This window comes from Zootoca vivipara, chromosome 15 (assembly GCF_965207765.1).
Source record: "Zootoca vivipara chromosome 15, rZooViv2.hap1.1, whole genome shotgun sequence".
NCBI lineage: Eukaryota > Metazoa > Chordata > Lepidosauria > Squamata > Lacertidae > Zootoca > Zootoca vivipara.
In genome coordinates, this window is record NC_142598.1 from 16,556,114 (window position 1) to 16,606,748 (window position 50,635).

Here is a 50,635-nt window from a genome sequence, read left to right on the forward strand (position 1 = left end):
TCTGGGGGTTCCCCCAATGCTCTGGAGAAGATTTGGGGATGGCACAGGAATCGTGCAGAGGGTCAAGAGGGTTGAAGGCTGCTGAGAGATCAAGCAACAGCAACAGGGTTGCATTTCCCATGACACTCTCCTGAAGAAGACCATCCATTCAGGGCAACAAATGCCAATTCTGTCCCAAAATCAGACTAAAATGGGCCAGCTTGGTCAGTTTCATCCAAGAGCATCTGCAGCTAGACTCTCTAGCCCCTGAAACAGGTGTTGTGAATCCATCTGCCTCCATTTCCATTTTTTTAATGTCCATCTGCTTTCATGAAAGTGTTAGCACAGTGAGACCCTCCGAGTGTCCCTCTTTTTCAGGGATAGTCCCAGATTTACAGAAGCCATCCTAGCTTCTTATTTGATCTCAGAATGTCCCACTTTTCCTTAAGATATGCCTATTTTCATCAGAGAAATGTTGGAGGGTATGATAGGACACCTCTATTTTCATCAGAGGGTATGGCGTTATGTGACCCCCAAGCCAAGGAGATAAGTAACTATACAACCTTTAGAAGACATCTGAAGAGACAGGGAAGTTTTTAAATATTTGATTATTTATTTTGTTTGTTATATGTATTGGAACCCGGATGGGGCAACCCAGTCAGATGGGTGGAGTATAAATATATTATTATGATTATTATTTATTAGCTAAAGGTAAAGGTAAAGGTCCAGTCGTGACCGACTCTGGGGTTGCGGCGCTCATCTCGCTCTATAGGCCAAGGGAGCCGGCATACAGCTTCCAGGTCATGTGGCCAGCATGACAAAGCCGCTTCTGGCGAACCAGAGCAGCGCACGGAAACGCCGTTTACCTTCCCGCTTGGAGCGGTACCTATTTATTTACTTGCACTTTGACGTGCTTTCAAACTGCTAGGTTGGCAGGAGCTGGGACCGAGCAATGGGAGCTCACCCCGTCGCGGGGATTCAAACCGCCGACCTTCTGATCGGCAAGCCCTAGGCTCAGTGGTTTAACCCACAGCGCCATGTTGGAGGGTATAACAATGTAGTTTAGCTTTGACTGGATTGTGCTGAGTGTGTGTTGGTGTGTGTTTTCATACCTAAAATGTAATCCCAGGAGTACCAAATTTATTATTATCATTATCCTGTGATCACCACACTCCAAGAATGTAATTGAGCCACAAACAGATTTTGCTGGGTATCCAAGTGCCACAGAAACGGTTGTAGAGCATCACCTGCTGGGTATAAGGGAGAAGGCATTCATTCCTGCTAAACCATCATCCTTCCTTTGCCTGTTGAGGGTGCTTTTTAAAACATCGTGTTCATAGGTACAAGAGTCTCCCTTCTGTTCTGCTCACATTAACCGCCTCTAATCAGTGACATTCAAAGAATAGCAAGACCTCCTGCGTCATGAGATGAAAGAGGGAATCTGTTGTGGTCAGTTTACTAACACAGGGAAGCCAATATAGAAAAGCAAATTACATCTTGAATGAATGCTTTGTGCAGCAGGTGGAGAACAGCTTTCAGCAAGGGGTCCTATGGGAAGTGCAAATTCTTGGTATGAAAACTGAGAGTATACAACAACGTCCCTGTTTTCATCTATGAAATGTTGGAACGTACGGAGCTTACTCTGGCGATATTATTATTTCCCCCCCAGCATGAATGTCTAGACCTCAGTAAAAGCAGTATTTTTTATTTTTTTAAGGAACACGAGGCAAGCATTCCAACCAAGACCCTGGCAACGTGTTCTTTTCAACTCTTTTTTTTTTTAATTTTAAAAATTTATCTTCATTGTTCCCTTTAAAAAGAATACAAACAACAACAACAACAAAAAAGGGGAATACAAAAATGATAACATAAATAACATAAATTCAAATTTAAGCCACCCAACGTTAAATAATACATAAATTAAATCTATTCCTCTCAAATCCATTGGGCAAATTAAACAAATTAAGCTATACACATAACAATAAATCAAAACAAATCCCCAAACCGATATGTAAAATATAAACATAACAATATGCTCACCGTGTCTTAAAATCAGCTTCCAGTCGGTCGTATATCGTTTCCCTTGCTATATTCTTTTCAACTCTTATCAACATAAGCACATCCACTGTGAGATTAAATATTACCTAACAACCAGAAAAATGCTTGCTGGTGGCACATTTGCAACCAGAGAGCCAGTGTGGCGTAATGGTTAAGGTGTGGGACTAGGACCTGGGAGACCAGAGTTCAAATCCCCTCTCAGCCATTAAGCTCACTTGCTGACCTTGGGCTAGTTGCAATCTCTTAGCCTGACCTATCTTTCACTCTATTCAGCTCATTGAAATACACATACACACAATGCCTGTGGCAGCAACTGCCTTCTGAAGGGTCCTTGGGCTGAAGGTTTGGCAGCCTTGGTGAAACCAACCACCCCCTGCTGGCAAACAGTGTCTCCTTCTCCCCTCAACAGTTCTTCCTCTGGAAACAGCTCCCTTCTGAAGGCTGCTAGGGCTGGAGGATGGGACAAGGCAGGTGGGAAAAGCCATTACCCATCTGCTGTGGCGCTGTGGGTTAAACCACAGAGCCTAGGGCTTGCCGATCAGAAGGTCGGCGGTTCGAATCCCCGCGACGGGGTGAGCTCACGTTGCTCGGTCCCTGCTCCTGCCAACCTAGCAGTTCGGAAGCACGTCAAAGTGCAAATAGATAAATAGGCACCACTCCGGTGGGAAGGTAAACAGTGTTTCCGTGCGCTGCTCTGGTTCTCCAGAAGCAGCTTAGTCATGCTGGCCACATGACCCGGAAGCTGTACGCCAGCTCCCTCGGCCAATAAAGCGAGATGAGCACCGCAACCCCAGAGTTGTCCGCGACTGGACCTAACGGTCAGGGGTACATTTACCTTTACCTTTACCTGCTGACCAACACTGACTCTCTTGCCTCACAGTTCTTCCTCTGGAAACAGCTCAGAACGTCACTGTTTTACCAAGGATTTCACATGCACAGTGCAAACACACACACACACACATGCCCAGAACACGCATTACGGATTAAATGCTAAGCTCAAATCTTTTTGAATTTTGCATATTAGAGCTTTATAGGGATGGGGAATAACGCCATAGCCATGAATCATGAAAGATAAGAATTTGGTTGCTCCCGTTATCTCTCTGCCTCCATTTTATGTCTAGCTGATCCTTTGTCTCAGACATTATCCTGAGCATTTGATGATAGCTCCTTGTACTGAATCCGAACCAAAGGCTGATCGGGCCCAGAATGCTCTGTTCTCAAAGTTGGCAGCTCTTTTAAGTTCTCAGCCAGAAATCCCTGCAAGCCTGTGGCAATGGCATCCTGAATCATTCTAGAAAAGATTTAAGTTATGTTTTGCTTGTCTTGGCCCAGCTCTGTCCGCACCGCCTGCTACTTAGAAAAAGAATGGGGTGATGACACATTCTTCTGCTGCCTATTCCTTTCACAAAGAACCCGGTTTGAGAGGTGGAGGAGGCTGCCTCACATTGCCCCGGCAACCCTACAAAGCTGAGTGGAGGGTCTGATTGTTCTGCCTGAGCAGAGTTGTGTTGGTATTTCAAAATCTCCCTCTCGCCCCAAGTGCAGCTGCCAACACACACACCACCCAGCAAAACACACATCTACCTTCTGTTGCCCTCATTTCCATCTCAATAGCTTCTCCTCCTCTGCCCCAGTCTCTATTCACCCTCTTCATGCTTTTTATTCCCCCACCAACCCACCCACCCACCCTGTCCCTAAAGGAGCAGCTGGCCGGCCTGAAATGAAATCCCCTTTTAAAATTCCCTCCCGGCTCTCTTCTGGACAGTTCACTGGAGTGCAGGACAGCCTCCTGGAGACCATAGCACTCCTCCCCTCTCAGAAAGACAAATAGGATTCTGTAGCTGTTCATTGGCTGCCTCTGTTGAGGGCGAGTAAATAGGATTTGCGGACAATGTGACAGCTGTGCTGGGGATGTCCTATAAATTAAAGGGAGGGCAGAAGGAGGGAAATTTGAAAATATTCTCGGAGAGACAAGATGAGCCTGGAGACGACAGATAGCAAAGCTTCATGGATGACGACAGGGGCAGCCAGGGGGTGCAGATGGAAGAAACCACATCTGGAACAGCCAAAGCGTCTGGTCTACAAAAAGGTACGTGCAAAAGAAAAGAGAGCGAGAGAGAAGCTGTATTGGCAAAGGTCTGGAGGTGGGTTAAGTATGGGCTGACTGTAAGGAAGGCAGAGACGGAGGGAGACAGAACTGACCGACAGGTGCAGTTCTGCAGGATATTCACTGCAATCCCCATTGAAATGAACAGTTGAGGAAGAGTGAGGCTGTGATCTTGTGCATCTCCCATTCACTTCATTGGGGATTACTTGGGGAAACTTCCCGCCAAACTGCGTACCCATGTTAATTAGTGAGAGGGGATATCATTTGGATTTTCTGATTCAGGCACTTCAGTGTTTTGGGCCAGCTTTGATCAACTGCTCCCCCTGTTCCCCAGTTCTCCTCCTCTGCCTTTTGTCCTTGCTCAGCATGACAAACAGCTTCCTAGTCAATTCCTCTAGTGATGCAGAAATTCCTCATCTTCAGATCATCAAACCGCTAATGGAGAAGAAGCGAAGGAATCGAATTGCCCAGTCTCTCAACCAACTGAAGGCTCTCTTACTAGATGGCACCAGCCCAGGTAACAAGGTAAGGAGCCACATTTGGTGTTTCCCCATAACAATAACAACACATTCCACTGGGGATGAGAGGGCATCCACCATCAAGCTTCTGTATGTATCTAACGCGATAAGCTTCAACTTTTTATTTTATTACTATTTATTAAATTTGTATACCACTCTATACCCGCATATCTCAGGGTGATTACAACATAAAATCAGAATATAAAAGCACAAAATTAATAATAAAACAAAACAACCCAATAACCCCCCTCCCCAACACATTTTAAAAGGGCATCAGATGTCAATCAGCCAAAGGTCTGGCTAAGGAGAAACATTTTTGCCTGGAGCCTAAAGGTGTATAATGAAGGTGCCTGGCAAACCTCCCTGGGGAGAGCATTTCGCAAACAGGGAGCCACTGCAGAAAAGGCCCCGTTCATGTGTTGCCACCCACAGGACCTCTCATGGAGGAGGCACACGTAGAAGGGCCTCAGAAGGTGATCTCAGGGTCTGAGTAGGTTCATATGGGGAAAGGCGGTCCTGAGCTGTTTAAGGCTTTATAGGTCAAAACCAGTACTGTACAGTGATAACTTGGTTCTCAAACTTAATCTGTTCCGGAAGTCTGTTCCAAAACCAAAGCGTTCCAAAACCAAGGTGTGCTTCCCCATAGAAAGTAATGCAAAACTGATTAATCCATTCTAGACTTTTAAAAACAACCCCTAAAGTAGCAATTTAACATTAATTTTACTAACAAGGCCATTGATCCATAAAAAGAAAGCAATAATCAATGTATTGTACTATAAAATGGGACAGTATTGTAGATGGTAAAAAATTAAATTAATTGTTTTTCTTACCTGTACTGATGATAGTCATTGTCTGGATGGGGGGCTTTTATCCATTTCTGCAGTCACACAATCAATCAATCAGCAGCTGAACTGGGTTCCACACAGTCACAAAAACAAATTAACAGAAAAAGCCTCAAAAAACAAAAACGCAAAATAAATAGCAAAAACAAAAGTGCCAAACTTAAATCCGTTCCGGAATTCCGTTTGACTACCACAGGGGTGGCCAACTCCCAAGAGACTGCGATCTACTCACAGAGTTAAAAACTGGCAGTGATCTACCCCCTTTTTTTGGGTTCCAGTCAAAATTGTTGAGCTTTTTTGGGTGGGGGGTCAGGTCAAAGTTGTTGAGTTTTTAGGGAGGAGGTAAAATGCTGAGCTTTTTTTAGGGGAGCCACAGTTGTTCAGCTTCTGTGGGGGGAGCCAATACTCTACCAGGGATCTACTGCATATGTCCAGTGATCTACCAGTAGATCACGATCTACCTGTTGGACATGCCTGGACTACCGGAATGTTTGAAAACCAAGGCGCAGCTGATAATTGGTGCAGGCGCCCCAGAAACAATACCCGACAGCCGCATCGAATGTTCAGCTTCTGAAAAACGTTTGGAAACTGGAACACTCACTTCCGGGTTTTCAGTGTTTGGGAACCAAGGCGTTTGAGAACCAAGGAACCACTGTACTTTGAATTGGCCCCAGAAACTAATTGGTAGCCAGTGCAGTCGGACCAGGACCAGTGTAATATGCTCAGACCGTCCTGCCGGTCCGGTGAGCAACCTGGCCGCTGAATTCTGCACTAGCTGAAGTTTCCAAACTGTCTTCAGTGGCAGAATAAACTTGTTTATTCATATTCTCTCCCTCTTTCTCTCAGGATCCCTGAGAAGTATAGTTGTGTGAGCTGAGCTTAAGGATGTAAGGGAGAATTCTTAGCACTCTCGTCAAACTGCAAAATACCGTATTCTTCTAGGGAAGCCAGGGGAGTTAAATTGGTATGGCACTGAAAGAGGTTTGTAGTGCAGAGATATAGGTTCCTCCTATTCCTTCCTGCCAGGCAGCACCTACACAAAAGGATCTTAAATCTTTTGTATTCTGAAGACAACCAATCCCACTGGGTAACATGCTGGATATCAGTGCAGCAAAATGCAAAACCCAAAGGCTCACAATTTGAAGCCCGGACTGTAAGACACTCTCTCCCAGCGTTCAAATGACAGTTTGGGAGAAAGTTTCCAGTAAAAGAAAATGCAATATGAGTTGCAGGAAGATAGTCTAGTTTCATTCACTTTTGAGACACCACATTAGAAAACTTACCAGTACATTGAACTATCTTCAAAAAGACTTTCAGAACTGTAGGTTCATGGGGTGTGCTGATAATATTTTGAATCAGATATCCCTGCCTTCTTATTAGGAACCATCATTCCCATGGTGATTCTGTAGGGGCCTGTGAAATTTAAAGTGATTTCAATCTGTGACGCAGATGTCCCCCCAGTTCACTGAATAATAGTTTCTTGGAAGTACCAACTCTCTTTGTTCAATTGAGAGTGGTTCCTGTCCATGCCAAATCCTCTTCTTTCTCCTCTTGCCATGCCCACTTCTGCCCAGTTCCAAACCAGTCTCCAGTTATCCTCTTTTTTCCCTCCCAAAAGCCTCTTCCTAATTCTCGCATGGACAAGGCAGCTCTTCTAGAAATGACTGTGCAGCGGATTCAAACATTGCAGCTAGCAGGTGAGTTGTAGGTGGGAATGGCTTATTGCAATGTACCATAGTGAAGATGGATAACATGGAGCAAGTTTGGTGTGATGGTTAGGGTGGAGATCAGGGGTGGATCTACACACAGGGGAAAAACACTATAAATACGTCAGAAATTAAATCGTTATAACAAAAGGGAAAAAGGTGAAAAATTGCTCCCCAGTGCCATCTGATGTTGCATGTTTGTAACACATTCAAAACACTTTTTTTGACTAATGTAGCTGAGTCCCAGTGTTCAAATCCCCACTCAGCTCTGCAGCTCACTGGGTGACCTTGGGCCAGGCACCATCTCTCAGCCTAACCTACCTCATAGGATTACTGTGAGGATAAAATGGAGAGAGGGAAAGCCATGAATACCACTTTGAGTTCCTTGGAAGAAAGGTGGAATAGAAATGCCATAATTATAACAATAATAACAAATGAAGTGCCTCAGGGAGGAGTCGCTTAAGCCACCTGCACAGAATAGATTGAGTTCACTAGGCACATATTACAAAATTTTATCTGGATTGCAGGTGGGCCTGCCAGGAAGTAAATGGAGCAGGATTCAGCTCCTAGATCATTACAGCCTATAATCACAATTGTGTGAATTTCACATAATAATAATAATAATAATAATAATAATAATAATAATAATAATTTTATTTATACCCCGCCCTCGCCAGTCAAACCCAGGCTCAGGGCGGCTAACACCAATAAAATTACAATAAGACATAAAAGAAAAGAAAACAATTAAAATACAGCTTAAAATGCAATATTAAAATTTAAAATTTAAAATGCAGCCTCATTTCAAGTAGTCCATAAATCCAAACCATGAGGGAGGAAAACACAGGGGTCAGACTGAATCCAACCCAAAGGCCAGGCGGAACAGCTCTGTCTTGCAGGGCCCTGGTCTCCTGTGAAAGAGCGTTCCACCACGTTGGGGCCAATACTGAAAAGGCCCTGGCCCTAGTTGAGGCCAATCTAGCCACCTTATGGCTCGGGATCTCCAGAATATTGTTGTTTGTGGACCTTAAGGTCCTCCACGGGGCATACCAGGAGAGGCGGTCCTGGTAAAGAATTAAAAGTCTGCAGCTAAGCAAGCTGAATTCTGCAGCCAGTATAAATGATGGGAATGGGCAAATCTGCATAATTTCTCTCATTCAGCTCTGTTAAGCTATGCAAGACCAATTGAAATCTTCAGTCATCCCCTCTGGCTTCTGATACTTCCACTGGCATTGCCCACATACTTTCATTCATACTTTCATTCATAATAGTTAAGGTCAAGAAGTTGCTGCAAACCAAGACCCAAGGGAATGTACCCAAAGGCAAGATCAGAAGGTGTCAGGGACTTGACAAAGCAGGAGTGGTGGAGACTGCCTCCCCAGCCTGAACCTTTCAGAGAAGAGGAAGACAGTATAGATTTACAACAGTGGTTTGTGGGAGGTCATGGCTCAGAGGCAGAAGAGGGGGAGAAGCTGGGAAATAATGGGAGAAGAGGAGGAGAAGGCAGAGCCAAAGCAGCTGGCTGACATGTTATCACTAGAAAGCATTCCACCCACCCCTTCTCCCAGAACCCAGTGAGCATTGAAAGTAGGAGAGCAAAGGGCTCAGAGGCAAATGACTCTAAGTGGCCACCATAAGGTGGGTGGTGCTGTTGACAATTGAGGAGAAAAGGGGTGCGGGTGGAGACAGAGTAATGCCATTACTCTAAGAGGCTGCAAATAAGTGAATAAGAACTCTTCTTGTCTGTCTATTCCTGGCAGCCTACTGTGGGGGGGATCAGATTCCCTGATGCCTGACAGAAGGGCTTTTTCTCCTGCACTTTTACACTGTGAATCACTGACATACTCACCTCCCAACTGATTGCTGATTTAATTATTGGTTTTGCTGTTTTCATTGTTTAAGGTGTCACTTGTATCCATTTAAAATTGAATTGGGGGTTAGGCAAAAACATGGAGGATAAGGCTATCAATGACTAGTCGCGATGGCTCTGTATGCACTACCTCCTGAACCAGAGGCACCTGCCTCTGAATACCAGCTGCTGGGAGTCATGAGCAGGAGAGTGTGAAAACAGACCAGTGGTGTAGCGTGGGTTGCCAGCACCTGGGGCCGTGCGGAGTAAGGTGGGTGGAAGGCAGGGAAACAGATGGAGTACGCATGCACATCCAACTGCCTAATGCTATCCGCGTCACCCAGGAGGTCGCAGCCGCAGAGATAAGAAAAGACGAGTTGTTCCATTGTCTGGAGAGGTCACTTCCTGGTTCACATGGAGGATACGTTTTTAATGGAGCCTAGCAACAGAAGTGTGCAGCTGCGTTGAAGCAGCACTAGGTGTTGAAATTTTGTGCGCCCTAACAATTTTGCACCTAGGGCAATCGCCCTTGAGCCCCCCCCCCCGAACAGGACGAGAAGGGCTTGGGGTCTGATCCAACAAGGCTCTTTTATGTTAGAAGAAACCACACAGCTTATATCCCAGGTCCCTTTCTTCTCATGATATGCAGATGCATACATTTGGTGGGTGCTTGACTTGCATCTCTCCTTTCATCTCTCCTTTGTATGTTCTTTTTCTCTCCACAGTGGCAGAGGACAAGGGCTTTCATACAGGATACTCCTACTGTGCCTCTCTTGTCCAAGCCTTCCTCATTTCAGAGACACAGCAGTATCTGAATGCGGCCAGTCAGTCAAGCTCTTCATCTAGACGCCCCTCTGGGGCTTCACTGGCAATCTCTCCACCAGCATCTAAGCTGGGAAAGGACTCCAGCTGGAGTGAAAAGTGCCTGGCTCCCCCTGGCTTTAGTTGTTTTGAAAGGGCTGTCCCTTCTGGGATCCTGAACAGAACAGGGTCCCAGGTATTCTGGAGACCCTGGTCTACTTGAACCTCTTTTAACCTACCATATATATAAGGAAATGGGGGCAGGAAGAATCCTGTGAGTACTGGATCCTCTAATTTATTTGGCTTTGGGGAAATGTTTTCATGAATGTTTGTGTGCCTTTGAAGCTCAATAGAGGAAAGTATTTGTGCCCTTCTTGTTCTGTCCATCTTGTCTTATGATCCATTTCCTGCTGTGTACATAAGTAAGTTTTTCCTGTGCTGCTTTTTCTGGTTCTACATCACAGTGTGCTTGGTGTTGTTTATGTGTATAAAATATAAAAGCTTGAAGAAACAGGAAATTATTTGTAAATAAATGCTTCAAAAATACAGAATGATGTAAGAATTTTCATTAACTATATTGTTTGGCCTTCTCCTAAGTGGGTCAAATGTGCCCAAAATAACTGAAAGTGCAAGAATGTAATATATTTTTTTGGAGGAGCTTTGTGGTGTGGCATTGATATGGAGAGCTCCAGTACCTTCCCAATCGTCTGCACTTCATTTGCTACTGGAATATAGTGTTTGCTTTCCACTATCAAGCCCAGAAAACGTGCAAGTTCCCACACAGAGGGATACAAAAGTTTGGACAAGCCAGTGATTGCAGAGGGCAGAATGCAGATATGAATGAAGCACTTGTGCTTCCTGTTTTGTCTGAATCCATGTTACATCTAGAGCTGTATTTTTAAGGCAGCATCTACCCCCATTAGCTGCCATTCCTTCTCCTGCTAGGAAATTGGTTTTGAGAAGAATTATCAGCCCGCCCCCCAAAAAACCACACACACACTACGATTCCCAGGATTCTCCGGGGGGGGAACCACAGCCTGTTAAACTGGTATAAAACTCGCATAAACTTCTTGTTACAGTTGGAAATTGTCATAAAGTAACACTGAGGGGAAGGAGACATTGGTGGTCTTGATCTATTAAAAACACAATAGCTGCCTCCCAATCGCGTTCCCTTTGCAGCGGGAGACTAAGGGGAGGCGAGGTGGGAAGCGAACGGAAGCGACCCGGCCTAGAGGGGGCGGAAGTGCCTCTGCCGAAAACAGGAAGCTGCTCCTGTTAAGGGCGGAAGCGAAGCCAAGGTGGGCGGAGCCGGCGAGAGGGGAAAGAGCCCGTGCGCTTGGCTGGAACCCAAGATGGCGGCGGGGATGTACCTAGAGCACTACCTAGACAGTAAGAGCGGGCGCGGGGTTCGGGCGGGACGCGGCTCGAGGCAGGCGGCGCAGGCGGCTCCCAGGAGGCAGCAGAGGCCCCGAAAGCCCGCAGTCGGGGGAGGGGGACGGCGAGTGAGGTCAAGGGACCTCATATTCCTACGTGTGGGTCAGTTCACACGTTACGACAGCAGCCAACTCGGGTTCGCCCCGGTTCCTTTTTAACAGGGCGCTGCGCTGCAGCTTAATCCTTCAGTGTGCTCAGTGGTTCCAGTTCCTTCCCTTCGGGTGCGTTGTCTGTTTTGAGTTTGCCCACATTCTATTTTTCATCCCCCCCACCCCACCCCCAGAAGGAAGGGTGGAAAAAAGGAACTGTTTGATGTTGGCATTGGAGAAATTTAAATGTAGTAATGTTTGCAAATTCCACAGCCCCTCCCTCTTCTTCCCACATCCACAATTTGGCTCTGCCCTGGTTAAAATATGGCAGTGCACTCAGATACTGCTGGACACAAACCCCTGCTTTACAAAAAACACAACACAACAACCACTGTATGGTGCATTGTTGGTTAGTGTGTGTGTGTGTGTGTGTGTGTGCGCGCGCGCGCACAAGTGCAAGCATGGGGGAAAGCGTATGCAAAGCTGGCACCTCTTACATGGCTCAGGACCTCAATACCTTAAGGACCGCCTCTCTCCATACAAACTGACCCAGACCCTGAGCTTGTTATTTGACACCCTTCTCTATGCCCCATGTCCCTGAGAGGTTTGGAGGATGGCAACAAGAACAGGCCTTTTCTGTGGTGACTCCCCATCTGTGGAATGCTCTCCCCAGAGAGGCTTGCCTGGTACCATCATTACATGTCTTTAGGGGCCAGGCCAAAACCTTACTAGTTACCCATGCTTAAATCTACAGTATGGCCTGTTAAAGCTGGAGACACTGTTGTTATGATTATTTTATTACACTGTCTATTATGTTTTCCGCTCCGTAAAATGTGTTTTTAATGTTGTATACCGCCCTGGGATCTTTTGATAAAGGGTGATATATGAATCAAATTATTATTATATGACAGCCTATCCAGACATGTGGAATATTAACATGTGTTTTTAATCTGTTTTTTAGCTCATCATTTATTTTAAGCGTTTTTGAATGTTGTTATTTACTTATAATGTTATTGTTCTGTTATTTTTTAAAATGCTTTGAGGTTTTATTGCAGTCAAGCCTTGCGAAGTAAATAAACAAAATGTGTTTTATGGTGTGCACCTAAAAATGTAAAATATGATTGAGGTAAACGTGGGTATCGTATGAGTATGCTAGTTGAAGAGCCAAAACTGGCTGCAGCTTCTTTTCAAGTATTGTATATGTTTGGTTAGGAAACCTGAGTTTGTTAACACATGAAGTGGCCCTTTCTTTCCCTTGTAATGCCTCTACTTGGCTTTAAATGGTGTAAAATTCACCCTGTAGCTATTTAGTCAGCATGGAGTTATTGTTGAGCGTACAGTAAAAGAAAGCATAAATGAAGGTGTAGGAAAGAAGTAACACAGGCAGGTCGCCACCAAGCTGATCTTCTTCTCACACTTTCCCTCTTTCTCTAGGCATTGAGAATTTGCCCTTTGAGCTGCAGAGAAACTTCCAGCTCATGAGAGACCTAGATCAACGAACAGAAGGTAAGTCTGCAAAGCCCCTGCTGATTCAGATTGACCTTGTAAGTCTTCTTTGTCACACATTGAAGAACAAATAAACCTGGTGTTCGTATCCCTTTCTCTTTGGTGTCATGCCAGAGTGGTCTGTTATAATGCTGCACCCTACTTTTGGTTTCAGATCTCAAATCAGAGATTGATAAACTGGCCACAGAATATATCAGTAATGCACGGACCTTGTCTTCAGAGGAGAAACTGGGGCTCCTCAAGCAGATCCAAGAGGCCTATGGGAAGTGCAAGGAGTTCGGCGACGACAAAGTGCAGCTCGCAATGCAGACATATGAGATGGTACGAGGGGGCCTGATTTTGGGGGGGGGGGACAGTCCACCTTTTTGGACAGTCTTTGTGAAGAGCTTTCATCCAAGTGGAATTTTATCTCTTTGGGCAGCTACTTTCTGCTGCCATTCTCTTTGCCTTTGTATAAGTCTTTGCTCTCTTGATGGTTGGGACATAGTACCTCAAAAATAATGCTCTCCCCCTCTTATTGCAGGTAGATAAGCACATCCGACGACTGGACACAGATCTCGCCCGGTTTGAAGCTGACTTGAAAGAGAAGCAGATAGAGTCAAGTGACTATGACAGCTCATCTAGTAAAGGCAAAAAGAGTGAGTTCTGGTTTATGTAGAAGTGGCTGACATGGGGGGGGGGGGCAAATGAAAGATGTCCAGAAACGGTGGTAGTGGAATTTCAGTCTTCATTCTGAAAGAAAGACCCCTGCATCCCCCTAAATCTGTTTTGAATTTATAACAAATCTAGAGAGGTACGGAAGAGGAAAAATTACTGAGTATTTCCTTATGTTCTGCTGACTGATTCCATCAGCAGATGAAACACATTGGGTACCATCCCCACAGTTGCTGCCCGACTCCACCCAAACTCATAGTGGGGGGAAATGCTAATAGGTAGACAAGGGGGAAAATATTCCATAATGAGTGACTTGAAGTACGCTTGCATTGGCAGGGTAAATGTACATCTAGGCTGCAGCAAAGAGACATTTTAATACTGTAGCCTTATTAGCTGATAAGGGTCCTTAAGTTGCGCCCAGGCAAGGACAGAGACATCAACAAGACTCCAAGGGTTGAATTCAGAGAAAGAATTTAATTTCTTATTAATAAGAGACTCCTGGTGGTCAGCTCCACGACAAGAGTAAAGAAACACAAATTGCAAAGCTTCTTATACACTTCTTGGGCTCCTTTCCCCCTCCTCTGTAAATGTGCGCACGCAAGGGGGTCACAAGTACATATAAGGATCTTCCTGTGTCCGGTCCTGTGCATAAACACATGCTGACTCATGCTACCCTGGTAGCATCTTCCAGCAGCCTTGAGTGCCTGTTCTGTGCGTCAGACTAATAGCGTCAGACAAGACAGTCATCCGGCCTTGATAGCTTAGCAGGGTATTCTGTCTGGCTTACATTCCCCTTTGGCACACAGAGAGAAGCAAAGAAAAAAAGCAAGACATCCCAGGGATAGGGGGGGGGGGGCAAGCCATACGCTCACAATTATACAATGCAGGCAATGCAAACTATAGGATCAGATCTAACTCAATAACAAATTGGCAAATCTCTCCCTTCAATACAGTAAGTGACTGTGCCTTAGAACAGTGAAGTCAATGAGCCAACCAGGAGGGAAGCCTACCTGGTGCTATCAAATTGAACATATTTGTAAGTGAAAAGTTGTGTCGACGTAGAATTTGATGTTAAAAGAAGACACTTCTAAAAAAAGAAGACGAAGAACAGGGGATTGGTTAAAAATAAGTTAAGGAAGAGATGTCGACACCAATTTATTATTTATATGCTGATCATCTGGGTGGTTCCAGCCACTCTGGGCGGCTGCCAACAAATTAAAGCATCAGGCACAGTAAAACATCGAACATTAAAAACTTCCCTAAACAGGGCTGCCTTCAGATGTCTTTTAAAAGTCAGATAGTTGTTTATTTCCTGGACATTTTATGGGAGGGCGTTCCTTAGGGCAGGAGTGACTACCGAGAAGGCCCTCTGCCTGCTTCCCTTTAACCCCACTTCTCACAATGAGAGAACCGCTAGAAGGCCCTCGGAGCTGGACCTCAGTGTCCGGGCTGGACATGGGGGTGGAGACACTCCTTCAGGTATACTGGGCCTGTATAGATCTTGCTCCCACTTTGACATGCTCTATCCCCATCATAGGAAGTAGCAAGTACTGCCAGAAGGTTATTTAAAAAGCATTGTAATAGAAACTCCAATTAAATGTATCCCACAGATTACGAAAAAAATGCACAAATGAACCTGAGAGAATGTAATTGTGATTTACTCAAGTCAAGGAAGCTATAACAGGCAGGAAGGCTTCCTTTTAAAAAACACATGCATATATGTTTTTTGGTTATGTAAGTAGCAGGCGAAATTCTGAATATTAAGTGGCATATAAATAAAGTAGATTCTGCCACAAACAGATTGGCAAAAAAAGCTTTAGGAAAACAAGAGATGCTGAGGGAAAATCCATATAGCTTCTGCAAACAGAAGTCCTGCCATAGCAACCTTTTAGAATTATCCCCTCATGGAACAGTGTCTGGGTACAGGACATAAAAGGGAGTAGATGTAAAATGAGAGTTTTCAGAATAGAAGGGAAGCAGTGAGGTATTCTACGGGTCTGTGTTGAGACTTGCACTGTTTGACTTGTTCATAAATTATCTGAAATCCTCTGTGAACATGAGGGCGAAGCTTACAGATGACACCAAATGATGGATTCTAAAGAACTTAAAAACCAAAAGGATCTCTACAGATTGGGCAACAATGAATGCCATTTGAGATTCATTGCAAGTTGGCGCAAAATAATAATAATAATAATTTATTATTTATACCTTGCCCATCTGGCTGGGTTTCCCCAGCCACTCTGGGCGGTTTCCAACAAAGGATTAAAAATACATTAAAACATCAGTCATTAAAAACTTCCCTAAACAGGGCTGCCTTCAGATGTCTTCTAAACATCAGGTAGTTGTTTATTTCTTTGACATCTGATGGGAGGGCGTTCCACAGGGTGGGCGCCACTACCAAGAGGGCCCTCTGCCTGGTTCCCTTTATCTTCATTTCTCGCAGCGAGTGAACCGCCAGAAGGCCCTCAGGGCTGGACCTCAGTGTCCGGGTAGGACGATGGGGGTGGAGATGTTCCTTCAGATATACTGAACCAAGGCCATTTAGGGCTTTAAACGTCAGCAGCAACACTTTCAATTGTGCTCGGAAACGTACTGGGAGCCAATGTAGGTCTTTCAAGACCGGTGCTATGCGGTTTTGGCGGCCGCTCCCAGTCACCAGTCTAGCTGCCGCATTCTGGATTAGTTGTAGTTTCCGGGTCACCTTCAAAGGTAGCCCCACGTAGAGCGCATTGCAGTAGTCCAAGCAAGAGATAACTAGAGCATGCACCACTCTGGCGAGACAGTCTGCAGGCAGGTAGGGTCTCAGCCTGCGTACCAGATGGAGCTGATAGACAGCTGCCCTGGACACAGAATTAACCTGCGCCTCCATGGACAGCTGTGAGTCCAAAATGACTTCCAGGCTGCGTACCTGGTCCTTCAATGATGGCCATCAGAGCAGAAAATCTGGACAGCTACCGTGAGAAGCAGGATGCTGGGCTAGGTGGCTCTGTAAGCTGATCCAGCAGGCTTTTTTGTGTGCAGTCAGATTCACATTGGGCTTAATTTATTCAGATTGCTAATGCTGTTTCCAACGTGTTCGATAGGGGGTGGGGAGGGGGAGAGATTTCTAGAGCGCCAAATAGTTTTTTTCTACAGAGGTTTGAAAGTATGCTAGTAGGCCAAATGAGCTCTGTTGCTCCCAAAGAGAGGTACTTGATTTGCCCCCCTTTGTCCGTGTTGTGCACACAGAAGGTCGGGTCCAGAAAGAGAAGAAAGCAGCCCGTGCTCGCTCCAAGGGCAAGAATTCTGACGAGGAGGCGCCAAAGACAGCCCAAAAGAAGCTGAAACTAGTCCGCACGTGAGTAGGACGAGGGGACAGGCAGAAGGCAGTGATCTGTGTTAGTAGATGTTACCAGTCTCACCCAATGACAGGTCTACTCCATTCTAGTACCATCCATGGTCATTGTTGTGCCCAGAAACTCTGGCAGACTTGGAGGTCAGGTTTCCTACTGGTGAGGATTGTGAGGAGTGCCAAGCTGGCAAGTTCTTTATTTCTTAAGGGAGACCAAGGTAGTTGGTTCCAAGGGATGCAGGTGGCACTGTGGTCTAAACCACTGAGCCTCTTGGGCTTGCCAATCAGAAGGTCGGTGGTTCGAATCCCTGCGACGGGGTGAGCTCCCTTTGCTCTGCCTGCCAACCTAGCAGTTTGAAAGCACACCAGTGCAAGTAGATAAATAGGTACCGCTGTGGCGGGAAGGTAAATGAAGTTTCCTTGCACTCTGGCTTCCATCCCAGTGTTTCATTGTGCCAGAAGTGGTTTAGTCCTGCTGGCCACATGACCCGGAAAGCTGTCTGTGGACAAACGCTGGTTCCCTTGGCCTGAAAGCGAGATGAGCGTTGCAACCCCATAGTTGCCTTCGACTGGACTTAACCGTCCAGGGGTCCTTTACCTTTTACCTAGTTTATTCTAGAGTGAGGTGGGGGTGAAGGGAATGTGTTTTGATTGCAGGGGTCTGAGAGAAGTCTCCACTGATGACTTACTAACTCTGTTTTCCGTCCTGAAGCAGCACAGAGTACGGGATGCCTTCGGTTACCTTTGGAAATGTGCACCCCTCCGATGTGCTGGACATGCCTGTGGACCCCAATGAGCCCACCTACTGCCTCTGCCACCAGGTCTCCTATGGGGAGATGATTGGTTGTGACAACCCTGATGTAAGAGACTGTTGGGAGTTGAGGGTGCAGGGTGAGAGGGGCTCAGCTCTGGGGCAATGTGAACAACTGCAGATGCGGGGAATCTAAAGGGCCTCATGACACCTTTCTGGAAATCAGTACTGTGGTGCCTCGCTAGATGAATTTAATTCGTTCCATGGGTCTTTTCTTATAACGGAAAATTCGTCTAGCGAATCCCATAGGAATGCATTGAATTTTTTTTGCATCCCCCCCCATAGGAACGCATTAATTGAATTTCAATGCATTCATTTGGGAAACCGCAATTCGCTAGACGAATTTTTCATAAAACGAATTCGTCTAACGAGGCAACCTCTGCTCGAAAAATCATTTCGTTAAGCAGGGCAATCGTTAAGCGAGGCACCACTGTATTCTGAAGTTAGAATATTTTTGTTATGACCTTAGTACAAATTGGCAACACTGTTTAAAATATAAAAGGTTCCTAAATTAGCAAACCACCCTTTGGCTTGCTGTTCGGCTTGCCTTGTTTCTTCTTTTTTGGAAGTGAATGCCTATGAAAAAGCTATGGATAGGGGGCAGTTGTTTACTGTGTGTTTATGTATTCTTTCCCCCAGGACTCTTGCCAGGCCTTGTGCAATAGTGCAGTTTTAGCTGAAGTTCTCTTTTGCCACTGCATAGTGGATAAAGGAGTGTACCATGTCTGAGCAGCACAATGTGCCTCACTTGCCTCTTTCTATAAAAATGTTGAATGTTGCCACATTATCTCTGCATGCCTTATCTCTGCATGCCTTAGCACTTCTTCAGCCAGTCCTTCAGCTCCCTTCCTTCCCTCCCTCAAGGAGCTGCAAATGGAGGGAGCACTAAGTGGAAAGGGCTTCTAGTGACCTAGCATGTGCAGTCACTGCCCAACCCGACAGGTTTCCTTTAGGCTTCCCAGCTGCAGTGTTCCTTGAAACACTGAGGCGCTTGCTCCCCAAGTCATCCCCAGCAGTGCTGCCTGTGTTGTACTTCCCAAACTTTGTAGCACCCACACCCCCAAATGGAGAGGCTCTGGGTTCACAGGCTCCATCTGCTCAGTGAAAGATTGCATATGTGTAATTGGTGGTAGGAGAAGAATATGAGAAGAGGATACTGGATCGGGAGCCCTGCCCTGCCCTGCCTCCATTTGAGTTTTTTGTCTTAATTTATCACAGGCAGTCATTTGGTGATACTTCCAGCCTTCCAAATATTTTCCTGTTTTAATATTCATTTATTTCCACATATTCCCTGGGTCTTCATCTACTAAAAATAAGTCCAAATGAGCGTGTGCGTTAAGGCTTTTGTGTGAGCAGGATTGATGTATAACTTTAATTCTTCAGTCTGCATTCCCAGCAAGTTGTATCCGCACAGGACTCATCAGTTCTTTAGATACGATGTGTATTTAGTTGTGTTAGCTACTGGCCTTTGCAACTTGTGTAGAGTATCGGAGAAAATTATTAAACTGAATTAAAACACCAGTTATTTGTGTGCAAATGTACAGAATACATACAACACCCCTTAACAGATAAAAAAAAAATTCAATTCAAATTTTAAAATTACACAACTATACAGTTTAAAACTCAGGACGTCGTTGTGGCCTTATTTGAATCGTCATCATTTGTATGCTGCCTTTCCAAAGGTTAACTATGCTGAAGAAAGCTTGCAACATGAAAGCATGTACATAATTACAGCAATATAACAAAAGTAGACATGAGCATGAATAAAAATACCTCTGTAAGCATACAGAAAAATAAACAATCCCCAAATAAATCATAAGGTTTAACAATAAAGATATAAAAACCCAGTAACAGCAAAATTTATGCATCTCCAAAATTAAATATTGACCCCCAACAAAAAAAAACACCTCTAAACAATACTCTACCCCAAGAGTGCTTTGCAGGACTCGCAGCAAAATTAGCTTCTAGCATCTTCAGCAGCCTCAGCTTTTATAGCTGGAGTCAGTCCAGGCCCCTTCCGCAGGACAGCTGAAAAGAGGGCTAGAAAGGTAGGGAGCAGTCCTGTAGGGCTCACAGCAAAGATGGCACCTGGCCTCAGCAGCAGCCTTGGCTTTTTACAGCTGGAGTCAGTCAGGGCCCCACCCTCCCAGGCCAGGTGGAAAGAGGAGCAGCAAAGCAGGGGCCTGGCCTTGCAAGACTCATAGCAAAGATGATTGGTTGCAATTGGCTAAAATGTCATCGCTGAGACAGTATCAGTTCTTTATTAGGACGTAGAAGCTGCACTCGCTAAAGTGGTTGATGGTTTCTTCAGCAGGCACCATTCCACTTGTGTGTGTATTTCTAATGAGGTGTGTGTGTGTAACATAGCTTCAGAGTACAGGGGGTAGATGTGCCCCATAGAGATGGATGGATGGATGGATGGATGGTTAAGAAGCTTTGGGAGCATCAGGAGCAAGGGAGAAGGGAATGTTCATTATGGAGTAGAGTTACGTATTGATCCTTTACAAAGACAGCGATGGCAAACCATAAGAGGGAGGAAAAGGGCTTGAAAGTGAGGCTCTGAGAAACCAATTAAAACATGGAGAAGAGATGAGGGGTCACTAACTTTAGGCTTTTGTGCTCTTTATACCTTTCACCAGTGCTCCATTGAATGGTTCCATTTCGCTTGTGTGGGCTTGACAACAAAGCCAAGAGGGAAATGGTGAGTGACTTATTTACTTTCTATAGTGCCTTATAAAATCTCTGTGCCCAGCCCCCACTGCTCTGAGGGAATCAGAGCACTGAACGCTTGGAGCTTGAGGAAAGATTGTCGTTTTCTGAAGAGTCTTTGGGTGCTCATTAGGAAAGACGAGCAAAATACACAGGTAGAAGACTGCATTGCGGGGTTCACTGGGTGGGGGTACAAAGCCTTGCAGGATCCTCATTTGTAAGAAATGGGCCTTCCAGAATCTAACTGGAGGCTAGGTTTTGCTGCCACTGCAACAGCTCCACCCAGTACTGTACCTTACCCCATCCCCTTGGAGTGAATGGCAGCTATTCATGTATTTGGGTGAAAGTTGTAGGGGTGTGAAGTTGTAGGGGTGTGCTTGGTGACTCAAATGATGTGATGGCCCCGGCTACTGAGAACTGTTCCTGTATTCATTTGGCTGCTCCAACCTCAGTTTCTTGGGCATACTGGAGTTTTGACACTGTGAGTCCATAGTAATTGGGGTTTCAAAATATACAGTATTCAGTATTTGTTCATGTCTATGTTATGTTAGGGACCCAGGTGGCGCTGTGGGTTAAACCACAGAGCCTAGGGCTTGCCGATCAGAAGGTCGGCGGTTCGAATCCCCGCGACGGGGTGAGCTCCCGTTGCTCGGTCCCAGCTCCTGCCCACCTAGCAGTTCGAATGCACATCAAAGTGCAAGTAGATAAATAGGGACCGCTCCGGCGGGAAGGTAAACGGCGTTTCCGTGCGCTGCTTTGGTTTGCCAGAAGCAGCTTTGTCATGCTGGCCACATGACTCAGAAGCTGTCTGCGGACAAACGCTGGCTCCCTCGGCCTATAGAGCGAGATGAGCGCCGCAACCCCAGAGTCGGACACGACTGGACCTGATGGTCAGGGGCCCCTTTACCTTTATGTTACCTGTACTTAGGCCTCTTGTATGGATGTTGATAATTTGATCTTGATATTTCAACATTTCATATATGCTTGTAACAGTAGTCATAGTAATAATAAAATTAAAATAAAACAAGCTGCCTGCCTGCAATATATTGTCAGGACTTCAGATGCTTGTATCACTGCAAATTGTCAATTTTGGACTTTCACTTTCTGGTGCCATACTTGATGGATAACTAACTCACTTGGTGACCTGAAAACATTACACTATGACGTGGGGGGAAGTGTATTTTGGACTTTTCTGGCAACACAAATGCTTTATGCAGTGACTTGCAAAAGCTCACAACCAGAGAGAGGGTTGTTTTTGCTGAAAAGATGCACCCCCCCCCTTCAGTTGTAGTTCTCTTTTGTGGGAAAACAATTTTCTTCCGAATGCTCCATGCAGTCCTGGCAGACTGTTGAAATCCAAAGTCTAAAAAAAAGCTTTACACATTTTTAAAACCTAGGCACAGCATTGAAGGAAATGTATGAATACGGCCATCCTATGACAAGATGAAAAATCCAGATGACATCACTAATAAAGTATGCTCTGCTGGAAATTTTTCTTTCACTGGCTTTCCTTAAAGCAACGTTTCCCAAACTTGGGTCTCCAGCTGTGTTGTGTTTTTTTTACTACAGTTCCCATCATCCCTTACCACTGGTGCTGCTAGTTGGGGATGATGGGAATTGTAGTCCAAAAACAGCTGGAGATGCAAGTTTGGGAAGCACTGCCTTAAAGGAACAGTAGCATTTGAATAAATGCATGGTGGATTGTGCCCTCTAGGTCAGACCAGACCAGGCATCCCCAAACTGCGGCCCTCCAGATGTTTTGGCCAACAACTCCCATGATCCCTAGCTAACAGGACCAGTGGTCGGGGAAGATGGGAATTGTAGTCCAAAACATCTGGAGGGCCGAAGTTTTGACCAGACTGTCTCCTACTGTGTTGCTTTTAGTGGCACCCAGAATCCGAGTTGTTTTCCTACCTTGCCTCCTGGTAATGCAATTTTTGTATACAAATTTACTCAGTTTGCTTTTCTGCTTGCAGAATTGAGAATTTCTTAATTTCTTAATACGCCATTCTAGATGCCTTTTCATTCTCAGACACTATTTGTCTTGTGATTACTGCTTTTGCCTTGTTTCCCTGCTACAGGTTCTGCCCTCGCTGCTCTCAGGAGAGGAAGAAGAAATAAAATCTGCTCGTCCCGAGGTCCAGATGTGGTTACCAGAACACCCACCCCTACTCCTGGGCTTCAGCACCCTTTTCCCAGTTCCTGGGGCTTCATAGTTAGGGGGGGTCTCATCCTGGGTGTGCAGAGCTACCTGTGAATGGTTTGTATCCATATGATGGTTCCTGCGTGTACTGAAACACTCACTGCTTCCCAGTTCCTCTGTGGCGGCAACCCTTGAGGGGACGATGGAGTAAGCCCTCTTCGTTCTTACAGCCTTTTACCCTGCATAGGTTCCAAAGCTTGTATTAGCTCAGAAGAACCCAGACTTGTTGGTGGAAGAAGGAACGACACCTGAACAACAGAAGAAATAAAACATTTCCTCCAAAAGTTTCTCACTTGGGTCCCAGAAGAGAGGGGCAACCAGGTCAACCCCTTGTTCAGTAAGTTGGGTAAGAAGATGGGCCTCTCATGCCTTCCCTTTCCCCCCCACAACATTCCATTTCTCAAAGGGAGCGGAACCATTTAGAGCCAACTGGAATGGATCTCGTTTTCTTCGTGCGGAGCACCCCCCTGCCTGCTGAATGAAGTGTTTTGTGGATTTTTAAACAGAGGCCATCCAGAATTCACTCCTCTCTCGGTGGTGCTTGTATTGGGGGAAACCCTGTGTTGTAAAATATGGCATTAAATAAAGTCAGTTCAACAAACTTCATAGTGATTCTCAGTTGTGAGTAGAGGGGTGGGATCAGCGGTAGAGCTTCATGCTCTGCCACCGGGGGCGGAGAGCAGTGACGGGGCGGGGGGCGCTGTGCGCAATGATGTGCGCGTTTTGGGGGCAGGGCACGCCGTGCGCAGTGATGTGGCGCACGTTTTGGGGGCAGGGCGCGCCGTGCGCAATGACATGGCGCATGTTTTGGGGCGGGGCGCGCGTATTGGGGCAGGCAGTGACGATGGCGCCCCTGGGATCGCTTCGCTCGGGGCGCACTGCCCCTATCTTCCTACACCCCTGGGTGGGATTCAGAAAGCTGATGGTCAGCAGCCAAGTCATAGACGGAAGAAGAGGCATCTTCAGCACTTAAGAGCTCTAACTTGCCGTCTTACCTGCTGTGGTGTTTCTGATATCTGGTTTTCAACATTGCAATATGCTGATATATCACAATGTCTGAAATAAGGCCGGAGCACGGTTGCTGCTGTTGTTATTTTATATGTACCCATCTTAGTTGCCTCAGCCACTCTGGGTGGCTTCCAGCAAATATAAAAGCATAATAAAATATCAGACATTAAAAAACTAGCCTGTACAACTTTGCTGCCTTCTGATGTCTTCTAAAAGTTGTATTTTAACATATTAATGCAAAACGCTAATAATAAACGACGGGAAATTCAACTGGTTATAGCAACAGGAGACAGACTTGGCAAAAGTGCTTTTAAAAACCTGGGTGGTTTTTTTTTAAAAAAGAAGTATTTGCTAGATACCTAAAAGATAAAGTATGCACCAAACAAGCATCCCAGGGAAGGGAATTTTACAATGGGGTGTCGCAGCCGAAAAAGTGCTTTTTGTGATTATTAGGATGAGCCTGATGCATAAGGCAAATGTCGGCAGTGGCTCCATCTGATTTTTGCTCTGGTCCTGCCCACTTTTGACTGGCTCCACATGCAGCCACAATGCAGCACCAAACAGGCGACCCCCCCAAAGTCTGGATCTCCCAACCCATGTAGGGCTTTATAGTTTAGCACTGTGACTTCGAATTGGCCTTTTCCTCCACTTCCTGTCCTGGCCGCCTTTCTACCATCTTGCTCTGCAAACGCCTTCTGGTTTCTAATTTATGTTGATGGTCCAGTTAACTCCCATACATTTATTAAAGCCCATGTTCTGCTTCTCCATGCTCTTTATAAGGGGAAAAATAGATACATATATTTGCCATTTAGTTGGTGTTTTCTAGCTTTTCTGCTTAACGCTGCCGTAACCAAATAGTCATTTCAGGTTTACTGTAATTGGGACAAAATGTTCTATGGAAGTGGAGGCAGTGGAGGCAAGAATGAACACAGGCACATTACAATATAATTGTCTCAATGAGTTGCTAAAAAGCCAGAGGTAGTGCTATTTCCATTTCTCTACCATCTTTAAATTATCTTTTTAATCTGGGCTGCTTATTTCCATTTTAAATGTATACATGGGAGTTGTGGGAGTTGGTGCAGGGCGAGGCACCGTGAGAGAGCTATGTTCATGTTGAGCCCTAGTGGAGGAATGAGCATGCCCTGCAAACAACTAAATGTAGGAAATTGTGGACTGTGCTATCTTGGAAACAAGAATCCTGCTGTGGTAAAGCCTGTCCCTGCTCAACCACCCACACAGTCCCATGATGTCCTCCTTTTCCTCCAACTTTCCCAGTTTCTCTTGCTGGCGACACAGAAATGTTGGCATCTGGGGAGAAAAACGCACAAGTGGCGCTACCTCAAATTAATGTCCATAAGCATCTTCTGCGTAAACCCCACTTGAATGAACCAGACTTGAAGAACATCTCTCTGTTCATTTGCTGCTCCCATTCATTTTTCTATCGAATTGTGAGCCATTTTTCGGATGTTTGCTTCCCACTCGGCTGCTTTCAATGACGGATGGAACCTGGTGTCTTATCTTGCCTCATATTCGGGCTGCCACATATAAAACCACCACTTTCCTGTCTTCCCCACCCCCCTGCCCAACCCTCCTTAGTCCACCTAGATTCTTGCTCCTGTTGCTCTCCTGCAATGGCTTCAACTGTGAGGTCATTGTGTTCTCATTCCAACAGCTTCCGGCCTTGTTGGCCTTTGAAATGGGGTGAGCCTGATGCAGAAGGGCAATGCTGAGGCTCAAGTTGCTACGATGGGCCTGTCTGGTGGGTGAGTGACCGACTTCTCCATTTATCCAAGAGGAAGCCTGGCTGGATTTCTGGCTTGTGATCATCCGTATGGCCTATAACTGCCATTGCTCATGACTGGCTTGGTTGTATATTCTGGCCGGTGCTCTTTTCTGACAGCTCCTATTAACATGTGGAAGTCAAGACATAAAAGTCAACATGGGCCTTAGTCCATCGATCTGATCCCACTGTGATTTTAACTTATTCTGCCTGGTCTGGACTTGAAGAAAACTGGACATTTGGGGTGGGTGGGTGGCTGACTTAAGAAGTCCCTTATGATCTATTCCAGGCATCTCCAAACTTTGGCCCTCCAAATTTTTAGACTACAATCCCCATCACCCCTGACCCACTGGTCCTGTTAGCTAGGGATCATGGGAGTTGTAGGCCAAAACATCTGGAGGGCCGCAGTTTGGGGGTGCCTGATTTTCCTTCACAATGAATAGTGAAATTGGGTGTTGTCGTTGTTTCTTAAGAGATATTCATTAGTAAATAAAAGTTTAGGTTTGATAAGTCAGTCAGTGTATCATATACAGTAGAACCTCAGTTTTCAAGCGTCTCAGAAGCCGAACAATTCAGAATCCGAACACCGAAAACGCAGAAGTACCAGTAATTGCTTCCATTTTCGAATGTGCCTCAGAAGTCGAACGGCTTCTGAGGCGTGTTTTTCATCCCCCCCCCCAATTGACTTTGCAGCCAGCCCACTGATCCTCAGTTTTCGAACGTTTCAGAAGTCGAACGGTCTTCTGGAACGGATTATGTTAGAAAACCGAGGCTCCACTGTATTTAACAAGTGGCGCAGCGGTTCAGTAATATTCAGTAATTTTATTTACAAAAATATTTATATGCAACTACATGTTTAAAGAAACACCAGAAAAAGCTTAAGCTTGCAACAACAGCATCTATAGGAATAGGAATAGGCAATAAAAGCAATGTAAAAAAAAATATTAGAGACCATCAACGATTACAGAAACACATTTTCTTTATTGCCTGCACAAGCCTGGCGGCAGAGAAAAGTTCAGCAAATTGTGCATCTCTATTTTGGACAATAGGTGGCCCTCTTCTACTTCCTGGTTGCTCAGTAATGAACTACTTTGGCCTGTGCTATTGTAAGGGAATCTACGTAGAAGTGTTTGTATTCAACATTGGGTGAAGGAACACAGTCTTTTATGACAAGTGCATGACAGTGTAATCTTACGTATTTTTACTCAGATGTACGTTTTCGCTGTGTTCAACAGTGAAAATGTGCCTAAGATTTAGCCTGAAAGTCAGACGGATGACTTATTGTGCTTCTCTCTTGGCCTTTCAACTGCAGAAGGGTGTTTTTGTTTGTTTGTTTGTTTGTTTGTTTTTTATTGTGTGGAGGTATTTTAGAGGCTGTCGTTTTTGCTGTGGTGTTGGCAGTTAATGCTTTACAAAGGACCCATTGATCTGAGTGCAGTTGAGGGGTCACAGAATAGCCTGATCATGTGTCGTTTTTGTCTCCTTGTACTCCTTTTCTTTGTAGTAACTTAATTTCCTACTGGACTTTTTATAACATGTTGTTATAAGAAAAAAATTCTCCCTTTCCCTTATGAGGTATTCCAGAGCCCGTAGAGTAGTCCTTAAGTGGGTTCCCTATCGGTAGGAGAAAATAATAGAGGCCAGCCAGAGGATATTGAGAAACAAAGCCTGATCTTTATTAAAGGAACTGTTGCAACAGAGTCCCCACTCACCACACACAGAGGGAGGAGAACCCTGAACAGTGGTGCTCAAGCCCTTATATAGACTTTTTAAATTGCCCAACCTGTAGCCCAAGATTACCCCCAAAAACATCTTGCATACGTCACAGAAGGAGGTGGTCTACAGCAGAAATCCTGCCTTCCAGGATTCCTGATAATGGTCACTGATTGCATTACCTGGGCAGTCTGGCCATTCTTTTGTGATGGTTAATACTTCAGTTCTTGAATCCAGGTCACGGGCTCACCCTATTCATGCACAAATATGCCCTTAAAGACAGGATTTGCAAGCAAAAAGACAAAGGGAAGGCTTTCCCCCATTTGCCTCCCTTGCTGCAGAGGAATATTTGACGCCATTGGGAGAGTCAAAATGGCTCCAGGATTGCTCTCCCATACTATTTCAGACACATGGTTCATATATTTAGATATGTGCGAATTTATGAATATCTATTCTATATTTGAGACCTTAAAATTCTTATAACATCTCCTTGTACTCCTTTTCTTTGTAGTAATTTAATTTCCTCTTGGACTTTTTATAGCATGTGTTTTGTTTTGTAATTTGCGTTGTAACAGCCGCTGGCTATAAGCGATAAAAATCTAACAGACTGATAACTTCTCCTTCAGGGTTCCTAATCTTCCTGGCCCAGTTGGTCCCGAGGACTTTGTCCTACCACCCAGGCAGCCCCCTCACGACTGATGAGTACCTGGAATTTTTTGCATCCATGAGGCCCAAGTGGAAGGCAAGCGTGGTGTGTCAGATCCGACGTAGTAAAGGTTGCCAGGATCCTAAAATCCTACAGCTGGATCAGTATGAGAACCATGGCGAGATTCCAGAGGGTATGTGAAGATCACTGGTTCACGCTTCAGATTCCCCCCAAAACCCTTTTGTGGTGAGAGACACTGGTTGCACTTTATTCAATATATGATTCCCGCCACCAACAGCCTTTTCTGTAGTCTGTAAATCTACAGATCTCTCTAAATATGGTCTGTAAATGTATGTGCGGGTCCTAGGGCAACCATCTTCAACTTTTTAAGACTTCAGACCAACCTTTAAAACCAATTTTCAGCATAGGACCAACTTTTGATTTTTTTTAAAAAGAAACTTTATAATTTCCTCTTTCACAAGGCATATCTACACTGCTGAAATGTGGGGTTTTCAGTATTTCTTCACCCTGGGGAAACCCTTGGAATTGTAGCTCCGTCAGGATGGGGCAGAGAGGTGGCTAATAAATACTTTTTAGTATCTGCAGCAAAAATACTTTTTAGTATCTGCAGCAAACTGCAGACGTCAAGGAAATAAACAACTATCTGACTTTTAAAAGATATTTGAAGGGCAGTCCTGTTTTGGGAAGTCTTTGATGTTTTATCGTGTTTTTAATATTCTATTGGGAGCCTCCCAGAGTGGCTGGGGAAACCCAGCCAGATGGGCGGAGTATAAATATTATTATTATTATTATTATTATTATTATTATTATTATTAACAACTAGCAAACTACAGTTCACAAAAGGAGCATATAGCAATTGCAATCAGCGAGTATAGAACAAGCAAAAGATAGGTATATTGCTAGACATGCCCCATCTCTCTTTCCTTCTCTCTCCATACTCCTCTTATTTTTATATTTCTCTTCAAAAATTAAAATAAAATGGTGGCTTTGCCAGGGAAGCAACCCTCCTTAGGTTGGGCCAAAACCCACTTGTGGATCCACTCTCAGCCTACTAGATGAAGGCCTAAGAGAAGAATCAGAAGATGCTCTAGGTCAGGCATCCCCAAACTTTGGCCCTCCAGATGTTTTGGACTACAATTCCCATCTTCCCCGACCACTGGTCCCGTTAGCTAGGGATCATGGGAGTTGTAGGCCAAAACATCTGGAGTCCCGCAGTTTGGGGATGCCTGCTCTAGGTGTTTTCATCAGCTCGCCTTTACTGCCGTTCTGTTCAGGGAGGACACAATTCACCCCGAAACAGACCTGTGCAAGGCTTGCCCAGGAGTACCTTGGAGTGGATTGTGTCCTTGATTCACCAAACCACAACTGTAGCTATTAATCTGAATTTACATGGGAATGGGAACGGGCGTTTATCATCTGCAACGAAAATTCTATGCAGTTCTGTATGTCATGTGCTTTGGAAGCAAAACAATGTAGAAATTCTCCTCTTGGCTTTAAGGGAATTGGAAGAAAATAAATTGTATAATGGTAGTTCGTTGTCCGGCAATGTATTGCCACAGGCCCCTCAGTCATTAGAGAACGTAAGTGTATAGCTCAGTTCAACAACCGGTGCATTTGTTTACCTCTGTGCAATGCTGGAGGACATGGTACTTTTCATTCTTCCTTCCCATGGTAAGACTTTTCGCCTTCTGCTTCCAGGTCCCATCTGTGCGGATCTTCCTCACATCCTACGTTTTGAGACTTTTTGTCTATTTGCACAGTTTCGGTGTTCAAACCGGAGGTTCTACGTCAAGGTGAGGGGGAGAGAAGTATGCCTGCCCACTGCAATAGAGCTTCTGTTTTTAGAAGAATACGAAATCCTGGGTGATTTGGCTAAAAAGCAGAAGGTTGAGGCATGTTGGATATCGTGAAGGTCCCTTAATAGGTCACCCTTCACCCACCCACATAATTGGAGTATTGCAGGAGGGTTGGGGCAAAGGCACAGACAGGACAAGGTTCTACATGAGAAGATGCCCAGAGAGGAGCTGGAACAAAAATGCAGACTGAGAGTGGACAGGCAAGCCGAGATGGCTGGGGTGAAGCAGGGTGCCACACAAACCAGGCCACAGTCTTACTGATGCTTTGGCAAGGACCCAGTAGCTTGCCTTGAGAGGTGGAGCTACACTGAGACCTGATAGCACAGTGCTATACAGTGCTACTTTGGTACTCGAACGGCTTGGCTCCCGAACAAATCAGTTCCCGAACACCGCAAACCTGGAAGTGAGTGTTCTGGTTTGCAAACGCTTTTCGGCAGCCGAATGTCCGACGCGGCTTCCGCAGCTTCAGATTGAGTGCAGGAAGCTCCTGCAGCCAATTGGACGTCATGCCTTGGTGTTTGAGCCGTTTCGGGAGTCGAACAGATTCCCAGAACGGATTAAGCTTGAGAACCAAGGTACCACTGTATTAGTCTTCCTCCATTTTGCAGCCTTGACAACACAGGTGCACCAGTGCACAGACCAAGAAACTCCTGCCTTAAATTGACATACGCTATTCAGAAATCATGACTGTCTGGAGGTTGTCGCAGTATGGAAGGCGTATTTTCTTATGAGTCCCTTGCCTTTGCTCAGATCTTAGGGCAAATGTTTAGATGGGCAGGGATATTTCACTCATTTTTTAATATTTCACTCTTAATTTGTATACCACCTTTCTATATTACCATATCCAAGGCGGTTTACAACCGGAAGAAACAACAAAATAGACAGCAAAGTTCGCACACCTATTAACAATCTGATCCAATAGAAAAAAGTCATAATAAAAACACAACTTTAAAATAAACAACTTATATCAAATGCAGTCGTATCTTGGTTTTCGAACGGCTTGTGAGCCGAACGTTTTGTCTCTCAAACATTGCAAACTCGGAAGTGGCTGTTCTGGTTTGCGAACTATTTTTGGAAGCCGAGCGTCCGACAGGGCTTCTGCAGCTTCTGATTGGCTGCAGGAGCTTTATGCAGTCAATCGGAAGTCGTGCTTTGGTTTGCGAACGTTTTGGAAGTCGAAGGGACTTCCAGAACAGATTCTGTTCGACTTCCAAGGTACGACTGTAAAGCAATAGTCAATAATTCGTCAGAACATAAGAGTAAACAGTAAAATTAAATATCAGCGAATAAAAATTAAACAGTTTACACTTAACAATTACAATAAAGAATCACCAAACTGCAATCAACAAAGATAATGGCAAGTCACAATGCATAAAATACCTCAAAACATACAAAACCATGTAAAAGGGTCAAACTGAGAAGCAAGGGCACACAACTTATAATTTTTTTTTTAAAAAAATTATCCCTGAACTACTCATGCTCTTACCAGCTGCTGAAATTTCAATCTAAAGGGGGATTAAGCAATTGCTACACTTTCCTGCCTTTTCTTTCCCTGATCCTTTATATCTGCTGCAGCAAGCAGGACTTTAATATTGCCTTGGCTCCAGGCTGGAAGGACTGAGGAATGAATGCAGAGAAGGGGAACCAAACACCCCTAATTCCTCTGCCTGTGGTGGATAGGCTCATTTCGCCGTGGCCTCTTGGCCCAGCAGGTTTTGCAATTTCTTTTGTGGTGCTTCCAAAACTTGCAAAACCCGTGTGCCCAGAGAAACAACAGTGTATGTAGCTTCCCAATCTGTTTGATTCCTGGCCCTGCCTCATCTTCCTTAGAAATGGCACAGGGGTTGATTTGCTTTCAAGCAGGAGACGGGTGATACCTCCCCCCCCCCCCAGATAATGTATTTAATCAAGGTTGTTTCGAGACAGAACATTGCCTCTTTGTGTGCACGTTCTCCCTTTCCTTTTGCCCCCGGTAATCGGGTTTTGAAGATTTAATATTTGGAAAACCTTCCAAAATTCTTTTAGAAGAGGCGACGAAACAAATACCGGTAGGTCTGCATGCCAGAGGAAACGATGCTTCTTTCAGGCCTCTCTTTAAAATAATACGAGGAATTCCACATCATGCTAAATTGACCGTTCAGAACATTACAGCTTATCAGATATAATGATTCCCCCACCTCCCCCCGCACACTGTTCTGAGGCTCTTGACAATCCTGCCAGCCAATTTCGGGGGGAGGGCTGTGGGGAGGGGGGGTGAAACACTATTATATAATCCAGTGATGGCCAAACTTGGCACTCCAGCTGTTTGGGACTACAACTCCCATCATCCCTAGCTAAAAGGACCAGTAGCCAGGGATGATGGGAATTGTAGTCCCAAAACAGCTGAAGGGCTAAGTTTGGCCATCACTGGTGTAAGCTGTAGTCCTACCCTATATGTTTTTCCATCCCAGGTGGGGTGTGGAAAGCTTACATTTCCTCCTAAACCACAGACATTGTGCAGAAGACCTCTTAGAAGCCATTTTGGCATAGAAGCAGCATATAAATAGGGCTGGACTTAACCGCACCAGAGAGCCAGGTCTGGTTGGAATAGCAGCAAAAAATAAGCCTTCACTGTGGTTATGGTCTTTCAAGAGGGGAAGTCCTTTTTCCTATTTTTTTTTTAATGGGAGAAATGTGGAAATTCCCTGTACAGTGGTACCTCGGGTTACAAAAGCTTCAGGTTACAAACGCTTCAGGTTACAAACTCCGCTAACCCAGAAATAGTACCTCAGGTTAAGAAATTTACTTCAGGGTGAGAACAGAAATCGTGCTCCGGCGGTGCGGCAGCACGCAGGAGGCCCCATTTGCTAAAGTGGTGCTTCAGGTTAAGAACAGTTTCAGGTTAAGAACGGACCTCCGGAGCGAATTAAGTTCTTAACCAGAGGTACCACTGTATACCTGAAGGACCATTTTCACCCCCATAGTGAGGTCCAGCTCCAAGGGCCTACTGGCAGTTCCCTCACTGCAAGATGTGAATCCCCAGGGAACCAGGCAGAGGGCCTTCTCGGTAGTGGCACCCGCCCTGTGGGACGTGCTCCCGTCAGATGTCAAAGGGGGGGGGGGAACACACTATCTGACTTTTAGAAGACATCTGAAGACAGCCCTGTTTAGGGAAGTTTTTAATGTTTGATATCTTACTGTGCTTGATGTTTTAATTTGTTGGAAGCCACCCAGTCAGATTGGTGGCCTAGAATACGAATACTAATACTAATACCAGCTAATGAACTAGGGCTGATGAGAAATGGAGACAGTCCTCTTTTTACATGGGGGCGTGGGAGAGAGGATTCTTCTCCCAAGACAACTTGGTCATGTTTTTCCAAATTTTCTCCTTCCTCCACCCCCACCCTGGATAGCGGATACTGTGCCCTGAGTTTGAAGAGGAAGAGGAAGAGGAAGAGCATGAGCACGAACATGAGCACGAGCACGAACATGAACACAAACATGAGCACGAACATGAACACGCGCATGAACATGCGCATGAACACGAGCACGATAATGAGCACGAACATGCGCATGAACATGAGCACGATAATGAGCATGAACATGCGCATGAACACGAGCACAATAATGAGCACGAACATGCGCACGAACATGCGCACGAACATGCGCACAAACATGAGCACGAACATGAGCACGATAATGAGCACGAACATGTGCATGAGCACGAGCATGAACATGAGCACGAACCCGGGCATGAACATGAAGACGAGTACGAGGATCAAGACGAAGTCAATGCCGTTTCTCCATCCCCAAGCCAGTTGCGTCACATGCCGCCAATAGACCATGGTTTCACACCCTCCCGTGACGCCCGCCTCCGCTCCAACATCGACGCCATTTTGAAGTATTCCTTTGCCGTCTCAGGCCAGGAGCCCGTGGCCAAGGAAGGCTTCTTCCCAACTCCCTCCAGCAAGCCGGACTACGCGAGTGCCGTGCTTGTCGCGGCCACTGCGGAAGTTGTGGCCACCACCGAAAAGGCCACCTCCGAAGTTGGAGAGCTGGCAGCCACCAAGGGGCTCTCGAACCAGCAGCTCCATAAGAGCATCCACCGCCTGATCGGCATGGCCTTCTCCCTGGAGCAGTCCCTGAATGCCGAGAACGCGCAGCCTTTCAAAGACAAAGAAGGAGATCTGAAAATCCTGACTAGCCAGGAAGGTTCCAAGGGGAGGTAAGGGCAAGTCTTGCTCCCAGGCCAAAAGTAGTAACATTTGCTGAGGAAAACAGGCCCCCCAAGCACAGATGGCAGGGCCTAGAGGAAGATGCCTGTGACACCATTGTTGTCAGCTCTCACTAGCTCCTCCCTGTTTCCCCCCTCATTATATTTACTAAATATATATTTCTATATATCCAAAATGCTTGTGTGGACTAAAGTTACAAGTAGAAAATAAAAAAGTGCATTGAGGACAACTAATGTGGAAAGTCCCAAAGTTTATTTTCAAGACTTGCTTCTTCAACTCGGTCAACATAGTCACCCCAACAAACAATATTACAGGGTAGGGATATTCTGGCACACTGCAAAGCCATACAACTGAGTCACCCCCATCATTCCTCTGCTCTCACTTTACTCCGTGCTGCCTCCTCCCCAGATCTCCTACATCATCAATCCATGTTCTTTTTTATTGTTGAATGAAAGGTGGTTTCTAGTCAGGAATTGCATAGAGGCTTTGTTTTGTACAGGGCCTCACACCCTGTGAGTGCTAAATCAGTGTGTAGATGAGCGACAGCTGCATTGTTTTATGATGGAAATCATTGGTTCTCCATATCCTTACTCCTTTAAAAACAACTTACCCAAAGGTATATGAAATGATTGACATCGATGCAACACTTCAGCTCCCAATTTGGGCCAGTAGGTGGCGATGTGGTCTAAACGACAGAGCTAGGGCTTGCCGATCAGAAGGCCAGCGGTTCAAATCCCGAGCTCCCATTGTTCGGTCCCAGCTCCTGCCCACCTAGCAGTTCGAAAGCACATCAAAGTGCAAGTAGATAAATAGGTACCGCTACAGCAGGAAGGTAAACAGCGTTTCCGTGCGCTGCTCTGGTTCACCAGAAGTGGCTTAGTCATGCTGGCCACATGACCTGGAAGCTGTGTGCGGACAAACGCCGGCTCCCTCGGCCTATAGAGCAAGATGAGTGCTGCAACCCCAGAGTCGTCCGCGACTGGACCTAATGGTCAGGGGTACCTTTACCTTTACCTTTTTAGCAGTCCCTCAGTTATTTATCCATTGTGATGGCCAAGTTACAAATAGCCATAAGCCCACACACTCTAAAACCAAGTAAAAAAACAAGGAAGAGCAAATCCATTCACTTTTAAAAAGAGAGAAAGAGCAGCTACTTCAGGGAAGAGTGGGTTCTAAGGGTGCATATCTGTTTCATAATGAGCAAAGAATTAAACTTTGGCTGAAGTTTTAGATGTAATGGAATGGCTTGTCCTGAGTAATTAATAGGTACAAATGGGTTCATTGTCATCCCATTTATACCCATCTGAGGGTTGGGAGTTTATCTTTCCCTAAGAGTGGCAGCAGCTCATTTTGGGGACTTCCACTTCTTTTTCGTAGACTTCTTAGAATATCGCGTCATTTGGAGAGAAGGGGTTGGTGCTAATGGAACTTGCCTTTTCCACACACACCCACACCCAAATGTCCCACAATGATGCAATACTCAGAGCATTCTGGGAAACTATAATGGCAGCTTCCCCGAATCAGCTCTGTTGCCGCCGACCCAGGAAGCAGCAGCAGCGACGGCAAAAAGTTGAAACGCAGACAAGAAGCCATGAATGTGGAAAGAAATGTGGTTTGAATGAACGAATAACAGGTTGAGCGAAGTTTCAAATAAAGAAACGGGGTGGGGGGAGCACATCCTCAGGTGATGTAGAGCAAAGGAGCGATGGGGAGAAAGGAATCGGTGCTTGTGTCAGGGGTAGGTGTGGCCAGGCACTAGTTGATGCTCACAGCCCTACAGGGGGCAAACATCCTGTTCATTATTGTCACCTGTTCAGCTACCTTCTCAAAAAATGCAAGCAGTGAGAAGAGGCAGTAGTCTCCACTTCCTTCCTGCCTTCCTCCTACCCTGGGAGTTGTAGGGATTGGGCCCAGAAGAACAAGGCAAAGGAGTACGTAGGTGGTGGTGGTGCCTTGGTGAGGAGAATGGAGACCCACAAAGATGGTGGATGTGTTACCTAAGGGTCCCCCAAACCCTGGACCTGGAACTAAGACAGGGGACTAATGTTCTCCTCACCTGCCTCGTCTTTACTCCAAGAACTCCTCCTCCTCCTCTCCCCCAGTCATACATTTCTCCTTAAAAAACAAAAACAAACCAAAGACGTTTGTCAACATTTCATATCTGCACATTTGTTAGGACACGAGTTTGCTGGTGTATCCTGCTAGAGTATTAAAGTATCCCAAGCCTTTGGCAGTTCCACACTTTCAGATAATGCATTGCAAAACCATAGAGCACAATTAGATTTTCTGGCAGCTGTAGGGAGAGCTTAAAGGAGCATGTTGCGAATTTTTCAAAAGCAACGTCTGCGGTTGGCATTCAGCATTGCACTAAGATGATCATTCCATCAGGGCAAGGATTTCTGCTTGCCAAAGGGAATGATCTCCCGTCTCCACATCCCACACACTGTTCTGCAGCATTCTCCAGACAGATTTCAGAGAGGGGGGGAAGGGAGGAAATCCCCATTGTCCTAGTAGGAATCCTTAGTCTGGGTTAGTAAAACCCAGCCCTATATGTTAGCATCAGTTATTTATTAACCTAAACAACTGCATAGTCAATCATTTGTAATATCTATTTTGAAACTGTCAACTTCTTTTGCTGATTTTCCAATTGCATGGGCATTTCTCTCTTTTTGCCAAACACCATCCACGATGGTCCATTCACCCATGAAAGGCATCACTTGATTACTTGTCCGTAATTGGGGGGAAAACATGCACATATCCTGACGGCCCTTCGATGTGGTGGTATTGTAAAAGGACTCTCTGTTGATAACCATTTATGGGTTCCTCCAAAGCACAGATCTCCTCCTTTATGGGACCCGGGGGGAACTATTTTGCGAGGTTCTGCATTACGCCATAGGGGCACTTGTCCTGTGTATTTAAATAAGGACCTCTTCTGAGGCTCAAACAAGGCATGAGGTTTGCCACTGAAAATGGCAGTTGGATATCAACTTCCCCTTCCTCTATCTACTTAGATAGCGCAACATGCATTTCCCCAAACATGAGTCATCTTAGTCCCATGTTTCCTTAATTAGTTACAATGACTAATTTGGGGGGGGGGGGTTGACATAGAAGGCTGCCATTTTCAGCGGTTTCTGCTTGGGCTGATGAGCACCCAGGTATCGGAGCTGCCTCTAAGAGATATTGTGAGGGGGTTGGGAGATCAAAATGGCCCTCCTTCTCACAATTTCTTTCTCTCCGTTTCTCCTTTGTTGCCTTAGCCTCTTAGCTCTTGACAAGGAAGAAGCGCTGGTGATTCTCTGCTATGCAGTGCTGCAAGACATTTGCATATCCTCAGCTGTTAGCAAGGCCTGGAAACAAATGGAGTCAAAAACCTTTGGCTTTGGGGATTTGGTAAGCTCCGTGCTGGATGCCAGTTTCATACCTTCTTACAGCAGAGCCCAGCAGTTGATAAACTGGGAGATCTCCAAGCCCACCTTAAATTTTGGTTCCACCTGCTGAGCATAGCTGCCAAGTCTCCCGTTTTTCGCGGGAAACCCCCGGATTTTAATCCGTTTCAAGCTGGTATACCGAATAGAAAAAAATCCCAGAAATCCCCTGGATTTCCTACCTGCCAGGGAGGCTCCATTTTGGGTGCTGCTCTGCCCATGCCTGGGCACCGGAAATCAGGCAGAGCAGCACCAGAAGTTGCTTCTACGCATGTCCAGACATGCGTAGAAGCGACTTCCGGTGCCGCGCCGCTGCTGATCCCGCATTTTTCAGTGGGAGACTTGGCAGCTATGCTTCTGAGCTAGTAAGAGCTCCTGATGAGAGGAGGAGGGGAGGCAGTTTGGTGGAAGAGAACTTAATTTGTGAATTTATAATCCTCACTTTCATTTTAAAAAGAATGCAGCAAGGCAGAATGCAACATATAAAAATAAAATCAACAAAGAGATTGCCCTTACAAAACACAACAACAACAGCAAAAGAACACTCAAGGCCTGTCTATACAAAGGTTTCGAAAAACTTCTGAGGGAAGAATAAGGAGTTCCACAGGTCAGGGCTCAGCACACTAAAGGATCAGTCTCTAGTGATGGTGATCCAGGCCTCCGGGGCGCGTGGCACCTCCAGAAGTGTGCCATCAGAAGATCTAAGTGACTGAAGTGGAACACAGGAATCAGACAACTGGCGCCCAAGTTATTTAGGCCTTTGAGAATTCACACAGATTAGATTTAGGAACACCAATACTAAATGGAATAAAAGCCATTTACCAAGATCAAAGGGACAATTTGATAATAAATGGTGAGATGACAGAATATCCCCCCATACAAAAGGGTACATGACAGGGAGGGGTGGATTTGGGCTTCCGGACTGGAAAATTTATTATCAGGCAGCATGTTTAGAATGGATAAAAGACTGGATCATGTTAGAAAAAGCAGATATTTTAGATCTCAAAGGATGGAACAACCGCTTTGGATGGCATGCCTGTCTAATTTATGATAAAACGGCAGTAAATAGGGATTTTCTAAACCATATAATCAGAAGGTCTCTATACACAAAGTATGGGCAACTTATAGATGGTTGCTGGAACCTAAGATACCATGGTGAGTATCTCCATTAGAAATTCTGGCGGTAAAAAGAGTAAACATGGAGAAGGATTGGCCAACATACCGACAGTAACAAAGATACATGGTGAGGTAAAAATAAGACCCTATGAGGAGGTCAAGAATTATTGCAATAGCTGGTTACAATACCACCAGATACTGCATATCTATATCTACATCTACATCTACATCTACATCTACATCTACATCTACATCTACATCTACATCTACATCTACATCTACATCTATATCTATATCTATATCTATATCTATATATAAGATTTGACCAGGAAACATCAAAACTACAAAGTGAACTTCTACAACCAAATAAAAAAATAATATCGAAATTATATAACCTGCTCCTTGAATGGGAACTGAAAGATGAGGTAATAAAAGAACCAATGATAAAATGGTCTCAAGAGATGGGTCAAACAATTCCTTTAGATAGATGGGAAAGGCTATGGAAAACCGACATAAACTTTACAGCGTGTTATTCGATTAAGGAAAATATAATGAAGATATTTTACCATTGGTACCTCACCCCCAAAAAAACTATCAAAATGTATAAAAACAAACAAACCTCGGATGGAGATGTAAAACAGAGGTGGGGACGATGTACCATATGTGGTGGGGTTGCAGAATGGTGAAACAATTCTGGATTATGATACATGAAGAGCTTAAAAAGATATTCAGGAGTTCAATTTTGAAGAAACCAGAGGCATTTTTACTGGGTTTCGTTTCGAATGACATCCCTAAGGATAAAAGGAATGTATTCCTCTACGCAACCGCAGCAGCCAGAATTGTATTGGCGAAAAACTGGAAAAAACTGATAAAATACCAGAATTAGTAGAATGGAGAACTAAAATGTTTGAATTTGCGGAGATGGCAAAATTAACAGCATCAATTAGACTCAAGGGACAGCCCATGATATCATGTACTGCATTCACATCCTCTGTCTCTGGCTGTCAAGCCAACATACCACACTGTGATAAAATATGAGAGGACACTTTCTATTGTGGACCGGTAGAAGGAGGTCATCAATTGTTGTTTAGCATTGTTCTTTCACAAGACCCTGAGCAAATGGAGACTCTGTTGGGCTTCCTAACCACCTGAGTTATATTGTTTTTCCAAGTGAGGTCCTCACTAAGGTAAACCCCCCAGGAATTTAAAGGAAGAGACTCTCTCCACACAACCCCCCCCCCGATATACAACGGGGCCAGAGCCGTCTTTAGCATATGTGGCGCTGGGGTGCAAATATCCACCCAGCGCCCCCAAATTACCATGGATGGTGTTTTTTTTAATAAACATTTTAATTAGATTTTACAATTTTAACATCTAATTCATTCTCAAATTATACAAATTATACAAATTTAATTTAAACAATGAATCCAAATCTTCTGCCAAATTATACAAATTTAAAATTGACTCCCCATGCTTCAGACTCAGAAAGTTCCCTCCTCCTCTTGTCACTGTTTTTAATCAATAATGTCCAGATCTTGTCCAATAATCTATCAAAGTTCTTTCATCTTCTTTCAAGCCCCTGAGTTTTCTCAGGCAGTTTGACCAATTACCATGGATAGTGTTTGGGTGGCCATAGCTGCGCATTGCCAGCCATCCGGGGGGTGCACTCTCCCCCATGCCGCTGCGGGAGAGCGATCCTCACAGAGGCTTGGGAGTAAAGTTGCGCCTCTCCCAAGCCTCCGCAGGAGGAGAGCGCAGCTTCCCTCCCAAGTTTCTTCGGGAGGAGACCAATCCTTGCAGAGACTTGGGAGGAAAGCTGCGCGCCTGCCAGCCATATGGTTGGCGGGGCGCAGCTTCCATCCTAAGGCTCTGTGGGGATCACTCTCCTCCCGAGGCGGCTTGGGAGGGAAGCTGCATGCCCACCAGCCTTATGGTTGGTGGGGCACAGCTGGGGCGCCCCTGAGAGGCCAGAGCCCTGGCGTGATGCACCACTAAGCCCTATGGGAAAGATGGCTCTGAACGGGGCTAGTTCCCCTCTCTTCCTCCAAAAGTCCAACACCATCTCCTTTGTCTTGCTAATATTTAGGTGCAAGTTATTCTCAAAGCACCGTGTAGATACTTTTTGAAACTCCCCTCTGTACGCTGATTCATCTCCACCTGTAATTAGACCCATTATGGTAGTATCATCTGCAGACTTAATAATTACAGTGGATGGATCAGGTGAAATACGGTCATATGTATGCAACGAGTACAGGTAGGGATCCGGAAATGTCCCTATTTCCCCTGCCCATGATGCTGCCACTGAGCTCGGAGGGGAGGATGAGCCAGCGCTTGTCCCAAGCAACAGCAGTGGCAGCTGTGAAGGAGCATCCCATGGGTTCTCTATGGCTGACACTGCTGGCCTCCTCTCTTGGGCAGCTCCTAGTGGCTGCTGGGAGGAGGAGGAGGAGGAGGAGGAGGAGGAGGAGGAGGAGGAGGAGGAGGAGGAGGAGGAGGAGAAGCCGCCAGACATTTGTCCCTATTTTCATCTGAGGAATGTTGCAGGGTAGGCAAGGGGCGGCACTCTGAACAGAAGGACCGACATGTTGGGAAGGACTGCACCTGCAACAGTGGTTTGCCACATGCTTCAAGACAGAGAGGTAGATTGTTCCAGCAGGCGTAGCTTTGTTTTGGTCCTTCTCACTGCTCCGTCACTCCCTAGGTGTGTGATAGCCTTGGCCGACGCCATGCCGACATGTGCTCTGAGTGTGCTTTCTGCTCCCTGAAGACAGAGCAGTGCCAAGGGGCCTCCAATCTGAAGCGGACCCACTGTGTTGGTGGCATATTCACATCCTACATCAACCCGGGGATCTTGGCTCAGCACCGGGCTATGCGTTCTAGGGTAAGCCAAACGTTTAGGTTGCCCAGATATTAGAGAAAGCTTCGCTTGAGGACAAGTTCCATTGATTCCGCCCCTTTCCCTCTTCCTCATTTTTTTATCACCAGGTCCCTACAGGGGTAGAAGAGTATTTTGGGGTTGAGTCATATGCAGGCTTGAAAGCAGACTATTGGTGTGGTCGCTTGGCTGCTCAGGGCTGTGATGATTATCGGGTGTCTCTGTGGTTGAAGACAGAGTATTCCTCCTACCAGGAAGGAGATTTCCCAAAAGAAGTGAGTATTAATGGAATATCTGTCCCTTGCCCCCATCATGTTGGTTTGTTCCTGTCACCCCCACCACCTTGTCATTTCCTTCTTCCCAGATCTGCGACTCGACAGGAGTTCAACACCCCACCTACTGTGCTTTCAAGAGCAAGCAGTGTCTGAAAGACAACCTTGCTGGAGAGAAGGTGGGAGATGACACCTTCAAGTTCCCTTCTTGAAGCTTAAGTATAAGAAATTAGTTGTTTGTTGAGTGCTCCCTCATTATGGAAAGGCAAAGCTTATCCGAGTCCAGTTCCTTTCAACTAAAAAGAAAAGAGGTAAAAAGCAACAAGGCTGTCTATGTTTAGATGGATCATGCATTGAGGGCTCACCCAGACTTCCTTTTGTGCCATGTTTCTGGGCACATGTCTGCATTTTCAAGCACCGTGTCCCGAGCATTTGCTTTTTTTTTTTTCATGGCGATTTCCCCAGGAACACCTGCATTTTACTGAGAAGAAAGGGTGCAGTGATAGGGGCAGATGGGGCTCGTCAGCCTGGGAAGGTAGCCCATCTGGGAGAAGGAAAACTCTGATCCTAAACCTTGCAGCATATCTTTGGTAGAGGAAAAAAAGCTCAGGAGTAAGCCCTACACAAATCCGGAGTGGCGTCCCTAAGACAGTTGGATGGCACCTTGTACGCCTCCTTCTGGCAAGTCCTATAGCCAAGCTGGTGCCAAACACATTGCTGTGCTTTCCTTTGGAGCACGTCAGAGAGACCGAGAATGGCGTCTTGTCATCCAGATTCCAGGACTTCCATGCACACTGCCCAGGCTTTGCACCCTGGGGGGAGTCATTTTCGTTGCTGAATCAATGCGATTTCCCATGGATTGCTGTTTGCTCCAATTCAGTGGTAAAATGCAGGTAAAAACCACTCAGGCATGGATCTTTAAAGCTCAGACCTGCGCCTGGAAAGTGTGGCACAACAAGAAATCTGGAGGAGCCCTTAGCCGCTCTTTTGGAAGTCATTTCCAACTACTCAGCAGCTCTGCTCCCCCATCTGAACTTGGTTCAGTCTTTGCAGAGTATCCAGGCTCTGCCACATGCTTCCTGCTATGTCCCAAGCTTATTCTTTCCAGGAACTTCTAAAGGCAACTTTAGCCCTCCAGATGTTGCTGAACTACAATTGCCATTACAGGTAGGTAGCCGTGTTGGTCTGAGTCGAAGCAAAATAAAAAAATTCCTTCAGTAGCACCTTAAAGACCAACTAAGTTTATATTTTGGTATGAGCTTTCGTGTGCATGCACACTTCTTCAGATACACACCTGCAAACCAATCAGTTGTTGCATTCTAGGATCCTACTTGGTATGTATCTGAAGAAGTGTGCATGCACACGAAAGCTCATACCAAAATATAAACTTAGTTGGTCTTTAAGGTGCTACTGAAGGAATTTTTTTATTTTACAATTGCCATTGCAATTGATGGGAGTTGTAGTCCAGCAACATCTGGAGGACTAAGGGTTCCCCACACCAGTTCTAAAGGATGCAAACTTTGGTCTCTCAAATTTCAGTGGCACCCTGTGCTATGCTAAAACCTGGTGCACTCCCCTGCCTCTTGCACTCCACTCTACAGCACTGTTATGGTGCCCCTGCAGCACAGCGCCCTGTGCGACCGAACTGGTGGCTTTACCCTAACCCTGTGGTTAGTTTGGGGCAAGGTGATTCGATCCTTTGTCAGAAGCGGAGAAGTCAACTCTAATGTTCCATTGTTCTTCTTTCACCCCTTTGTCCTCAGGTGATGCGGAAGCCTTGCCAAAAATACCAGTCTTACCGAGTGCTAAGTAGGGAAGAAGGGGAAGAGGAAGTGGTGCTTTGGAACAGGAAATTCTTTATCCTTAATAAAGAGGGGAGAGAGTGAAAGCAGTGGCTCCAATAGCGAGGCGGTAAGGCAGAGAAGACGCAGCACATAGAGACGCATGCATGCACAGTGTGTGACTCTCATCTGATACAAGGCATTCTGCAGGGCACAGTCTCTACCGGTCTCTTCTGTCCTTTGCTTGGTATTAGGAGTGATGTGGATGCTCTCGCTGTACAGCTAAAATGTGCGTCTACAGCACCAACCATCTTCACCCAAATCCTTCCAGCTCATCTGGGCCTCTGCAACCTGGAGCAGAATTGGCAAGAAGGCAGATAGCGCAGCATTGCCATTTAACCCCAGTGATCCTTACCCATATCTCCATCAGTGAATTCAAATCTCAACACTATTGCTAGACCATATGCTTTGTATTCTAATACATAAAGGACCATTTCAATGCACTGTGCGCACTTGCTTCTCTTCAGCTCTGTAGGGCTCCTCTTGGTGTGGTGTCTTCATTTCTGGTGAACATTTTGGTGACTTTTTTTTTATCAGATCACAGCCTGTGTGTGAGTGCAGATGTTTCCTGAAATATACTCGGAGTCCTGTAGTGACTTCATGCTCTTTATTGCAGCTTGTAAAACAACGAATGAAATACACACACACACCCCAAAAAAACCCTCAGGCTTTTATATACATTATTTACACAATGAGTCCTGTCTGATTGGCTGATTCTGCTTCCCTCCTGGAGCCTGATTGGTCTTTTCCTGCAGGCCAATCAGTCGTTGCATGTAACGATCCTACCAGCCTAATAGGCTGATTAACTTCTTCCTGGAGCCTGATTGGTCTTCTCCTGCAAACCAATCAGTTGTTGCATTCTAGGATCCTACTTGCCTATTGTTCTAGGATCCAAGCTTAGTACATAACATTTCCCTTTAACAAGTCCAAGTCTCATGACCAGAAAGTAAATTCTATGTTCAGAATCTAACATTAGACAGGCTTGAAATGCATTGCCCAATCTGTCACTTCACTTCCTTTGTCCAGAATTTGATTTCTTTCAAGTTTCAGAACAGATTTGGACAACCCTACTCAAATCACTTTTAGTTTTTCAAAAGTTTGGCAATACCTGCCTTCACTTCCTTAAGTTTTTAAGCAAAATAGTCTCTTTTCCATTGACTCTCCCAGGGTCTGCATCAAGTACCATGTTCTTTCATTAAGCAGAATTCTAAACAATGAAGTATTGTTCCTTTTTTCACAATGGCTAGTTCTGGGATGTAAGAATTCTGGGCTGAGCTATAGGTGGACTTTAGACTCCACACAACCTTATTTGACAGCGATGCTGTACACAGCATTCTGTTTCACCCCCGCCTGTGTGAATTAATGGTATGGCTCCTGTTAGTATGCATATGAATGAATACAGACATATGGTATTTTAGCAATCAAGCTGCTGTGGCAATACGCTCACAATGTTGTATACAAACACACAATTCCCTCTCCAGGATTAATCTCAGAGGGGGGGGGGGAAACCACTTTCACCAATTTGCAGAAGAAGCCAGCTGGTGCTTGCAACATCAAAAAAAATAGTTCTTTTGAAACTGATTTCCGTTTTTAAGTCGTTTTAAAGGGGGAAATCAGTTTCAAAAGAACTTTTGACTTAAAAAAACACTGAAAGAGATAATTCATGAAGATAAAGTGGGCTTTCTTCGGGGAAGGAAGATGCAAAAGAATATTAGAAATGTGATTGATATTTTGGAATATTTAGAAAGCAGGAATGATAAACCAGCAGCAGTAATGCTAGTAGATGCAGAGAAAGGCTTTGACAACATATCCTGGCATTTTATGAAAAGATTGAAAAGATGTATAGAATGGGTTTTGGGGAGACCTTCTGTAAAGGAATTGAGGCAATATATTCAGATCAGCGGGCTAAACTAATCATAAATGGAAATGTCACAGACAGCTGTAATATAGGAAAAAGGACAAGGCAAGAGTGTCCATTATCTCCATTGTTATTTATACTAGTATTGGAACTACTAAATAAGAGAATATACAAGCATAGGAGGAGTTGTAGTAGGGGAGAAGTCATACAAATTAAAAGCCTTTGCTGGTGGCCTTATAATCATGACAGAAAATCCAAAGGAAAGCTTATTAAAAGTGTTGGAAACAATCAAGGAATTTGGTCAGGTGGCGGGCTTCAAACTGAACAGTAGCAAAAAGAAATTATTGGTTAAGAATATGGGAGCCCAAGAAAGAGAGGAACTAGAAAGAACTTCGAAACTGACAATCTGTAAGAAAGTAAAATACCTAGGAATATGGCTAACAGCAAAAAATATCAATCTATTCCAAGATAACTATATAAAAACATGGAAAGAAATCAAAAGGAACCTGGAGATTTGGAGTAGTTAAAATTATCATTCTGGGGAAGAATATCCACCATAAAAATGAATGTACTTCCAAAAATGCTTTCCCCCCCTTCCAATCAATTCTGATGATAAAGGGATTGGGCTGCTTCAAAGAATGGCAGCGGGACATCTCTAGAGTCATCTGGCAGGGGGGGTGAAATATACTCGGAGTCGAGAGTGAATTTCATGCTCTTTATTCAGCTCATATTCATCAAGGAGAAGAAGAGAAGACGAATGGCTCTTTTCCCAAAACCATCTGCTTATATACATTATTTACACAATGGGCCTTGCGTGATTGGCTACTTCAGGGCTACACCTGTGGGCCAATTATATTGTGGATTGACTTCTGCCTGCAGCCTGATTGGCTGCTCCTACAGGCCAATCAGGTAGCAGATTCACTTCTGCCAGCCGCCTGATTGGCTGCTCCAGCAGGCCAATCAGGTTGCGGATTCACTTCCACCTGGAGTTGGATTGGGTAGCTCCCGCTGATTCTGAATCCTATTGTTCTAGGATTCAGCTCAGTACATAACACCCCTCCCCTCTAAGTTCCAGTCCTGCCCGGGAAGTTGCATTCGTAGTCCCCAAGGTCTGCTGGCCGCCTCCGTGTGCGTTGTGGCCTGGGGTGTTCCTTGGTCAGGGGTTCTGGTTCTGGCTCGTGTTCCGAGGCTGCTGGCTGTGCCGGGGCTGTCTGGTCTGGCGCCACTGAACCACTAGGTTGTGACTCTGGTTCCGGTGTCCTTCCAGCCTCGGGGCGCCCCTCTGTGCCTACTGCTTCTGCTTCCCCTGCCCACCCCTCTCGCTCTACAGGCCTCACTGCCCTGCTGTCCCCTTGGGATCCCTCTGTCCCGCTCTCCTCCCGGGTTCCTCCTGGGAATCGTCGCCGTAGCTGGTCGCAGTGGCGGCGCCAACATTGCCCCCCTTCCGTTAGTACCTCGTACGACACGGGACCGGTCACCTTGGTGACTGTGGCGGGTACCCATGCTGGGCCTGCCCCAAAATTCTTTGCATACACTGGGTCCTGGGCCACAAATGTCCGGGGGTTCCTGCCTTTCCCCACCACTACCTCATCCTGAGCTCTGTCGGGGTGAAGTCGGTCCAGTCTAGTTGCAAGGCGCCGGCCCATGAGTAGTTCAGCTGGGCTCCGGCCCGTCGTTGTGCTTGGGGTGCTGTGCTGTGCTAGAAGAAATGCGGCAAGGCGGTATTCCCAGTCCCCTTGTGTTATGCGGCGGAGGCTGTCCTTGGTGGTCCGCACCATGCGCTCCGCTTGGCCATTGGTGGTAGGGTGGAATGGTGCTGAGCGGATGTGGCGGATGGCGTTCTGCGCTGTGAAGGTCTGGAACTCCTCTGACGTGAATGCGGTTCCATTGTCTGAGACGAGGGTGTCAGGGAGCCCGTGGGTTGCAAACAGCTCACGTAGTACCCGGATGGCTGCCGCCGTAGAAGTGGACGGTACCAGTGCGACCTCCAGCCATTTGGTGTAGGAATCCACCACTATGAAGAATGTTTTTCCCTGGAAGGGGCCAGCGAAGTCCACGTGCAAGCGTGACCATGGATGTCGGGCGGACTCCCAGGGCTGGACTGGGGCCCTTGGGGGATCCGGGCGGGATTCTTGGCAGGTCTGGCAGTGTTGGACCCAGGCCTCTATCTCTCTGTCAATCCCCGGCCACCACACATAACTCCTGGCAAGGGCCTTCATCCTCACTACCCCTGGGTGTGTCTCGTGTAGGGCTGTGAGGACCCTTTTGCGGAGGGGCTGGGGAACAACAACCCTGCTTCCCCATAACAGGCACCCCTTGTGGGCCGACAGTTCATGTTTGCGGTTTGTGTAGCCAGCGAATTCTGGCCCGGGGCTGCTGCTGGGCCATCCTCGCCACACCCAGTCCAGGACCCGGGAGATGACCCTATCTTTTGTGGAATGGTGCGCAACTTCTTGTGCCTGAATGGGTCGGTCGGGAAGCAGCTCCAGGGTCATAACCTCTTGCGCAGGCGCTGGGTCGGGGCCTGTTTCTGGTAGTGGTAGCCTGCTGAGTGCGTCTGCGTGGCCCATCGCCTTCCCAGGGCGGTGGATTAGTGCATACTGGTAGCCGGCAAGGAAAATTGACCACCTGAGGACACGTGGAGACAACACTTGGGGGGTCTGCTTCTCGGGGGCAAACAGGCCAAGCAACGGCTTGTGGTCAGTCACTATGGTAAAGGGCCGCCCGTACAAGAAATCATGGAATTTTTTTACGCCCTTCACGATTGCCAGACCCTCCTTGTCAATCTGTGAGTAGTTTCGTTCGGCTGCAGCAAGCGTCTGGGAGAAGTATGCCACCGGCACCTCTCTTCCATCCGGGAGTTGGTGTCCCAGGACAGCGCCGATGCCATAGGGAGAGGCGTCGCATGCCAGCACCACTGGCAGCCTCTCGTCGAAGTGTGCCAAGACCGAGTTCGAGACGAGCAAGTCCTTGACTGCCTGGAATGCGGCCCTTTGTCGCTGGCCCCACACCCAAGGGGCCCTTTTATCTAGGAGTCTGTGTAGGGGCTCCGCTACCGCTGCCTTATGGGGAAGGAAGGCATGGTAAAAGTTCAATAGTCCCAAGAATGACTGAAGTTCGGGCTTGCTCTTGGGCGCTGGGGCCTCACAAATGGCCCGTACCTTGTCACCGGTTGGATGGACCCCTTCTGCGTCCACCTTAAATCCCAGAAAGTCCACCTGCGGCACTCCCAGTAAACACTTTTCCCGCTTCACCTTGAGGCCCGCCGTCTGGAAACGGTGCAGGACGGAGCGGAGGCGGTCCTCAAATTCCTCTGGTGTGGGCCCGGCGATCAGTACATCATCGAAGAAGGGGGTGACGCCAGGAATCCCTTTAAGGAGAGAGTCCATTAGATTCTGGAATATGCCTGGTGCCACGCTAACGCCAAATTGCAGCCGCTTTACTCTGAATGCCCCTCTGTGCGTCACAATCGTCTGAGCCTCTGCTGTGGCTTCGTCCACAGGCAACTGTTGATACGCTTGGGCCAAGTCCAGTTTGCCAAAGATTTTTGACCCAGCCAGGGTGGCGAGGACATGGCTGACCACTGGCACTGGGTATGCATGGGCCGTGAGAGCCTTGTTTATGGTGCATTTGTAGTCTGCACAGATGCGGACCGAACCGTTAGGCTTGACGGGTGTGACAATTGGAGTTTCCCAGGGGGCGTTGGGCACCGGCTCCAGCACTCCTTGCTCCACGAGCCGGTCCAATTCCTCGTCTATGCGGGGTTTCAGGGCGAACGGGACCCGGCGGGCCTTGTGCCTGATGGGTCGTACAGCGGGGTCTAGCTGTAGGGCAATGGGGGGTCCTGTATATCGTCCCAATGCCCCATCGAAAACCCCTGGAAACTCTTTGCATATGGCGTCCACGTCCACTTGTAAGCTAGTGCGGTTCACCCCGGTAACGGCTAGCCCCAGAGGTCCAAACCATGCCAGTACCAGTAAGCTAACGTAGGGGCCCTTAACTACCAGCAAGTCCAATTGTTGCTTTCGCCCTCGATATTGCACCCTGAAGGTCCCCACCCCCATTGTAGGGACCTTACGTTTCTGGAAGTCCCGGAGGGTGAATGGGGCCGGCCTTAGTTTGGGACCCCCATTAGGGCACAGTTCCCTTAATGTTCGGGCCGAGATTATGGATAGAGTTGAACCCGTGTCCAGCTCCATGCGGCATGGGGCTCCCTCTATCTGTACCTCTATATAAATTTTCTCTGTGCTGGGATGGGGCAACTGGAATACCTGGTAGTCCGTGATCTCCGTCGAGTTGCCTTGGTGCATGGTGCCGTGTGACCTGGGGCTCCTGGGTCGGTCATCTGATGCTTGTCGACGGGTGAGTCGAGCCCGACACACCCGGGCGATGTGTCCCAATTTTCTGCACTGCCTGCACTCTGCGTTGCGGAAACGACAGGTCCTCCTCTCGTGGTTCTCCCCGCAGCTTGCACAGTTCCCTCCTTCTCGTCGAGGCTGCTGTGGTGTGTGTGCTGCTTGAGTGCGCCGCTGTACTCGGTGTACTTCCTCCCTGTCAGATTCGGATTCGTCGGTGAGGTCTTCGTGGTAGACCCTCGGTTGGGATGGCGGGGCCGGTCGTGCCTCTTGCGTTGACCTCTCGGCGGCTTCGGTTGCCAGGGCTTCCTCCAGAGCAATCTGGAACGTGAGGTCTTTTTTGGCGTAGAGGCGTCGTTGCAACATCTCGTCCCTCAGGCCACCGACGAGGCGGTCACGAAGCATGTTCTCCAACTCTGAGAAGTTGCATAACCGGGCGGCTTGGCGGAGGGAGGTCACAAACCCAGTTATGGTTTCCCCCGGGGCTTGCCGCTTTGCGTAGAAGGCATTTCGGCAAGCTACCACCGAGGGCTGTGGTGAAAAGTGCACCTTCAGCCGTTCCATTATTGTTTTGTAAGAGACGGTAGCGACATCTCTAGGTGCAAGGAGAGCCCGGGCGATTTCAAACGTCTCCTCTCCACAGACGCTGAAGAATGTCGCCCTCTTCATGGCATCGTTGGTGACTTCTTTCGCTTGCAGGAGGAAGTTGAAACGGGCGGCGTACCCTTCCCAGTCTCCTGATGCTGGTTTGAATGGTGAGAAGCTGCTGTCGGTTGCCATTCTGGGTTCCTTGGGTCCTGGAGCTGAAGCCTGGATGCACGGTGCGATGCAGCGGTGCAGCAGGTGGCGGTGCTGCGGTGCAGTGCGTGGTGGCGGTCAGCTCAGCAGGATCCCACCTTCGTCGCCAGTGAAATGTACTCGGAGTCGAGAGTGAATTTCATGCTCTTTATTCAGCTCATATTCATCAAGGAGAAGAAGAGAAGACGAATGGCTCTTTTCCCAAAACCATCTGCTTATATACATTATTTACACAATGGGCCTTGCGTGATTGGCTACTTCAG

General features: G+C 46.3%; 3 protein-coding genes across 6 annotated transcripts; all 3 read left to right on the top strand.

Moving 5' to 3' along the window:
* Nucleotides 1–3,950: 3,950 nt before the first annotated feature.
* On the top strand, nt 3,951–10,136 carry LOC148683394 (transcription factor HES-5-like). Its single transcript, XM_088658327.1, has 4 exons — nt 3,951–4,126; nt 4,568–4,669; nt 7,123–7,201; nt 9,782–10,136. Exons 1-4 carry the CDS (start codon nt 4,013–4,015, stop codon nt 10,078–10,080), a joined length of 594 nt encoding a protein of 197 aa, XP_088514453.1. The 5' UTR covers nt 3,951–4,012; the 3' UTR covers nt 10,081–10,136.
* Nucleotides 10,137–11,189: 1,053 nt separating this feature from the next.
* Nucleotides 11,190–23,195, top strand: ING4 (inhibitor of growth family member 4). 4 transcript variants are annotated; one of them, XM_035097322.2, is made up of 8 exons: nt 11,190–11,246; nt 12,815–12,886; nt 13,041–13,207; nt 13,410–13,524; nt 16,769–16,877; nt 17,584–17,731; nt 20,322–20,383; nt 22,473–23,195. In XM_035097322.2, the coding sequence occupies exons 1-8, from the start codon at nt 11,210–11,212 to the stop codon at nt 22,510–22,512; spliced, it is 750 nt and encodes a 249-aa protein (XP_034953213.1). In that variant the 5' UTR covers nt 11,190–11,209; the 3' UTR covers nt 22,513–23,195. The 4 variants fall into 4 exon arrangements, with proteins under 4 accessions (XP_034953213.1, XP_034953214.1, XP_034953216.1 ...); XM_035097323.3 differs by having other exon boundaries at nt 17,587–17,731; XM_035097325.3 differs by having other exon boundaries at nt 16,772–16,877.
* A 2,153-nt stretch (nt 23,196–25,348) lies between these two features.
* Nucleotides 25,349–43,406, top strand: ACRBP (acrosin binding protein). The gene is made up of 9 exons (XM_088658934.1): nt 25,349–25,361; nt 27,722–27,934; nt 29,461–29,555; nt 33,011–33,822; nt 37,090–37,222; nt 41,075–41,254; nt 41,359–41,523; nt 41,613–41,699; nt 43,284–43,406. Exons 1-9 carry the CDS (start codon nt 25,349–25,351, stop codon nt 43,404–43,406), a joined length of 1,821 nt encoding a protein of 606 aa, XP_088515060.1.
* The last annotated feature ends 7,229 nt before the right edge of the window (nt 43,407–50,635 follow it).

Coding starts and splice junctions, on each gene's coding strand:
- LOC148683394 (XM_088658327.1), top strand. CDS start 4,013: ATGAGCCTGGAGACGACAGATAGCAAAGCTTCATGGATGACGACAGGG. Junction 4,127..4,567: donor AGCGTCTGGTCTACAAAAAG/GTACGTGCAAAA, acceptor CCTCATCTTCAG/ATCATCAAACCGCTAATGGA. Junction 7,202..9,781: donor TCAAACATTGCAGCTAGCAG/GTGAGTTGTAGG, acceptor TTCTCTCCACAG/TGGCAGAGGACAAGGGCTTT.
- ING4 (XM_035097322.2), top strand. CDS start 11,210: ATGGCGGCGGGGATGTACCTAGAGCACTACCTAGACA. Junction 12,887..13,040: donor CCTAGATCAACGAACAGAAG/GTAAGTCTGCAA, acceptor TTTTGGTTTCAG/ATCTCAAATCAGAGATTGAT. Junction 17,732..20,321: donor TTGGTTGTGACAACCCTGAT/GTAAGAGACTGT, acceptor ACCTTTCACCAG/TGCTCCATTGAATGGTTCCA.
- ACRBP (XM_088658934.1), top strand. Junction 27,935..29,460: donor CCATGGCGAGATTCCAGAGG/GTATGTGAAGAT, acceptor TTCTGCTTCCAG/GTCCCATCTGTGCGGATCTT. Junction 41,700..43,283: donor ACAACCTTGCTGGAGAGAAG/GTGGGAGATGAC, acceptor CTTTGTCCTCAG/GTGATGCGGAAGCCTTGCCA.